Below are 65,181 nucleotides of genomic sequence, written 5' to 3' on the forward strand. Positions count from 1 at the left end.
ATTCCCTTGTAATGGACACCTTAGTGCACTTCAGCATTGGCTCCTAGGGGATGTCGACTCCACCGATGATCATGTTGTTGACGTGCTAAGGTTCCTCTTGCTCAGTCTGCTTATTGGAGTCCCTATTCTTGAAGTGATTTTTGGCTAGATCACTCAGAAATTCCCGGAGGTGTCTGTTATTAAATAACCGGGCCACTTCTTCCCTTAGTTGTCGGCACTTTTTGGTCCTGTGGCCGTGAGTGCCATGGTATTTACACATTAGGATGGGGTCTCTTTGGGCAGGATCAGACTGTAATAGTATTTACACATTAGGCTGAGGCCACTTGGTATCTTTGATGTGTCAGATGGCTAATACGATGCCGGCATCATCAAAGTTGAAGTTGTATTCCGATAACTTTGGTGCCTCCCTAGCCCTGATTGGCCGGTCGAAACCATTTTTGCTCATGAGTCCCCAACTATTATGACTTCGATCACTTCTTTTTTCATTCCTCACAGGGTTACGTCCGGATCCCCTGCCCCATCGATCTCCGCTATACGGTTGATAACGATATCTGCTTGGTCTTGGTTCATGATCGATGACTCTCTTAGACCTGTCATTAGTTCTGATGGGATACACTGACCTAGAGGGGGCCTCGATCTGATCATCCTCGACTCTGATTTTTGATTGGTACCTGTTATGGACATCAGCCCAAGTTACCGCCGGTACTCTATCAAAATGTTTTTCAGCTATTGTGAAGCCAAAGAACTTTGGGGGTTGAGTCCTTGAGTGAATGCTTGAATGGCCCAATCGTCAGCAACTGGGGGCAGGTCCATCCTTTCCATTTGAAACCTCAATATTAATTCCCTGAGCATTTCGTTATCTCTTTGTTACACTTTAAAGAGGTCCGATTTTTTGGTCTCAAATTTGATGGCCCCGACATGAGCTTTTACGAAGGCATCTATAAGCATAGCAAACGAATCAATGGAATTAGGGGGCAGGTTATGATACCATATCATTGCTCCTTTAGACAGGGTCTCTCCAAACATTTTCAGCAGAACCGACTCGATTTCGTCATCTTCTAAGTCATTCCCCTTGATGGCACACGTGTAGGAGGTCACGTGTTCATTTGGATCTGTGGTCTCATTATACTTTGGAATCTCAGGCATACGGAACTTCTTTGGGATCGGTTTCGGATCTGCGCTCGGAGGGAAAGGTTTTTGAACAAATTTCTTGAAATCCAGGCCTTTCAATATCGGGGGCGCTCCTGGGATTTGATCAACCCTGGAGTTATAGGTCTCCACTTTTTTATCGTTGGCTTCGATTTTCTTTTCTCCTGATTCTACCAGCTTTGTCAGTTCCTCAAGCATCTTTATTATCTCGGGGTTGGTCCCGGGTTAAACTTCACCTGGCCTTTCGGTGGCTGGTTTATTTCTGCGGGTGTTTTCCCGGGATGGTTCGGGCTCAACTCTGCTGGGGGCGCGACTTTGGTTCTGCAACTGGGCTATCGCTCGCAAATTGATCTCATCACCTTCACCGTCATACGTACTCCGGGCTATCGATCGGGCTCCCCCGCGAATGTTGTTTTCAGGGTCAGTAGGCAAGTTTGCGTCGATAGCCATATGTGATATAGCATTGACCGGGTCCGCCACTGGAACTCCGTTGGGGTCAACATGAGGCACTTCGTTGCTGGGCATTGCATTGTTGTTCTCGCCATGGTGGCCAGACTCAACATCAACTTTCAAGTGAGCAGATTGAGAGTTCGACATTTTTAATTTGTCGTGAAATTAAAATCTCAAAGAACAAGTGTAAAATAGAGTGCGTTATGGAAATTTGTAATAAATTACCACTATTATCCCTAGCCCCATGGTGGACGCCAAACCATTTACCCTAAAAAAATGGATAACAATTGAATTTATATGTGGTTTTAAGGATATGTGAATTAATTCAATACAAATAATTAATGACGTTAGATTAAGCAAATGAAAGACGTAATATACCAATGACAAGGGTGATTTCGAGCTCGGTTGATAGCTCGATGAGGAACCTACCCTCGATTTCGAGCTTGTACTTATGAAGAACTTAAGAACAAAAATAAGAACTTTGAACAACAAAGAGAATTGAAATAAATTACCTTGATATGCGTGTTGCAATGTGTCCCATGAGTAATAAGCTTCCCCCTTTATATAATAGGAGAGTTTTACCCTAAGTATAATTCTAAGAAAGGTAAAAATCTTCTGTTTCGCTAATTACTGATTTTCTGCCGATACGGGTCGAGATTCACGTCGTGATATCCTGTTGGGTACGGACATAACGGCCCTTTGTTAGTCCTGTGCAGCTGTTTGGTAATGCTCTCCGAAGTCTTGATCCTCGAACCGGACCCGGAGGACATGGCCCCGATACCCCCAAGGGTAGGTATTTTGCCCGAGCCCCGATACGAGGGGCTCTTTGCTTTGACTTCGATTCATTACAGTCACGTTCCTACTCCGTTTTACTTACCGGGAAATCGAGGTGTTCAGTTGGCCCGGTTTTACCCTCATACAGGTTTGACTTATTCTCTCGACCTACCGAGAGGCAGACTCAAGAATTAAAGTATATGAGTTCAACTTTTAAAGTTTTAACATCTATTATTATTTTTTAAAATAATAAGTTTAGATCTACTTATTTTGTTCAAAATATATAAAGTTTAATACGTAAATTTATATCGCATATCAAAAAAGTAAATTTATATGAACTCAATATCGCAAATGCTAAATCCGCCTGTGATACCATCCCAACCCTGCGAGATGCCGTGCCTCGACATCAAACGCATCCGAAACATTAGGCGTAGCTTCTGCGACTCCACGATAAGCGCTGAGTTTTCTTTCTTCTTGGCGTAGTTTATTTTGGTGTATTAAATACAACTATGAGTTGTCAAATATCCATTGGCTTTCACTCTATGTTTGTCTTTTAAAGAATTGATAAGATCGGCCAACTCTGATCGTAATTTCTTGATATCCTTAATTTGAGAGGAATTATTAGGGAAAATAAAAAGAATCAATATTGTACATCATTGTTTTATATGCACGGTCACGTACAAACTTTTAGTTAGGTGCATACTTTGTAGTACAAATATTACCTAGAGTATATTCCATCTTTCTTAATATATTCTTTTATATCAATTTCACAGCATCTTTTAACAAAAAGGAAAAGAAAGAAAGAAAAAAGAGGGAATATGAAAATGGCCTAAACACAGTAGAAGTAGCACCCATGTTTATACAAATCCAATGAATACATGATACATGTTTTTATCTACCACTCTTATTATTCAACGATAGTTAATTAATACATATTTTTACTTTGATCGATGCAAACAACAAGTACGACTAAATATTTGTTGATAGTAAGAGAAAAAAAGAAGTACAATCATAAGGGGTGAGGACCATGATTTGATATCATGGTCAAAAGTTCAGTTTTCTTAGAGGAAGATATGGAAGGGACATAAATGATCAAAGAATGATTGGCTTGAAGAAGAAATATTGGACCATTTGTGGGAAGCACCTTTATCTTCCAACCTTGAGGTTGCGGGTTTTAAAACAAAAGTCCACTTAAAATAAACCTCATTAGTATGACACGTCAGTTCTTTCTGTAATTTTTGTTACTTAAATGTGATTTAGAGAATGGTTAATCAAGTAGCAAACACCTTTCACTTTCAACCTTGAGGTCGCAGGTTAAAATAAAAACTTCACCCAAAAAACCTCGCTCATTAGTATGATATGTGTTAGTTCTTTTATGTAACTTTTGTTACTTAACTATGATAAAATGATTTAATCAGTAAAGTATATGTATCTTGTAAATGATATTATTAAACAAACTAAGAGAGAAAAATATAGAAAGCAAATACCAGATATATCGTCCATTGAATGATAGGATTATGTTAAACAAAGATTTGTAATTTATTTCAATTGGCTATATAAATAACAAATGAAAGTTTGAAGAAAGATGAGTTTGTGACATAATGGAAAACAAACGAGTAAAACGTAATAAAGCGAATGATCTTTCCTAATTAGAGCGATCAGAAGTGGTAGTAGGGGTGTCAAGTGGGCCGGGCCCGGTCCTAAGTGGGCTTCGCGGGCCCGGTCCTAAGTGGGCCGGTCCTATGCGGTCCGGTTTTAAACGGTCCTGGGCTTCGCGGGCTTATTTTTGGAACCGGCTCGGGACCGGGACCACGAACTAACGGGGCCGGTCCCGGGCCTAAACGGGCCCAACAGAAATTTTCTATTTTTTTTTTTTTATAGAAGTTAGAGAAAAAAAAAGTAATAAAGATATATAAGCTATATTCGATTTATATACTATATATACATCTTAAAATATATATATACTATATTATATATACATAGTATACATCTTAAAATATACTATATATACATCTTAAGATATACTATATATATATAGTATAGTATAGTAGATCTTAAGATATATAAGCTAGTAGATTTTAAGATATATAAGCTATATATATATATATATATAGTAAGATGTATATATAGTATATCTTAAGATGTATACTATCGAATATGACTTATAAACTATGTATATATATTATAGTATATATATAGTATATTATAGTGTATATATATATTTTAAGATATATATATATATATATATATATATATATATATATATATATATAGTTATATACACACTATACTATATATACATAGTGTATTCGATATACTATACTATATATACATCTTATATATACACACACTATACTATATATACATAGTATATAAGTCATATTCGATAGTATACATCTTAAGATATATATAATATACATCTTATATATAGTATATATTAAGATGTATATATAGTATATACTATACTATACTATAATATATATACATCTTACTATATATATTATATATATCTTAAGATGTATACTATCGAATATGACTTATATACTATGTATATATAGTATAGTGTGTGTATATATATATATATATCTTAAGTATATACTATATATACATCTTAAGATATATATATATATATATATACACACACTATACTATATATACATCTTATATATACACACACTATACTATATATACATAGTATATAAGTCATATTCGATAGTATACATCTTAAGATATATATAATATATATAGTAAGATGTATATATATTATAGTATAGTATAGTATATACTATATATACAACTTAAGATATATAAGCTATATTCGATATATTCGATATACATATATATATATATAAGCTTATATATATATATATATATACTATACTATACTATACTATATACACATCTTAAGATATATAAGCTATATTCGATTTATATACTATATATACATCTTAAGATATATATATATATATATATATATATATATATATATATACACACACACACACACACACTATACTATATATATTGTATATAAATCATATTCGATAGTATACATCTTAAGATATATATAATATATATAGTAAGATGTATATATATTATAGTATAGTATAGTATATACTATATATACAGCTTAAGATATATAAGCTATATTCGATATATTCGATATACATATATATATATAAGCTTATATATATATATACTATACTATACTATATATACATCTTAAGATATATAAGCTATATTCGATTTATATACTATATATACATCTTAAGATATATATATATATATATATATATATATATATATATATATATATATATATATATATATATATATATATATATATATAGTATATAAATCATATTCGATAGTATACATCTTAAGATATATATAATATATATAGTAAGATGTATATATATTATAGTATACTATAGTATATACTATATATACAGCTTAAGATATATAAGCTATATTCGATATATTCGATATATATATATATATATATATATATATATATATATATATGTATAGCTTAAGATATACTATATATACATGTATATCTACTATATATATCTAGTATATCTTGTATACTATGTATATATAGTATATCTTAAGATGTATATATATCTTAAGATGTATATATAGTATATCGAATATAGTTTATATATCTTATGAGATGTATATATAGTATAGACTATAGTATAGTATAAATATAAGCTTTTATATATATATATATATATATATATATATATATATATATATATATATATATGTGTGTATACTATACTATATGTATAGCTTAAGATATAAAAGAACAAAAATATTGTAAAGAGATATTCAAATCAATGCGTTATATTTTTATTATAGCATTAAAAATCATGGCAATATCTTTCTTAGTCTTCCTCCCCCCTATGGAATGATCACAATAAGGTACTAATACCACCATTGAGAAGAAAAAGAAACTAATCAAGATGTGCCAAAATACAAGTTACATATTAATTTACATGATATCTCTTACAAATTTCATAAACCCTTCAAGGTCCGGAGGAATTTCTGTTGGTGGTGGCGGAAATGAAGCTTGCTCATCACCGCTTCCAGCGAAGCATCATCCTCCGCAAGTTCAGCTAGCATTTCTTCATAAGCTTCGCCTACCTCTGGTTGTGATTCAGCAAGTCCAAAATTTTTTCTTTCCGAACGGATCCAATCTCTAAAAAGTACTGATTTTTCCAAGCTCTCCCTCATAGACGCTCTATAATCACCAAGTTGAAGTCTTGCTTGACTGAAAGCGCTCTCTGATGCCACTGTTGAAGCTTGAATAGTTAAGATATCTAGGGCCATCCTTGAAAGAATCGGAAAGTATTTTTCTTTGTCCTTCCACCATTCCAAAATATTAAAGGAGCCGTCGGGATTCACTTCCTCAATTTTCTGTGACAAATAAACTTCAAGCTCATTTAGTTGTGAAAAATCACTAGTACTAGAACCTTGAGAACCCCTGAACCCTGCCCAAGCACTAAGTGCTCTTACTCCCGCAGTTCTTTTAGATGATTGAGAACTAGAAGAAGAAGGAGTTGGAACATTTGGTCTAGCATGATCTAATGCAACTTGATAAGCATTATAAATAGTTTGAACATTTATTTTAATTGAGGCTATTGCGTTCGGAAGTTTAGACAACTCCTCATCTTCAAGTGCTAAACCATTATAAACAGTTTCATACCAAAATTGAGGACCTCCTAATTTCATAGTAGGATTTAACAATGCAGCAATGCCATAAAAAGGGGGAATAGGGAAAAAATATTTTTTAAACTTTTTTCTCATGGAATCAATAGCAAGTTGATAAATTTCCCCACCATCTGAAAAATGATCAAACAAATTTGCAAGTTCTGCAATATAAACTAAACAGTTAAATTGCCCAGAAAATTCATTTGTAGCAATATGAAATTTTTCTAAAAAATCTACAAGCATTTTAACATTAGCCCAATCCGCATTTGTAAGGTGCTCATCATCATCACTTACATGAGCATTAAACGTTGAGTTTATGGGGTTTCTATATTCATATGCAATAACTAAACTTTTATACATGTAATTCCATCGAGTTGGACAAGGTTTAGGAACCTTTCTTTCTCTTAGGCCAAATTCATCGCATCTTTTAAAATATTCTCTAAGTCTACTTCTACGATTTGAATAAAAAAGCCAATTAAGAGCCATTTTAACCTTTTCAATTTCAACATTTAAAATTCGCATGCCATCACCCACAATTAAATGGTAAATATGACAAATACATCTAACATGAAAAATATTACTAAATACAGGACTTAGTATCGTAGTAAGCAAGGCTACATCATTTGTGTTACTAGTAGCATTATCCATTGAAACTGATATTATTTTATCACTAATGCAAAAATATCTACAAATATCCGTAATCGTGCTAGAAATAAACTGCCCTGTGTGACGTGAATTAATTATTCTATAAGCAATAATGCGCTTTTGCATTATCCAATGCTCATCAATCCAATGACTGGTAATAGTAAGGTAATCACAGTCATTACCACTTCTACCAATATCAGTTGTAATAGCAAGACGATAATTTATATGAGTAAATAAATAGCGCAAATATTGTTCATATTCATGTTTATATTTATAAATATCACTCTTTACGGTTGTACGAGGAAAACCTTTATAAGTAGGATTATAAATTTTTCTAATATAATACACAAAGTGGGGGTTAGAAGGAAAACTATAGGGTAAGCGCATAACAGTGACCATTTTTGCCAATTCTTCCCGATCTTTTTTTGGATCATAATATAAAATACCACCGGTAACAGTGTTAATTTCCGGTTAAAATTGATTTGACCCGGTACTAAGGTCAGTCTGACTAGGTGCACTTGTCCCCTCAGCCAAAGCTTTCATACGAAAATATCGAGCTTTATCTTGAGGGTGTAGCAATATGTGTCTAGTCAAACTTTCCGTCCCCCCCGACTTCCAACATATTGAAAAACTAACTCTTTGCCACAAGTTTTACACTTAGCCCTATTTTTTTCTCTTAGTTGAGTAAAAAATTGCCAAACAAGAGATGTTTCTGCCCGTTTAGGAGGTTGTCTAGAAAAAGTAGGGGCACTAATAGGAGGGTCAGATGGGGGATCATCTAGATTATTATTAGTTGGGTTAACTTCAGGAGCAGGACTAGTAGGTGTATCATCATCCGATTGCGTTTCATCAAAATCTATTTCTTCATCATCATTTTCATCAATAGTTGGATTACCATAAAGAGCATTCATATATTCATGGTTTAATTGTTCACCGGGTGCAATATTATGGAAAAATTGACTCTCGATAAATTGTAATAAACTATTATCGCTATCAAGAATAGGAGGTGTAGGACGGGTAACATGTTTGGGTCGGGGAGCCGGGGAAGTGGAGGAGGAACATATTGGCCACTAGATTCACCACTCTTCGATTTTTTCTTATTTTTACTAAATATATTTTTTAAGGAATAAGCCATCTTAATTAATCAAGCAAAGTAAATAAAACAAATAAAATTATAATATTAAAACTTAAGAGTTGGAACGAGTTTACCGAATTGACGAACAACTTGTTGGAAATTGATTATCGTTGAAGACTTCAATTCACCAACTTCACAATTGTAACAATAAAGTAAGCAATAGTAGAAGTAAATTAGAGAGAGATTGTTATAGTTGAAAATAGGAAAAAAGTGTAATTATAAAAAGTTTGGGATTAAAACAAAGTTGAGGGGTTAAATGGCTATTTCATAAATAGCCAACGGCTATTTTTGACAGTCCAATGGCTATTTTTGACAGTCCAACGGTTTGTTTTTTTAATAAAAAAAATAGCCGTTGGGCCCGCTAAGGGACCGGGCCGGTCCCGGGCCCTGACGGGCTAAACGGTCCCGGGCCTGACGGGCCCAATCATAGGACCGGCCCACGAGACCGGACCAGGCCCGCTAAAATCGAACCAAACGGTCCTGGCCCGTTTAGCCATTTGGCCCGTCTGGCCCGTCTGGCCCGCGGTCCTGGGCCGGTCTCGGGCCTGGACCGGCCCACTAGCTAGCCTTAGGCGGTAGTCAGACTTGAACCAAGACATATGCATAATCTAATGGGGAATTTTCAAAAATCATATGGCTATTAACTTCCTATAGCTATCATATACATAGCTACTTCCTATAGCTATTATTTAGTTATTATGCAACTGTATTTGTTGTATTCACACTACTGTATTCATGAATACAATAGCAAAATTCGCCTAATAAATTGGGGAGTCTGGCTGTTTAATAACAGAAAGAGAATCAATTAGCTTGTATCACTCTTAATTTAACTCAACAAAATTAATTCTACATAAATTTCGCTGCTACTGTGATGTATTTCATGTATTCGCGCGACTGTATTTATAAATACAGTACGATAATCAAGAAATATGGTGTATACCGTTCTATTCAATTCGACTGTATGCATTATATTCAATTCACATATATTCATTATTCACTATTATACATTGTATTCAATTCACCGTATTCAAACAACAAAAACCACAAAACATAGTAATATTCGATTGTATTCAAAAAATACAGACCTTCGAGATACATAAATACATGCGAAAATAATGTATTTATACAAAAGTACAATGTATTTGAGTGTATTTGTATAGAATACAATGTATTTGTATCATTGTATGTGACTAAATAGCAAAGAAGAGAAGAAAGTTTGCCGGAGATGGCGTTTTCCGGCCAAGCAAAATACTGTTACATTGTATTAAAACTAAAAATGGAGACGAACAATAACCCGACCCTCAAATCTTCTCCGGCGTAGCCATGGCCCTCAAATATCTGTTGACTAGAGTAATGCTCCTTCTGCTAAAATTATTAATAACATACATAGCTTATAACATTTTAGTTTGAATATTCCCAAGACGAAGCCAAAACACAGGGGCGGATGTAGAGGGTTAACAGCGGGTTCAATTAAACCCATAACTTTTGACGCGTAGTAAAATTTTATGTGTAAAAATTCCTTAAAATTGTAAAAATAATAAATATGAACCCATACCTTTAAAAAATTTAATGGTTTCAATGCTAAAAACTTTATAATTCAACCCATAGAGTTTAAATCCTGGATCCGCCTCTGCCAAAATATATTGCAGCAACATGTGCTCCTTACTACCCAAATATCTCCGATCCAAAATTACCACTCTTCCACCGCAACTCCGCCACCAGCTACTTCTCCGAGTCACCGGAGACATCGAATCTCCGGATGATATATGCCGACGATTGTGTTGATTTGAGGGAGAAGAGAGAGGATTGAGAATCTTGCTGATAGAAAGAAAAAGAAGAGAGAGAGAACGGACATAATTGACATATTTCATGCCTCAATGGTAGAGTATAAAATAAATACCTATTTTGCTATAAAATAAAAAAGGTAGCTATAAGTAATAATATTTTGAAATTATTTTTGTTTATAATAAATATGGTGTAATAGTTTACTATAGGAGGTAAAATTTCCTACTCTCTAATAGTATATTGACTTAAGTAATTATCTCAATCTTAAAGTTTAACCTATTACCTGTTAAAGAAAGCACAATTTTATTTACTTAAATTATATATTCAACATTTCTTTTTAGTGTTTTTCGACTAAAACTTCTATCTTTGAACCTTATAGTGAGCACCTAATTAATCATTAAGCCCAGTCATTGTATTGTGCACTGGAACTAATCTTTTCAGCCCAGTCGTTGTGCACTGGACATAATTCATTAAGCCCAACCATTGTGCACTTGAAAGTTCATTTTGATCCGGATCTTTACACAATTAGCCGATCAGATTTACTATTTACTTTTCCTATCCAGTCATACATATATATATATATATTAATTGTATATTGATTATACATATATAATATATTATACATGAATTATATAAATATATTATATATCTACCGGCTATTTTTAGTTTAAGCAATTTGGTGAGCGGCTATTTAAGTTAATTCTTCTTTTATTCTTTTAAAGAAACGGTTGCCGATAGCTTCTATCCATTGTCTATATCGCTCCATTTAAATCCGTTTCAGTCCAATATTATTAAGAAAAAAAAAAAAAAAGTAAGTTTGATATGCAGCAGCTATGCAAGAACTTAGGGAGTGGCACTAATTGACTGCTGTCCTTTGTCGCACTTAACTGCTGTTATGAAGCAATTGATATCAGGAAAATATAGTAACAATATTAACAATTTCAAATACAGGATATCGCTCAATTTATTTAGTAATAAAAGGGTCAGGTAAGTGCACTTATATATATTGAGGGTGATGTCGTCCGAGACACTTTTGACCACAATGCATAGCAAGATATACTGAAATAAATGTGTAGATTACAAGAGTGGAAGGTTACTATTAGTTCAGTTTCTTGGAATGTATGCGAAATATATACCGTGAAAAAAATGGCTAGTTTCATCTTTCTACACTTTTACAGGAAGCAAATATACAATTTAAATAAATAATAAAATTGGAATTGTAGGCATCTGCAGTCGTTTTGTGACTTGGGATGCCACCCGTTATATATGTTCAATATTTGAGGAAATACTAGTACATATATAATATTTTACTCAAGTGATCGGGTGCATATCACCCCCAATCCCCTATATAGATCCGCCCCTAGATCGAATTACGTAGCATCTTTTTCTTTCTACTGGGGTTTGAACTCTCTCATATCTTTTATCTCACTTTACTTACTAATTAAGTCACAACCTTGGACGTTGTCCTCGGTCATCAAAATTAGTGAGGGTTAGCCAGAGACGGATTTAGGATTTGGAGATTTTGGATACCGCATAGCTTTGAAAGTTCATGTGTCGCTATTTATATATTGAGATAACGAATATTTTGTCGATTTGAATAACTTTGAATTTGGATTTGTGTTATTGTCTTTTTGGTATATAATATAAATCTATTGAATGGAAAAATATAGTACTATAGCTATGACAGAGCAAAGATTTGCTATAGAAAATGTTACTGTAACTTTGTATGGAAAAAGCAAATACTTAACTAATAAGAGACACAAAACTCAAGTAAAAAATTAACAAATAAAGTAAGATAGTTAACAATAATTACAGGAAAAAAAAAAAAAGGGGAATATATAGAATGACTTAAAGTTTAACGTGATGTAGCAAGCCAAAAGATTCAAAAACTGTCGCCAAAGGGGTTCGACCCTTCTTAACCAAGGTGGAATCTCCTACTCTTTGCCACTAACATTGTATCATTTGTTACTATGATTGACGCTTTAAATATATATACGATTTCTTACATATATATATATATATATAGTTTCAACCAAAACTTGCGGGTAGCGTACCACCCCTTCGGACCTTACTAGATCCGTCCCTGGGGTTAGCTGCTTCCTTAATCTCTCTTTGTTCTTAATCTGTCTAAGTAGCTTTTAAGCTAACCCAAACATCCTCCAAGAAAAGTTAAACTGTACTTTTGGTGCGACAATAATAAAATCCATGTACAAAGGGACATGAATTCGATTTCCTTTTAAAAGTTATAGATTCGTACTTTTTTTTCAAATTAAAATATTTTGATTAACTTAATTAGTCATGGATCTATTGTCGCCTTGAGAAATGAACTATAGATACTTTTGGTGATGGTAGTTGCAATTAAAATTTTACTAAATTAGCTGGTAACTGTCTTAGTTAAATTTTTTTAAATCGTTTTAATTTGTTTTCTTTAGTGAGAACAGGCAAGATCACCATTAAGATAATTTTCTCCTTATGATGTGTTTGGCAGGTAGGAAAATATTTAAAAATTTATAAAATAAGTGGTTTTCGTACTTATTTTTTGATGTTTGATTAGGTAACAGAAAATAAGTTTTAAAATATATTAAATTTAGGCAGACACAATGGGAGACGAAATGGGTAATGGCGGGGGACAGTGGTAGGTTAGGGTCTAGGGGTGGGGATGGCCATGGGGGGAAGGGGAGGGAGGGGAGCAAGGGGTGGCAGGGGGTAGGGGTGGGTGTGAGGGGTGGGATGGGGGTGGGGAGTGGAGGATGGAGGTAAGGAATAAGGAAAAAAGTTTTGAAAAATATTTTCCCTCCTTTTGGTAGGAAAGTCGTTTCCTCCGATTGAAAGAAAATGAGTTTAACTTATTAAACGTTAATTAATATACAATTCAACACGTTATTCTCCTTCATACCAAACACACTCTTAGTCACCACCTTTTGACTTTGTTTACCCTTAAAATAGATAGTAATTAAATTTGTACGAGGTTTTAAGGATATGCAGATTGATTCAACACAAGTAATCAAGAATGTTAGATAAACGAATGAAATACAAAAAGAATAAGCAAACCAGTTATAATGCTATGGCCCAGTTTGAACTTGGGTTGCATAATGGTTTTATCCTCGATCGGACCCTCGTTTTAGAGCCAATAGAGAATGAATAACAAACAGTAAAGTAATAGTTTTGCTATAGCTAGAGAGTAGAAAAATGAAATTATATTGCTTTGGTATGTATGTTTGTTGCTCCCAAATGCACACACAAGTATACGTGGTCATACAAGTAATAAAATGATAAGTCGGGTGTCGAACCCACAAAGACTTGTGTTAACTACCTACTAGTTTCACCAAGATTATTATTTAGTCAAGTCAATCAAAGTTCAAAAGGATGATTATACTAAGCAATAATTCTAACAAGTAACTAATTTATCAAGCAGCAAAATGGTTGTTGTGTATTCAGTAGAGACAAATATTCCAGGATTGTAATCGACTCACCAATCCTATTGTGTTCTAATTAACTCTCCCTATCATACAATTCACTCATGGTTGCTAATTAATCGAATAATTGCTCTCGTAGTATTCTTCCGAATTCCTACTCGCCTATTCAAAATAGATTAATGCATATATTCCTATGGAATCAATCTATTAAGAACGCATTAAGATTACGATATTTAATTAAGCACGGTAACTAGGCATATTCCTATCCTAACTACAAATCCGCCCCCCTCAGAGTTAAGATCATGCTCTCTTCAATTCTTCTCTAATCTAAACATGACTTTCCCAAGCATAACATAGATAGTAAATAGAACTTAACTGTTAGCCAGACAATTAAGCAATTAGTCACAGAATTGAAGAAGCAACCATATATTGGTGAATTGTAATCAAGGTTAAGTCAACTTTAAACAACAATATTCATGGATAAATCAAAACCCCAAAACTATGAGTTTTAGCCACTCATGATAATATCAAAACAAATTCACAAGTGTTGATTAATTGAAAATACTAAGAAAAGATGAAAAAAACTGAGATATCCTCGCTCCCGGATGTTCCTTGTGTGTATATTTCCTTCAAAGTGGCGTCTCCCCTCTCAAAATAGGCTTAGTCTTGCTTTTATACGCGTTAGGTAGGTCTTGGGTTGAAATAACCTTGTCCCGGACAAAGTTAGAGATATTTTCCGTCACCAGCGCCAGGGTAGCATCGGGCGCTAGCCCTGGCGCTCTTGAAAGATAAAGCTTCTGGAAATTGCGCCACAGGTAGCGCCCCACGCTGCTTGTGGTGCTACAATGGCCATTTTTAATGTTTTGCTCCTTTTTGGATCTAATCTCGCACCTTTCGCCCCCTATTGCCTCTGGATGATTCCTACATATAAAAATACCATGAATTAGCTTAAATCAATACATTTCATATCTGAAATCCACGAAATATGAGTAAAATATGAGGCTATATATATATATATATATATATATATATATATATATATATATATATATATATATATATATATATACATATATATATACTTTAAGCTAAATATCAACACCCCACACTTAGACTCTTGCTCGTCCTCGATCAATGGGACTATCAACTACACCCGAACAACGTACACATCTCAACTAGAGAGGAGCACTTTAATTTTTAACCATACACGCTACCATTGACTATGATCGATACCGGCAATCAAGCATGAATATACAAGTTTCACATTCTTCCTATTCCAAACACGCCCAAGTATAACCATTCCAATTCAATCAATTTAAACAACCTATCCGTAATTACCCTACTTTAAGAGCCGAATCGTTACCACTAAGTACCCTCAACTCGCGCACTCACCCAACAAGAGAAGTTTACAATATTATCAATCCTTCATAAGATCATGTGCCCTCACTAACAAACAAAAGAGTGAATATAGAATAGTCCATATATTCAAGTATGCATTTGAACATAATTTAAGGACATCACACAATTGAACAAAATTCTCACTCTCACAAAGTATTCATGTGCATCACGTGGTCGTACCATAAGCTTGTCATAGTGTACATCTCTACTAATCTAAGCTAGCCAAATCTAGGATCAATTAGAACTTTAAGGTTGTACTGTAGGCTAAAGGACGTGTAGGATATATTTAGGAATAGTGTCTAACCCTCCTAAGCACTTTAATACACTACACTAAAAAATTGAGCACTTATTCTTCTCAACCAATTCACTCGCCACAAACCATATACAACATAACCTTTTTTCAATTAAGCACTTCTATATTTCCACTAGCACGTATTAGTAAGATTAGGAGGTGTGTGTTTTTTACATTATTTGAACTATTCTCTTTTTTTCTTTCTTGCAGTTTTTTCTTTTTCTCTTTACTATTTTTTTACACAGACCCCATACATTATGGTTCATCGGCTAGTGGCCTTTTTTTTACAACTTTAGTGCACCTTAAGGGCCCTTCCACGGTTCCACTCGAAAGCTACTCCCCAATCTATCACTTTACTTTTTTTAGCGACTAAGTGATTTAGGAGATGAAGGTTCAATAATCTCAAATTAAGAACAAAATAGGGGTACGACTTGTAATGTGGGTGCCAAAGAAAAGGTCTATAGGCTCAAAGGGGCTAGCAATGAAAAATTTTATTTTTAAGTGACAAGCACATCTATGATCAAGCAAGAAACTCCTATGTCATCTCTTAAACAAGCACAACTTAATGATTTCGCTTCGATTAACACACGGGGCAAGTTCTAGACTACACAGGATAGCACATAAGATCACAAATCCTCACACACACATTGCACATGACTCAATCGAGACGGTTCTGTTCAACTCTCAAGTCAAGTAAGTACATATAATGGAGAAATATTTAGCAATATTGCACTATGTGGACTACAAGTCAAACAACTAAAAAAAGGTGTCACATAGTAGGCTATTTATTTTACTCAGGCATCACAATTCAAATCAAATGCACGGGAAGACAGAGCACATGTCATATCCTAATGTGCCAGCACCAATCACGTCAATAGGTACCTCAGAGCGACTCAGTTTCTTTCTAACCTACTCCTAAAAAGAAAAATAAAGTATACGGTTCGAGCTATACCCTTAAAAAAGAACTGGTGCCCAAATAAAAACCAAGGGATACTACCTAACTATCCTAAAAAAATCTTTTTCGTATTTTTAATCGGACTTTAATCCCTCAAAAAAATTATCCAAAATATCCATCATCGAAAAAAGTCCGAGCTTTTTTTGATTTTTTTTTTCTTTTTTTCTATTTTTGTATTTGTTTTCTTTTTCTTACTAAAATTAGACTAAGTCTATTATGGGTTCCTAAAACAAAACTAATAAAAAGAAACAAATTTATACAATTTACATCACAAGAAGTAGTTCCCCCACCCCACACTTAGCATATGCATAGTCCCCGATGCATGTAAAAATGTAAAGCAAAGTAGGGTGAAAAGAAAAACTCTCTGCTAGTCGGATTCCTCCTCCTGAGAATGCCCGCCAGCCGCAACTCCGGGATCATCATCATCATAATCTCCCAGGGGTACCAAATCCATGGGCCCAGTGACTTCATTACCAATTTCATCCTTAGTGTCGGAGCCTTTGTAAGTGTTCTCATCCTCTGACGTGTGAACGAGACTGCCAGGTGTAATCCCCAACATCTCTTTGGAAGAACTAGACAAATTATTGTGTAGATGCATACGCTCCTTGTCCGATACACCCATCCTGTTCATGATCACATTTAAGGAGTTATAGAGATACCAGTTGAAGTTCTCATCTCTCTCATTCTGTGATGCCTGGGTAAGCTTAGACGTAGTCTCCAACAAAGATGTGATGTCCATCAGCCCCTTAGGATCCTCTAGAACCTCGTCATACCCGGGGTATTCAGGCACCCCCCCGGGATAGCATGTACTGCACGAGCAAATTGCCAAAGAAGAATCTCTTGATCTGCCGCCCAAATCATATGCGGGCCATCTCCCCTAAAATGATCTCACCCACATTGATGGGCCGCCCAGTCATAAAAAAGATATCACACACACTCGAGTTCGAGTGCATTCACTGTTGTGTTCAACTGGCATGAGTCCTTTATCACCCTCGTTTACTGCTTTGCATTGGGGACAATGCTATATCTTAAGTGTGGGTGGGGTCTCCCTATTTGCTTGTATTTATTTTGTTTCTTGCTTATTAGACTATGTGGCCTGTAATCGTAACTCTGAATTTTATTTGGCCTGTAATAGCTTATTAGACGATCGCAAAACATAATACAAAATTATTACTCGCTAGTCAAAGATAGTATAGATTTATTATCGTCTCCACATGGATTGGATTTAAATAGCGTTCGAATAATCTCCAGTTGATTACTATCCAGGAAAATTAACACTTGATTTGATAACTGTTACTTCGGTGAACTACTAACAATTTAGCAAATAACAATTGATCACAAAAGACATTAGATGAGCAACAAAGAAATATCAATGAGAGGGATAAGGGTATTTGATTAGATAGGTGAAAGATAACCGACTCGGGATCCAACTCTTGAGTTAATTCACTCTATAATATGGTTGATTCTCACGAATTCAACCGATAATCAGATTGCACTTGAAGTTAGTGTTCCTTTTTCGATTAAAGGTTAATTCCGTAATTAATCCAATTGGAGCACAGTAAATAATTGCAACAATCAAATGATGGTTATCATCTAAAGGGTAACTTCTCACAAATATTTTCCTATTTTCTATTTCGATTAATAATTCAAGAGGATCTTTCGATTACTTATTTGAATCACAAATTTAAACTAGAACATAAGATGTGAAGAAATTCAGTATAAAACTCCTCTTTTGATTAAGCAAAACAGCAAATAACTCACAATACAAATTAAATCTCCATCAATTAATTCTAACAATTTTCAAGAATCGAATCCCTAATCACGTTATCGAAACACAGTTTCTGTCAATACCCTAATGGAAACTACTCTATAACAATGGAGTAATACATCTCAAATAAGTTTAAGAACAAAGAAAACATCAAATCTAATGATTTCGATACAAACTCCCGTATTGCACTGATTACAGGTTGTAATATTGATGAATTCTTGAGTCTTCTTGCCTTGGTTGGTTCTCCAATCTTTTGTAGGTCAAACGTCCCTAAAACAACGTGTTTCAGTGTATTTATACCATGTAGGAATGAACCCGGATGAAACTACACTCTTTGAGCTGAAGTGGAAAAACCTGCAAACTTATTACTCTTCATGCGTCGCACACTGCATCGCATCAGTTCTCTTTGCACTCAGTTGCAAACTCTCTGAACTCCGCATGTCTGACAGAATTTTCCCTTAGTGCGCCGCACCATGCATCGCAGCGGTGCCTTCTCTTTGTAAAGCTTAGCATTTTCATGAGAGTGTAGCCTGAACTCATCTAACTCATTCAATTGCAAGAGTATCTTCTCGCCCGCGGCTTCAAAGTCCATATTCAACTTTTTAATGGCCTAGTACGCCTTGTGTTCAAGTTCAACAGGCAAGTGACATGCCTTCCCATAAATAACCTTATACAACGACGCCACAATTGGTGTTTTATATGCAGTTCTATATGCCCACAAGGCATCATCTAACTTTACGGCCCAATCCTTCCTATTCACACTCACTGTCTTCTCTAATATTTGATTTATTTCTCTGTTGGACACCTCAGCTTGTCCACTTATTTACGGATGATATGTCGTGGCAACTCTATGGCAAACCCCATATTTAGTTAGAAGGTTATTCAACAACCGATTGCAAAAATGTGTCCCTCCATCACTAATCAAAGCGTGTGGAGTCCCAAACCTCAAGAATATGTTCTTCTTCACAAAAGCAGCTACCACCTTGACATCATTAGTTGGCAATGCGATCGCCTCTACCTATTTCAACACGTAGTCGCTAGCAAGATATATTTGTTTTCCTCTAGACAATAGGAACAGTCCCATAAAATCTATACCTCACACATAAAAAATTTCGACCTCCATGATGTTATTCAAAGGCATTCCATGCCTCTTTGTGATTGTCTCTGTTCTTTGACACTGGTCACACTTATTAACAAATGCACGGGCATCCTTGAACAATATTGGCCAAAAGAATCCAGATTGTAGCACCTTTGCAGTTGTCCTATCGGCTCCATGATGACCCCCATAAGGCGAGGCATGGCAATCATACAATACTAATTCCACCTCCTTTTCTAGAATGCACCTCCTCATCAACTGATTAGCGCACTGTTTGTACAAGAATGGCTCATCCCAGTAGTAGAAGTTTACATTATGTAAAAACCTCTTTCTAGCTTCAGATTCAATTTTAGGAATAAGTACCCCACTCACAAGATAGTTCACATAGTCTGCGTATCATGGGAGAAGGTCTTGGGTGATAGCAAAATGTTACTCATCAGGGAATGCCTCATTTATTTGTCCACCTTCCTCCACATGCTCATGATTTTTCAGCCTTGATAGATGGTCTGCTACTTGGTTTTTTGTACCCTTCCGATCTCGTATTTCTACATCAAAGTCCTGCAACAACAAAACCCAGCGCATCAATCTAGCCTAGGATTCTTTTTGTGTAAATAGATACATGATTGCTGCATGATCGGTATGAACTATGACTTTTGTTCCCACCGAGTATGCCAGAAATTTCTCAAAGGCCCACACAACGGCCAGCAACTCCATTTCAGTGGTGGTGTAATTCAGTTGTGCATCATCAAGAGTTTTACTCGCATAGTAGATGGAGTAGAACATCTTGTCCTTTCTCTAGCCTAACACTGCCCCAATAGCATGGTCACTTGCATTTCACATAAGTTCAAATGGTAAGGACCAATCCGGTGCTGCAATAATGGGGGAAGCCACCAACTTCTTCTTGAGCTCCTCGAATGCCTTTAGGCAGGCTTCATCAAAATTGAAGGTCACATCCTTTTCAAGCAACATGCACAATGGACTAGCAATTTTTCAAAAATCTTAAATAAAGCGTCTATAAAACCCCACATGTCCCAAGAATCTCCGTACACCCTTCACAGAAATGGGTGGATGTAATTTTTCAACCGCCTCCACCTTCGCCTTATCAATTTCAATGCCGTTCCTTGATACACTATGGCCCAACACGATGCCTTCTTGCACCATAAAATGGTATTTTTCCCAATTTAACACTAAATTTGTTTCTTCACAATGGGACAACACCTTGCTCAGATTCTTCAAACAGTCATCATAAGAAGAACCAAAGACTGAAAAATTATCCATGAAGACTTCCACAAATATTTCCACCATATCGGTGAAAATAGCCATCATGCACATCTGGAAAGTGGTCGGTGCATTACAAAGACCAAATGGTATTCGCTTGAAAGCAATAGTACCATAAGGACATGTAAAAGTGGTCTTCTCCTAATCCTCTCGGCATATGACAATATGGTTGTACCCCGAATAACCATCAAGGAAAACATTAATATTCATGCCCCGCCAATCTGTCCAACATTTGGTCAATGAATGGAAGTGGGAAGTGTCCTTGTTGTTTGCCTTGTTGAGCTTTCTGTAATCAATGTAAACTCTCCACCTCGTCACGGTGCGAGTAGGAATTAGCTTATTCTTCTTATTCTCTACAACAGTCATCCCCCCTTTAGCCACTTAATTACTTCCTTCTTTACGACGTCTTTCATAATGGGATTTAATCTCCTTTGTTGATCAACACTGGAGTGGTGTCCATCTTCAAGAAAGATTTTATGCATGCAAAATGATGGACCGATTCCTTTGATGTCAGCAATTGTCTACCCAATAGCCTTTTTATGCTCACGAAGAACTCTGAGCAATTTTTCTTCTTGCACATCGGTCAAGTTGGATGAGATAATCACTGGAAATGTCTCAGAGTTTCCCAAATAATCATAGATGCACTAGAAGGGGTTTAACCTCTAGCTTTGGAGCTTCTTCAATAGATGGCTTAGGAGGGGTCAGAATAACATGCATGTCTAACTCCTCAAATCTCCCAACCCCATGGACATAACTGGAAGATATGTTAAGTACTTGATCAATATCTTCCATCATCTCATCTTCGATGTCTTCTTCATTCCCAATCAAGGCTCGTTCAAGAGGATCTATGGGGCTCATATAAGACACAAATGACGTCACGACACTTTCCACCACAGAAATCATGGATAGCTCTTCATAGTGGGCTAGCAATCTGAGTGCTTTATACATATTAAATACTTCAACCCACTTGGTCACCCACTCTTATCGTCATCTTTCCTTCGCATACATTAATAATAGCTCGGCCCGTGGCTAGGAATGGACACTCCAAAATAAATGAGACTTCTTGATCAGGCTCATATTCAAAGATAATAAATTCCATAGGGAATATGAAAGAACACACTTGAACTAACCATCTCCAATCACTCTTTCAGGATGAGCAAGGGAACAATCAACCAACTGTAAAATTACCGTGGTTGGGCGTAGATCACCCAACCCTAACTGTCTAAACACCGATAGCGACATCAAATTAATGCTCGCCCCAAGATCACACGAAGCTCGCCCGACTACGTGCTTACCAATCAAGATTTGGATAGTGAAGCTACCTGGATCCTTCAATATCTGAGGTAGCTTGCTTTGAATTTTTGAGCTACATTCTTCAGTGCATGCCACTGTCTCGAACTCTGTCAACCTATTCTTATTTGCCACTATGTCCTTGATGTATTTAGCATATTTGGGCACTTCTTGCAGGATATCTACTAGTAGAATATTGATTTGCACTTGCTTCAAAATATCAAGAAACTTTTTATAAGCTGCATTATCCTTCACTTTCTGCAATCTCAGAGGGAACGGAGGTGGTGGCCTCGCAACTAATGGTGGGGGTTTCTTAGCCACCGCCTCTTCAGCTGACTTCTCTGACTCCTTTGCTTTTTTGATTCTGCTTCTATGGTGGCCGGTTTCTCATGAATGGTCACTTTCTTCCTCTTTTTCGACGGGACTTCTTCTAACTGTCTCCCATTCCTCTATGACACAACATTAATAGATGCCTTAGGATTAGCCTCAGTGTCTCTTGGAAGAGCTCCAACTAGTCGAGTATTTTGGGCACTGGCAAGTTGCCCCATTTGTCGCTCCAAATTTCTCATCGCTGATGCTTGGGCATGTTGGTCAGCCATCAATTTCTTTAGCATATCCTCAATGTGACTCGTCGAGTTTGTAGGTTGCTCAGTCTGTGGTGGTCTACATTGCTGTTGAGGAGCTTGTGGCCTGTACTGATTCTGAGCCCCTTGGTTTCCACCCCAAGAGAAGTTTGGGTGGTTCCTCCCTTTAGGATTGTAAGTCTTCCCATACTGGTTTGTCTGGCCCCTATTTGCATTACCCACAAGATAGACAGACTCTGAATTAACTGGACAAAAGTCGCTCGTGTGACCCTCTTCATATACTTCATAAAATATTTGAACATGTTGCACTGGCTGGGCTTATTGCTTGTTAATAACCAAGGTCATATGATTGACTTGGTTGGCCAGTATGGCAATTAGCGCTGATAATGCAGAGACGACATCTAGCTCGAGAACCCCTACCGATTTTTTCACTGTGTATCTACCCATCTCCCATTGCCAATCAGGATTGCTTTTGGAAAATTTGTTCAATAATGCATATATCTCATCAAAGCTTTTCTCTAACACTTGACCTCCCGCTGCAGCATCTACCATAATCTTTGTTTCAGTATGTATACCCTCTATGAGCTAATACTTTATTTGTCTGATTGTGATAAGGACAGTCTATGAGTAGCCCCTTGAACCTTTCCTAGGCTGAGTATAAAAACTCCCCCGATTTCTGTTTGAAGTCGACTATCTCACTTCTGATCTTTGCAGTCTTGCCTGAAGGAAAGAACTTTGCCAAACATTTCCTCACCAGATCATTCTATGATGTAATAGAATTAGTTGGTTCCGCCTTCAACCATCGCTTTGCTTCGCCCAAAAGAGAGAATGGGAACAGTGTGAGCCTCACATAGTCTGGAGTGACTCCTTTAGTGATGTAAGTATCACTAATCTCCAAGAAGTCCAGGATGTGTTGTTGTGGATCCTCGTGTAGAAGACTCATAAACTGCCCATTCATATGTAGTAACTAGATCGTGCTATGTTTCATCTCAAAGTGCCCAATGATTCTAGGCTTCACGATGTTGTAGGTGACATTAGCAATGCTGGGCATTGCCACCTCCTGAATAGTCATATGTTGCTCCTCTTCCATGTCCACGGGATATTGAACTAGTGCCTGAAGATTATATGTGTCCCATGTTTCCCTCAACCTCCTGTGAAATATTCTCTCAGGTTCGGGTCAAAGCCTTGAAGTTTATCCTGGCTTATGACCCTTCGCATTCAATCAAAGTTCCTGAGAGTAGAGCGACCAATAAGAACGTTAGACTTGACGAAATAAATAACTAAAGTAAAAACTAGAAAGTAGTCAATATTCAAGTCCCCGGCAACGGCGCCAAAAGCTTGTTGCTCCCAAACGCACACGCAAGTATACATGGTCGTATAAGTAATAAAATGATAAGTCGAGTGTCGAACCCACAGAGACTTGTGTTAACTACCCACTAGTTTCACCAAGATTATGATTCAGTCAAGTCAATCAGAGTTTAAAAGAGTGATTAAACTAAGCAATAATTCTAACAAGTAACTAATTTAGCATGCAGTAAAATGGTTGTTGTTTATTCAGTAGAGACAAATATTCCAGGATTATGATCGACTCACCAATCCTATTGTGTTCTAATTAATTCTCCCTATCATATAATTCACCTATGGTTGCTAATTAATCAAATAATTGCTCTCGTAATATTCTCCCGAATTCCTGCTCTCCTATTCAAAAGCGATTATGCTTATATTCGTATGGAATCAATCTATTAAGAACGCATTAAGATTATGATATGTAATTAAGCACGGTGACTAGGTATATTCCTATCCTAACCACAAATTCGCCCCCCTCAGAGTTAAGATCATGCTCTCTTCAATTTTTCTCTAATCTAAACATGGCTTTCCCAAGCATAGCATAGATAATAAATAGAACCTATCTGTTGGCGAGACAATTAAGTAATTAGTCACATAATTGAAGAAGCAACCATATATTGGTGAATTATAATCAAAGTTAAGTCAACTTTAAACAACAATATTCATAGCTAAATCACAACCCCAGAACTATGGATTTTAACCACTCTTAATAATATCAAAACAAATTCACACGTGTTGAATAATTGAAAATACTAAGAAAAGATGAAGATAATTGAGATATCCTTGCTCCCGGATATTCCTTTTGTGTATTTTTCCTTCTATGTGGTGTCTCCCCTCTCAAAATAGGCTTAGTCTTGCTTTTATACGCGTTGGATAGGTCTTGGACCGAAATAACCTTGTCTCAGGCAAAGTTGGAGATATTTTCCGTCACCAGCGCCCAGGGTAGCGTGGGGCGCTAGCCCTAGCGCTGGAAAGATGAAACTTCTGGAAATTGTGCCACAGGTATCGCCCCACGCTGCCTGTGGCGCTACAATGGCCATTTTCAACCTTTTGCTCCTTTTTGGCTCTAATCTCGCACATTTCACCCCCTATTGCCTCTGGATGATTCCTACATATAAAAATATCACGAATTAGTATAAATCAATACATTTCACATCCGAAATCCACGAAACACGAGTAAAATATGAGACGATAATCATATAAATATATATACTTTAAGCTAAATATCAGTATTACAGTATGTCCATTAAATAATAACTACCCCCTTTTATATAGTAGGAGAGTTTCATCACTAGTACAATTCTAAAGGTAAAAAATCCTCTTTTTCGTTAATCATTGATTTTGTGACAATACGCGCCGAGATCTGCGTTGTGATATCTGATGGAGTGCAGATATAGCGGCCCTCTAATGGTCGTGTGTGACCATTACCGTATTGTTTGAGGTCTCGGAGCTCGTTCCGGGATCGGAGAAGTAATGTCTTATCGAGCCCGGTGGCGACCTCTCCGTTCGGACTTTAGTACGAGGCGTCCCGGCTTCGATTCGGACCCCATATAATCATGTCCCTGCTTCGTTCGATCCGCCAAAAAGTCGAGGGGCCGGTTACCCCAGTTTTACCCGTATACAGACTTAGGCATAATATTATAGTGCTCAACTCATTACACGTTAATTAATTTGCAATTCAACACGTTATTTTGTATCCTCCGTGTATCTTTAGATATTAATTAAAATCATTTTCGCAAATCTTTTCTACTTTGTCATATAAAAATATAAAGTCGTGTAAGTCAGGTCACAAATTGTTAGTGGCAAACAAAGGTGCCCGATTAATATACATGGGATCATGATTCATGACATACAATTTTGTGCGAAAAACATGTACGATTCTTTTGTTCTTTATTGGTTACAACGAATATAAAGCTTTCTTCAACACATTGTTTTATGGAATGGAAAAGGAAGGGGATAAAGGGTGTGTTTGGTACGAAGGGAAAAAAAAATTCGAAAAATATTTTTTAATTTTTTCATGTTTAGTTGGCTTAAATATTTTGGAAAACATTTTTCTCATCAACTTTTTTTTCTCCAATTGGAGAAAAATATTTTTCATATCAAGAGAAGAGAAGATTCTTCAAAACTCTTTTCCAACCTTCCTCTCATTCTCCATCCCCACCAATTTTCACTAACCCACTCCCACACACCCACCCCACTCCCACACCCACCCCACTCCACCCCTACCCCAAATAGAAATATTATTAATAGTACCTTTTTTTATGTTATAGCTAAAGTATCTTTTTTTTTTTTATTTCAACAAATGAGTATTTTCTTTTCACGATATAAAAAAAGTTTATTTTTTATTTTAACAAAAAAGTACTTTTTTCATGATGTAGAGAAAATATTTTCTTTCATTTAAACAAAATGATGTAGTAAATAGTATTTTCTTTCATTTCAACAAAATAAGTACTTTATTTTCATATTTTAGAAATAGTACTTTTTTTTCAACCAAAAAAGAGAATTTTTTTAAGTTATGGAGCACAAATTTCAACGTTATTTTTGCATAAAAAGTAAAATAACACATTAGTTCCTTTGAGTTTGTGTGAATTTTTAGAAGAATAATTAAATTCTTGAATAAAATAGAGTAATGAAAATATTGGGTATTTGGGGGGAGAGCACAGAAAACCTAGGGACTTGAGGGAAGGGGTTGAGGAGAGTGGCATAAAAAAAAAATTTCTAAAAAAATAATTCTACTCTCTAACCAAATACTAGAAAATATTTTTCGGAAAAAGCTTTTTACTCACCAATCAAACAAGAAAACATAAGTGATAAAATCACCCATTTTCCATGAAAATATTTTCTAAAATATTTTCATTCGTACCAAACACAGCCAAAACCTTCTTGAAATTCTCTAAAAGCAGAATTTATGCATGTAGTCTGACTAAACCAAAAATTTTACAAAAAGTGTTCAAGGTATCTATAAAAAGTAATATTTGACCTAGCTATATACATAATATAATTTTTTATATACGTATTACAATTTTCCGACGAAGGGTGTTCATGTAAGTTTTCCTACGTGTGTGATCCAATAGGTTTAAGACCCATAATTAATATTTAATTAATGAGCAAATCTCATCCGTCCGATCGATTACTTGATGGACGTACCATTAGGGTTACCACTTATTCTATTCTTCCTTTCCATCACTAAAGGCGGCGGTAACGAAAGCTAGGGCAAGGGGTGAGAAACCAATTTCAATTAACGCTTCCGCTTCGTGATAATGGCTTACGATTTAGGTATGTTTTTTGTAATAATTTTCTGTAAGATTATCATGTTCAAGATTGTGGAATGAATTAAAGTTTATGTTTATATGTGGTATCCGAGCCTGGATTTCTTGAACTTATAATCTTCACTAATGAAAACGAATGAAATATTCTTTAGCCGTTTACTCTAAGAAGAAGGAATAGTAATGTTGGTATGAAAATTGTCTGTCGCCATGGCTTAACGATATGATCAGTTAATATTAATTATTCACTGTGTTTTTTTTATTTAATGTGTGTTCAATTTTAAAGTTTATATTTCAACTTTAAAATCTGAAAGTTTTCTTAAGTTCTGGGTAATTACGGTTTTAGCATGACAAATTGGGTGTGGGTTTCTAGTGCTTGCAAAACTGTTTTAATCTTTTTGAGTTAAACTGTAATTATCGTTTCTTTCTTGGGCCCTAAGTATGTATTAGTTTGGCATTAAACACTGAAAGTTAATTATGTTGTCTCTTCCATTATTATGTTTTGGAACCATTCTGGACCATTAAAGCAATGAAATTACTCCTGATACATATAAATTCCCATAGTTGCACGTAAATCACACATAATACATTGATTGTGATATGATTCTTATATTATATTGTGCAACGAGTAATGTATATGCTTAAAGTTACATATAGTTTGTTAGTCACCAAAGTGATCAAACTATAGTATTTAAAGTATTCACATGCATATAATCTTTCCACTTCCAACCAAGAGATTGTGAGTTCGAGTCATCCCAAGAGCAAGGTGGGGAGTTCTTGGAGGGAGGGAGCTGAGGGTCTACCAGAAACAGCCTCTATACCCCAGGGTAAGGGTAAGGTCTGCGTACACACTACCCTCCCCAGACCCCACTAGTGGGATTATACTAAATTGTTGTTGTTGTTGTATAATCTTTTGATAATTATTTTATGTGTGCACTTATGTTTATATAGTTTGTTAGTCACTAAAGTGGCCAAGCTAGTATGTTTATGAAAAACATGCATACATAAAAGTATAATTTATCCATAAAATTAATAAAATATCTATAATTAAAAATTAGTGGATAAATTAATTTTTACTATTGATAGAACTTAAGGATTTACCCAAAAGTGGATCAATTATTCTATGAATAGTGAATATGATGAGGTAAATTAATATTCTTTAGTCAAATATATATTGTCTGTCCAAAGATGGCATATATGTTTGGTTAAAAATATTTAATTACCTATTAAAGACTAAATGGCATTTAAATTATGATAGTGTGTCGTAGTATTTACCCAAAGGAGAATTACGATATGCTTTAATTATTTGTTGAATCTATATTGATTTGTGAGCATGTATTATCTATTTTGCAACTATTCCTCTTCATTCGCATGCTTCGTCTGTTACTGTGTTCAATGGATTGAACTTCTCTGAATGGCATGAACAAGTCCAGTTCTACTTAAGTGTGATGGATCTTGATTTGGCTCTGCTGAGTGATAAGCCTATTGCCATTACTGATTCGAGTAGTGCGGATGAGAAGTCTTTCCATAAAGCATGAGAACGCTCTAACAGGCTGAGCTTTATGTTTATACGAATGAGTATTGCCAACAACATTAAGAGTATTATTCCACAAACAAAAAGTGTTAGGGAATACCCGAAGTTTGTGGAGGAATATTTTTGTTCTGCAGATAAGTCTCTCGCTGGTACACTAATGGATGAACTCATGACCATGAAGTTTGATGGGTCGCGTAGTATGCAAAATCATATCATCGAGATAACTAACATTGCAGCAAGACTTCAGACCTTGGGGATGAAAGTTGATGACTCCTTCTTGGTTCAGTTTATTCTGAATTCGTTGCCTCCTGAGTATGGACCTTTTCAAATTAACTATAACACTATTAGGGATAAGTGAAATCTTAGTGAATTGTCCAGTATGCTTACTCAGGAGGAGTCAAGACTTAAGAAACAAGGGAGTCATTCACTTAACCTCGTGGGTCAAGGAGCTGGTAAAGGACTTAAAGTAAAGGCCAACAAGTTCAAGAAGAAGAAAGCACATGCTAAAGCTCCACAGGATGCTAACAAGGAACATAAGGCAGATACATGTCATTTCTGTAACAAGAAAGGACACTATCAGAAAGATTGCCTGAAATGTAAAGCTTGGTTCGAAAAGAAAGGGATTCCTTATGATCCAAACTACAAATCCAAATAAGGATTTCTTGTTCATGGAAAATCATATGAATACTCCAATTGAAGGCATAGGGACTTATCGTTTGATCATGGAAACTGGACGTCACCTTGATATATTACAGACTCTTTATGTACCTTCAATTTCTAGGAATTTAATTTCTCTTTCAAGTCTTGATGTTTCTAGATTTGATTTAAAGTTTGAAAATGGATGTTTTAATTTATATAAGAATGTTGTTTTTATGGTTATGGTATTCTTAGTGATGGTTTATATAAATTGAAACTCGATATTAGTTTTTCTGAATCCCTTCTTACTGTTCAACATAATGTTGGAATTAAACGTAGTTCACTAGATGAAAGTTCTACTTACTTGTGGCATAGACGTTTGGGTCATATATCCAAAGAAATATTAGAAAGATTAGTAAAGAATGAGATTTTTCCGAATCTAAATTTTACTGATCTTAATATATGTTTGGATTGCATTAAGGGAAAGCAAACCAAGCATAGTAAGAAAGATGCCACAAGAAGCACCCAGCTTCTTGAAATTATACACACCGATATTTGTGGACCCTTTGATATTCCATCTTTTGGTGGAGAAAAATATTTTATTACTTTTATCGATGACTTTTCACGTTATGGATACATCAATTTGTTGAATGAAAAATCTCAAGCAACAGATGCTCTCAAAGTGTTTGTTAATGAGGTAGAAAGGCAATTAGACAAAAAAATAAAAATTATTAGGTCAGATAGAGGTGGTGAATATTATGGAAAATATAATTAATCAGGACAATGTCCAGGTCCATTTGTAAAATTCCTCGAGGAACATGGCATATGTGCACATTATACTATGTCAGGAATACCTCAACAAAATGGTGTTGCAGAAAGGCGTAACCGAACACTTATGGATATGGTTAGGAGCATGATAAATAATTCCCCATAACCGAAATCATTGTGGATGTATGCTCTTAAAAGAGTTGTATATTTATTAAACAGGGTTCCTAGTAAGGCAGTTCCAAAGATTCCTTTTGAACTGTGGACAGGAAGGAAACCTAGTTTAAGGCACATGCATATTTGGGATTGCCATCGGAAGCTAGAGTTTATAATCCACAAGAAAAGAAATTAGATTCTCGAACAGTAAGTGATTACTTTATTGGTTACCCAGAGAAATCTAAAGGGTATGTGTTTTACTGTCCAAATCATAGTTCGAGAATTGTTGAAACCGGTAATGCAAGATTCATTGAGAATGGTGAAGTTAGTGGGAGTATTGAAAAATAAAGTTTGGAAATAAAAGAGGTGACGGTCAATGTTCCATTACCCAGAGAATGCGCCTACTTCCACACAAATACCAAATATTATTTTAGTTGTTAAAGAATACTTTAACAACACCGAGCAATATTTGGATGAAACACTTTATGAAGAAACTAACTCACAAATATCTGACACAAGTGAACCACAAGAAATGCCATTAAGAAAATCTCAAATAGTTAGAAAATCGGCTATTTCGGATGATTACGTGGTTTATTTGCAAGAGTCAAATTTTGACATTGGTCTTAATAAAGATCCAGTTTCATTTTCAAAAGCCATAAAAAGTAATGAGTCTGACAAATGGATTGATGCCATGAAAGAAGAGTTAAAATCCATGGAATACAATAAAGTCTGGGATCTCATTGAATTGCTAGAAAGTTCTAAAAGAATTGGATGTAGATGGGTTTCAAAGACCAAACGTGATTCAAATATCAATATTGAATGATACAAAGCCAGACTTGTTGCCAAGAGTTATACTTAGAAAGGAGGCATTGATTATAAAGAGACCTTTTCACCGGGCTCAAAGAAAGACTCGTTAAGAATTATTATGGCTTTAGTGGCTCATTATGATTTATAGTTACACCAAATGGATGTGAAAACTGCCTTTCTTAATGGAGACCTCGAGGAAGAAGTTTATATGGACCAACCAGAAGGTTTTGAAACTAAAGGAAAAGGTCAAATGGTGTGTAAACTGAAGAAGTCAATATATGGACTTAAACAAGCCTCATAACAATGGTATATAAAGTTTAAAGATACCATAACATCTTTTGAATTTGTGAAAAATACCATTGATCAGTATATATACCAAAAAATTAGTGGGAGCAAGTTTATATTTTTAGTCCTATATGTTGACGATATTCTACTTGCTGCTAATGATTTAAGCATATTGCCTGATACTAAAGATTTTCTCTCTAAGAATTTTAAAATGAAAGATATGGGTGAGGCATCCTATGTGATAGGAATAGAAATATCAAGGATTATTGGGATTGTCTCAGAAAGGCTATATCGAAAGAATTCTAGAGAGATTTAACATGAACAATTGTTCAGCATGAATTGTTCCAAATCAAAAAGGGGACAAATTTAGTCTCATGTAATGCCCTAAGAACGATGTAGAATGAAAAGAAATAGAATCAATTCCTTACTCTTCTATTGTTGGTAGTCTGATATATGCTCAGACTTGCACAAGACTGGATATTAGTTTTGCGGTCGGAATGCTAGGAAGATATCACAGTAACCCAAGAATTATTCACTGGAAAGCTGCAACGAAAGTCTTGAGGTACCTGAAAGGAACGAAGGATTACATGCTCATGTATAGGAGATCCAAGAATTTGGAAGTTGTTGAATACTCGGATTCAGATTTCGCTGGATGTATTGACACTAGGAAGTCTACGTTTGGTTATATGTTCCAATTAGCTGAAGGAGCAATATCATGGAAGAGTGCTAAACAGTCTGTCATTGTTGTCATACCTCCTTTTTTCTGAGAGGATAGGGGATAGGGGAGTTTTTCCAATTTAAGTGACATTATTCAAAATGAGATTATTTATTTATTCAGAGTCGCCACTTGGAATAATTTATGGTGTCCCAAGTCACCGATTTATTTTAGAATCCCAAATCGAGGAAAATTGACTCTTATTTATGGTCTGCGAACACAGAAGACCGGGTAAGAAATTCTGTTAACCCGAGAGAAGGTGTGAGGCAATCCCGAGTTCCGTGGTTTTAGCACGGTCACTCAACTATTAATAATTGGCCTAGTTATCTGATTTAATACATATTTTAAACATATATGTATATTTTTATTCCTTTTACCGCTTTTATTACATTACTGCATTTTAAACTTTTATGGAATTAATATGAGACGAGTTACGTTGTCGTACACTCGTTGTTTATACACATCGCAAATTGCGTCACGTGAAACGCACCCGCAATCTACAACGTGTTTAATTTTATTTATTATTTTTTAAAGTTGCCTAGTTCCTAGTTCATCAAACAACTCCACTATCCATTAGTCATTTTCAGTAGTACATGTTTCATTAAGCAAAGCCCAATCACCGGGCACAATCATCTTTTTTTTTTAAAAGTCCAAACCTTATTTTTCAATTTCAACTAGCATACATGGATTTTATCCCCAAAGTTCAAACATTCACTACGTACCCAAAAATCATGTTTTCATCAATCTTCATGTTAATCAAACAAGAAAGTAACAAAATTTAACAAAGCTAATGAGATCTAACAATTAATACAGAAAAAAATAATTTCAATCTTCATGAAGCTAAATAAGATCAAATTATATACTCAATCATAATATCTTAACAAAAAATGATGGGAGAAATGGATCTTTACAAGACTGTTTTGAAGCTCCGATAATGGACAAGGATGCAAATGGAGCCTCGACCAAAACCGACAAACGGAGCTCGAACTCGACGACTCAACTTTGGAGTTGTTGTTTACTATACAAAAGGGGACTATTTCGCTGGATTTTTGGCTCGTTTTTGTCGTGCTTTTTAGCTTGGTTACCAGTTGGTTTTGGTTTAGTGTTTGGTGATGGATTGCTGGATTTTTCGAAAGAAAACCGAAGAAAGAATGACATGAATAGAAATTTCCTTAGCGTAGAATAAGCAAAAACATTCCTCTCAATTCCCTCCTCCCTATTTTATTTCTCTTTCTCTCCCCCCTTTTTTCCCCTCACATTTCTCTTCTATTTATACAAAAAAAAATTGGAATTTTCAGATTTTTTATTTTTTTATTTTTAATTAAAAAGAATTTTCACTTCCCATTTTTCTTATTTTTTTAAAAAATAAATAATTCCCCAATATTCTTTACTTTTATTTTTTAATTTCTTACTTTTTTTACTTTTATTATAATTAAATTCCCACTTTTATACTTTTCTTTTTTTATTTCCCACTTATTTTACTTTTCTTTTTTTTTATTTCCCACTTATTTTACTTTTTTTTTTTAAAACAAATTCAGCTACCCTTACTTTTATTTTTTAATTCTAACTGTCTTTTACTTTTCATTTTTTTAAGTTTCCACATTCTTTTACTTTTATTGTTTTAATTTTTCACTTTCTTTTATTTTTTTTATTAAACAATTTCCACCTACTTTTACTTTTACTTTTTAATTTTATATTTCTACTTTTCCTATTTTTTAGTTCCCATCCGAAATTTGTTTTAAAAAATAATAATAATAATAATAATAAATTAATATTTATTTATTATTATTATTATTATTTCATTTTATTTATAAATAAAGATAAAAATAAAAATAAAAATAATACTAATAGTAATAATTGACCTTTTAAATTATTATTAATGTTTACCCTAAATAAATGTAACAAAGCTAAAAAATATATATATTAAATTTCTGAAAATATTTACATAGTAGAAGGTGATAAAAATTCAAATATATAAATTTTCTAAAAATATTTACATAGTAGAAGGTGATAAAAATTCAAATATAGTAAAAACATTAGGTGCTCACAGCTGCCCCTCTTTGCTTGGAAAAATGCAGAGTTTTCAGGCAAAGACTAGGTGAGCCATGTGACTAATTTGTGATCAAACCATTATTCAAAAGGAAAAGAAATAAAAGATAGGGTGCAACCGAGTCTTGGATTTGGACCGCCTACATATCCCGGGTTATAGGGGAATCAGGTCGCGTGTAGTTCAAGGAGAATGGTGGAATGATGAGTTGAGTAGTCAAGTGAGGTTCCGTCGAGGCTCCGGTCCGCGGTCCTGCCATTATAGTAAAATTAAAAAAAAAAAAGAAACTAAACAAGCCTATCAGTTATGAGCTACAAGATTCCTATCTATGAGTCTTCAGAAACTTGATCTTGAGTTTTGACTGGTTCTTCATGCAGACTCTGATCTAAACCTTGATGCTCGCTAGCTGTAGGTTCTAGTTCATTGTTCTATAGCTTCTTCTAATCAAAATGAGACTCCAATGCTCGTGGCTTCAGCCATGTCTTGAGCATTCCACATATTTTCAATTGCTTTTGCATTTTGGATTCACTTATTTTTTTTTCTTTTCTTTTATTCTGAATTGAGACTTCTTCTTTTGGTCATCTCGAACCCTGTGCCTCGAGGTAAAACATACTCAGACAACAAAACAAACAAACGAACGAAATTGTTCTTCCCCAGTTTGCACTAGGAAAATTCATGAATTATTGTAACAAAATTCTAAATTACTTCTTTATTGAAAGCAATAAAAGGTCGGGAGTGGTGTACCCTAAAAAAGTCATGTTTTTATTTTTGGATGGTGTTCTTTTATTGTCAAAGGATGTCCCAACTAAGGATTGGTGTACCTTATGTTGGAAAAATATGGCTAGGAAATGGGATACCCTATATTGGCAAAGATATCGGGGAGTGATGTACCCTGCATTTAAGATCAACTAGGGAGTGGAGACCCTATGTTGGAAAATCAGACTAGGGAGTGGAGACCCTATGTCTAAAAATATCAACTAGGAGTGGAGACCCTATGTTGGAAAAGCGACTATGGAGTGGAGACCCTATGTCTAAAATAATCATCAACTAGGGAGTGGAGACCCTATGTTGGAAAAGCAGACTAGGGAATGGAGACCCTATGTCTAAAAACATCAACTAGGAAGTAGAGACCCTATATTGGAAAAGAGACTAGGGAGTGGAGACCCTATGTCTAAAATAAAATCAACTAGGGAGTGGAGACCCTATGTTGGAAACATCAACTAGGGAGTGGAGGCCCTATGTTGGGAAAGAAACTAGGGAGTAGAGACCCTATGTCTGAAATAAAATCAACTAGGGAGTGGAGACCCTATGTTGGAAAAGATACTAGGGAGTGGAAACCCTATGTCTAAAATAAAATCAACTAGGGAGTAGAGACCCTATGTTGGAAAAGGCGACTAGGGAGTGGAGACCATATGTCTAAAATAATATAAACTATGGAGTGGAGACCCAATGTTGGAAAAGTGACTAGGGAGTGGATACCCTATGTCTAAAAAAAATAAAAATCAACTAGGGAGTGAAAACCCTATGTTGGAAAATTCTCAACTAGGGAGTGGATACCCTATGATGGAAAAGAGACTAGGGAGTGGAGACCCTATGTCTAAAATATCATTAACTAGGGAGTGAAGACCCTATGTTGGAAAATCATCAACTAGGGAGTGGAGACCCTATGTTGGAACTAGGGAGTGGAGACCCTATGTTGGAAAATCATCAACTAGGGAGTAGAGACCCTATGTCTAAAAACATCAACTAGGGAGTGGAGATCCTATGTTGGAAAAGCGACTAGGGAGTGGAGACCCTATGTTGGAAAAACGACTAGGGAGTGGAGACCCTATGTCTAAAACATCAACTAGGGAGTGGAGACCTTATGTTGGAAAAGCAACTAGGGAGTGGAGACCCTATGTCTAAAAATCATCAACTTGGGAGTGGAGACCCTATGTTGGAAAAGCGATTAGGGAGTGGAGACCCTATATCTAAAAACATCAACTGGGGAGTAGAAATCCTATGTTGGAAAAACGACTAGGGAGTGGAAACCTTATGTTGGAAACACGACTAGGGAGTGGAGACCCTATGTCTAAAATTTAGCAACTAGTAAGTGGAGACCCTATGTTTGAAAGACGACTAGGGAGTGGAGACCCTATGTCTAAAAACATCAACTAGGGAGTGGAGACCCTATGTTGGAAAAGATGACTAGGGAGTGGAGACCCTATGTCTAAAATAACATCAACTAGAGAGTGGAGACCCTATCTTGGAATGGAGACTAGGGAGTGGATACACTATATCTAAAATAACATCAACTAGGGAGTGGAGACCCTATGTTGGAAAATAAACTAGGGAGTGGAGACCCTATATCTAAAATAACATCAACTAGGGAGTGGAAACCCTATGTTGGAAAAGTGACTATGGAGTGGAGACCCTATGTCTAAAAATTATCAACTAGGGAGTGGAGACCCTTTATTGGAAAAGCGACTAGGGAGTGGAGACCCTATGTCTAAAAATCATCAACTAGGGAGTGGAGACCCTATGATGGAAAAGTGTCTAGGGAGTGGAGACCATATGTCTAAAAACATCAACTAGGGAGTTGAAACTCTATGTTGGAAAAGCGTAGCTAGGGATTGGAGACCCTATACTACCGTGATTTTGAACCCTTTTTTTTCTTTTTTTTCTTTTTTCTTTCTTTTTTTTCTTCTCATCATCATTTTTTTTATTTCAGAGAATGAGTAAATGCGGGAAAGAGGTTTTGGAGGAGACTTCCCTTTTGGAGTGGTTGCTGCAAAACTATTTCTAGCCTTTGTGCAATTTCTAGTAGGTTGTACGTGCTTCTTGCAAAGTTGCTTTTGGATTGCACCTGTTTCCCTATTTTTTTTTCAAACAAAGAACAATTTGTCAGTTTGAAATAGTGGTTGGTTTTGTAGCCTTGATTGTTTCAGTCACTTGGTCTCGGCCCTTTCAGCTGCAGCTGATTGTTTCTAGAATATCGATTGCACTTCTGAACCTGGAGTAACTTTGGCTTTTCCAGACTTTGCCATGACGGCTAGTCACGTGGGACTTAACCTTTCAACTTTGTTTTGCCTTTGTGGGCATTCGACTTTGATTTTCCTTTCTTTTCAGGAGTTTTGATTTTGAAACATCGGCCATCATGACCAGTCGGAGTCGACTCGATGCACCTGCCGAGGCTGGGTGCCTTCTTGAATATTGGCTCATATCAGACAAAAACCCTGTAAATCAATCTTGCCATCCTTTCTTTGTCTTAGTTTCGGAACAGAGTTAGACCGAAAGGGATTCAAAGAAAAACAAGCAATGGAATGGACAAATGAATTTAAACAAGAGGTATCCCTTTCGGGGAAAGAGAAAAAAACGGACTTATCTGGAGTGCATGCAAACTTAAATGAACATGACATGCCTCTTGGACTGGATGTCTGATCTGCGTAAACCGTCCAACTCTTAGAAATTCATCATAACTTATACCTCAAAATTGAGAAACCTTGCCAGGACTCTGTCGAGGCCGATGGCTATGAGGATCCCCTTTTCGATCAGTGGCGCCCTTTGCAGGTTTTCACCAGCTGTCCTCTCTCATTTCTCTTCTTACCACCGCCTTATAGTGCTCTTTGCGATTCACTAACAAGACTCTCTCAATTTAATTTCTCTATTTACCATCGCCTTACGGTGCCCGTGAAGGTTTTTACCATTAAGACTCTCTCATTTTATTTCTCTCATTTGGTTGTATCAAATCCAATTGGTTGCATCCTTCAATTCTTGAATATTCTCGTTGCTTGATAGGAAGGACTTTGAAAAGGACTTGGGTGAAAAAAGATTTGGATTAAATTATAACTTTGAAACCTTTTAGACAAAACCATCACCAACCCATTATAACATTTGCCCCAGATTCACTTTTGGGGAATTGTGGATTTTTATTTTGATATGACTGAACCCCAAAGAGAGGTTGCCTACGTATCCTATAGGAATCAAGTCGAACGTAGTTCAAAAAATTTTGTCTCTGATTTTCTTTTCTGTTTTGGTTTCTTCTCTTTCTTTTTCCTTTCCTTTTTTTCTCTTTTGTTTTCATTTTTCATTTCATTTTCTTTGTCTTTTCTTCCTTTTTTTTGTATATATCTTTTTCTTCTCTTTTTATTTTTTTTTATTTTTCATTCAATAATGACTTCCGGGTTCCAATGAGGGTAAACAAAGAATGGGAGCCGGCTCAAAAGGGTTTGCAAAGGGTTAAATATTTAAATAGTGAGAAAGAAAGCCTTCTTCATCCCAACCGGAGAACATTAATTCTATATAGAGGATCCAACATAGTACCTTTTGACTGACACCTGCGTTGATAGTTGTTTCAAGGACATTTTCTTCAATGTGTCCCAAGTACAATGCTCTTTTTTGGGCAGTACTCTTATTCAATGTATGTACCTTTCCAACTTGAAGCCAATTTTCCTTTAGCTGTTCCGATTCTTTATTTTATTTCCTTAAACCTATCTTCATTGCATTCTGATTCTTGATTCATTATTTTGAAGTCTGACAGCATTTTAGGATCGGGGCATGAAGTCCGCAAGCATGCCATGTAATTGAAATCTGCATTTAACAGAACTGAAAAAGAATAAGAGAAGTGACAAAATTAAGAAAAGAGACATTCCTTGACAATGAAATATTAATTTCATTTGATTTTGTTCTCTTTTTTTCGATTGATTTTTTTTTTTGAATTTTAAAGATAGAAAGGTTTACACTGGAAAGTAAGATAATAAAGTAAAACATCCGGATCACACCTTGAGATAATCCAGATGCAAAAAAGATAGCAAGACTGGCTACTGAGACTCCCATCTGATAGGAAACTTTCAGGCTTGGCGGCCATTTTTGGCTTTTCCTCTGTCTCGGCAAGGGCTGTAAGGGTCTTCAGTGCCGTATTAAATTTCTCATCTCTCCAATTTCTATTCACCAAACCCTCCGAACCACTCTGAACGGCCTGTGATATGGCCTTAAAGGCAGCATGACTCAAGATTTGGCCCATTTTAAAACCATTTTCGACCATCTCCCCAATTTTGATTGCTTTGGCGAACAGATTACCCATAACATACATCATATTCTGGAAGTAGTTCACCTTTTGGGCATGTAGGAAGACCGTAACCATTTTTGTTTCGTCCATTGGAGGCTTTCCCCTAGCGGCTTGCTCGCGCCATATGACAGTATATTCACAAAAATATTCCGCAATTTTCTTTGTCAATCTGGACACAGAGTTCTCTTTTTGGATTTTTCACTCTTGCTTTTTCTTTTTCTTTTTTCTTAGTTTTTTTTTCACTCTTTTTTTTGGTTATTTTTGTCACTCTTTTCTTTCTTTTTCTTTCTTCTTTTTTTTTTTTTTTACTCAATTTATTTGATATCAATGATCGAATCCGATGAGGATTGCCAATGTATCATGACGCCGCATGAATCAGATCTTGCGTAGTTCGAGAAGATAAGAAATAAAATATATAAACTAACTCATATACAAATAATCCGACAAAATCTCATAGCAACGAGAATATTTTAAATTTATTTTTTTCGATTTTGATTTTTTTAATTTTATTTTTATTTTTGGGAATTGGTGAAAGAAAGACTTCTAAATAAGAAATAAAATATTTTTTGATTTTGATTTTGATTTTTTTTTGTAAATTTCAAAAGAAAGAAAATATTTTTTTTAGATTTTGATTATTATTTTTTTTGAATTTTGGGAGAAAGACTTATAAAAGAAAAGGTAGAAAATATTTTTTTGGATTTTGATTTGATTTGTTTTCTTTTTTCAAATGAAAAACTTCTACAGAGAAAAATATTTTTGGGTTTAAAGTTTTTTTTTTGTTTTTTTTATTTGTTTGGATTTTTTTAAGAAAAGACTCCTAAAGAATGAATTAAAGGAATATTGTTTTTGGATTTTAAAAATTGGGGCCGGAACCGGTGAGGTTTGCCTGCGTATCTCACATCCGGTGAAAATCAGACCCACATAGTTCGGTTAGTTTTGACAGAACAAGGGAAGAAGCATGACTTTTGAAAATGTTGGCTTATTTTCTCTTCTTTTTTTTTCAAACTTTCGGCTGAGTTTCAAAATTTTTCAAATATCTACCTTTCACTCTTGTTTTTTTTTTTTTTATTTTCTTTCCCTATTCTAGAAACCGGTCAACATGCAAACCGAAACAAACATATGCACAAGTAGCACGTAAAAATGCATCAAGATAGTCTTTTATATTTGGTACACTTGTCCTAGACGGACCCAACCCTTGTGTTGAGTCCTCAAAGTCAAATGCACATGATGCAAACAAACGTTCCTACTAGGGATCCAACATGAGTCTATGTTATTTTAGGTTTAAATCTTGGGTGTGTTGTTCTAGACCTGGCTTACCCGAGCGAAAAACTCGAGCCGAGGGGGGGCAGCGTACCGGGAATATAAAAGCTTCACCGGCTTTGCAAATTATCCGATCCTCGTTCGAAAATTAGGGGTATGACTCTAACAGAAAAGAAGCAACACGAAGTGCACGCTTCCCAAAAGATTTAGAAGACTCAGAGAGAAGAAAGGTGTCGTAACAATTTTATATACAATTCACAACAATATCAAAGCGGTAAAATGCGGTATTTAGCACATTAGGCTCAAACATATAAAAAATCAGATAATAAACAAAAGCCAAGTATAACAGTTATTCTAAGCTCGAATTCTGAACCCTGAACCAGAGATTCTAGGTTCTTTTCCCCAGCAGAGTCGCCAGAACTGTCACACCTCCTTTTTCCCGAGGGGATAGGGGATAGGGGAGTTTTTTCAATTTAAGTGACATTATTCGAAATGGGATTATTTATTTATTCAGAGTCGCCACTTGGAATAATTTATGGTGTCCCAAGTCCACGATTTATTTTAGAATCCCAAATCGAGGAAAATTGACCCTTATTTATGGTCTGCAAACACAAAAGACCGGGTAAGAAATTCTGTTAACCCGAGAGAAGGTGTGAGGCACTCCCGAGTTCCGTAATTTTAGCACGGTCGCTCAACAAATTGGCCTAGTTATCTGATTTAATACATGTTTTAAACCTATATGTGCATTTTTATTCCTTTTACCGCTTTTATTACATTACTGCATTTTAAACTTTTATGGAATTAATATGAGATGAGTTACGTTATCGTACACTCGTTGTTTATACACATCGCAAATCGCGTCACGTGAAACGCACCCGCAATCTACAATGTGTTTAATTTTATTTATTATTGTTTGAAGTTGTGGTCGAGACATGTGAAACTCACACTCGAATTGGGGATTACGTATCGTGACCATGCCACGGGAACCGTACCCACAATCACGATGATTTATTATTAATCACGCCTAAAGTAAGCTACGATGTTCGGATGTTATTTATTCTCCTAAGATTTGAGATTAGTGAGGACATGAATTATGAAATCAATTGTGAAATCAATTGTGAAAAGGATTAGCTTTTGCTATTAATTATTCTGGCCTAGATAACTTAAAATTGATCATAGCACAATTGGCTTTTTAAAGCTAACTAGTGAGTATGCCTAGTTACTAGTTCATCAAGCTATTCTACTATCCATTAGTCATTTGCAGTAGTACATGTTTCATTAAGCAAAGCCCAACCACCGGGCCCAATCATCTTGTTTTTTTTTTAAAGTTCAGACCTTATTTTTTAATTTCAACTAGCAGACATGGATTTTATCCCCAAAGTTTAAACATTCACTACGTACCCAAAAATTATATTTTCATCAATCTTCATGTTAATCAAACAAGAAAGTAACAAAATTTAACAAAGCTAATGAGATCTAACAATTAATACATGAAAACAATAATTTCAATCTTCATGAAGCTAAATAAGATCAAATTATATACTCAAATCATAATATCTTAACAAAACAATGATGGGAGAAATGGATCTTTACAAGACTGTTTTGAAGCTCGGATAATGGACAAGGATGCAAATGGAGCCTCGACCAAAATCGACAAACGGAGCTCGAACTCGACGACTCAACTTTGGAGTTGTTGTTTTCTGTACAAAAGGGGACTATTTCGCTGGATTTTTGGCTCGTTTTTGTCGTGCTTTTTAGCTTGATTTCCAGTTGGTTTCGGTTTAGTGTTTGGTGATGGATTGCTGGATTTTTCAAAAGAACGCCGAAGAAAGAATGACACGAATAAAAATTTTCTTAGCGTAGAATAAGCAAAAACATTTCTCTCAATTCCCTCCTCCCTATTTTTTTTTCCTTGTCCCCCCTCCCTTTTTTCTCCTCACATTTCCCTTCTATATATAGAAAAAATTTCAGAATTTTCAGATTTTTTATTTTTTATTTTTTATTTTGTTTATTTTTAATTAAAAAGAATTTCCACTTAACATTTTTCTTATTATTTTTAAAATAAAATAATTCCCCACTTTCCTTTACTTTTATTTTTTAATTTCTTACTTTTTTACTATTATTATAATTAAATTCCACTTTTATACTTTTCTTTTTTTATTTTCCACTTATTTTACTTTCTTTTTTTTTATTTCCCACTTATTTTACTTTTATTTTTTAACAAAAATTCAGCTACCCTTACTTTTATTTTTTAATTCCAACTTTCTTTTACTTTTTATTTTTTTAAGTTTTCACATTCTTTTACTTTTATTTTTAAAATTTTTCACTTTCTTTATTTTTTTATTAAATAATTTTCACCTACTTTTACTTTTACTTTTTACTTTTATATTTCTAATTTTTCTATTTTTTAATTTTCATCCGAAATTTGTTTTAAAAAAATAATAATAATAAATTAATATTTATTTATTTTCTATTTTTAATTCATTTTATTTTAAAATAATGATAAAAATAATAATAAAAATAATACTAATAGTAATAATTGGCCTTTTAAATTATTATTTATTTTTACCCTATATATATATATATATATATATATATATATATATATATATATATTAAATTTTCGAAAATATTTACATAGTATAAGGTGATAAAAATTCAAATATAATCAAAAATTAGGTGCTCACAATTGCTACATCTACGATGGAATTAGAATTCGTGGCATGTTTTGAAGCCACAATTCATGCATTATGGCTGCGAAATTTTATTTCAGGACTTGGGGTTGTCGACACCATTACCATGCTGCTGAAAATTTACTGTGATAATTTTGTAGCGGTATTCTTCTCGAAACACGATAAGTACTCCAAAGGTGCCAAACATATGGAATTAAATTACTTTACCGTCAAGGAGAAAGTTCAGAAATAAAGAGTGTCACTTGAGCATATTAGAACCGATCTCATAGTTGCAGATCCGTTAACGAAAGGTTTACAGCCAAAAATATTTAAAGAACATGTACATAGAATGGGTCTTGGCTGTATTTATGACTGATGTATTTATGATGTTTTGACACTCTGAGCTCATTTATGTGTTTATGATATACATTAATGATTTTCTATTTCTCATAATGGTGTACACATTATTGTTTTGAGATATTACAGGATAAGTCTCAATGAGACATTATTGTGGACCATAATATTTTATAGCTTATGGACCTTATACGGTGAGTTGTTAATGTTGTAGTATATGGAAAGGAGTATGTAAACAAATTATATATAATCATCATAACTCACGTTTAGTAGTTTATCGTATTATATTATTTATGATGGACATTATAGAAGAGATTTGTTTATGCGCAACTCATGTTTATATTATTAAATATTAATATTATGTGATTATTGGGCCAAGTGGAAGAATGTAAGTTTTCCTACGTGTGTGGCCCAATAGGTTTAAGGCCCATAATTAATATTTAATTAATGAGCAAATCTCATTTGTCCGATCGGTTACCTGATGGACATACCGGATTAAATGAGAACCTCTATAAATTGGTCCTCTCCCCACCCATTAGGGTTACCACCTATTATATTCTTCCTTTCCATCACTAAAGGCGGCGGTAACGAAAGCTAGGGCAAGGGGCGAGAAATCAATTCCAATTAACGCTTCCGCTTCGTGATAATGGCTTACGATTCATTTATGTTTTCTGTAACAATTTTCTGTAAGATTATCATGTTGAAGATTGTGGTATGAATTAAAGTTTATGTTTACAGCTCACTCCCTTAATCCATGCTTATTGCATCAACATATATGGCTACGCCATTGCATGCTATGAAATTACTTTTACATATTTCCTTTAGGGAACTTTGGCCAAAAAACAAATTGCCATGTTTTTTGGTATTATTCAAAGGGGGGGAACAACCTTTAAATTATAAAAAGATAAAGAATTCAGTGGATGTGGTAATTAGTTGCAGTAGAAGCTCCAAAAATTGAAGCATCTTATTAGGACCTGTTTGTCCATTAAAAAAAATTCTTTTTCGAATTTGTTTTTCAAAAATATGTTTGGCCATGAAATTTTGCAAGTTTTTGAAAATTTTTCTAGAATGATTTTTCCAAAACCACTTTTTCAAAATTTTCAGAAAAATATTTTCTTCAATCACAAAACTGCAATATTTTTTCAAGTGAAATGCATGTCCAAACATAATTTCAAATTCCAAATACCATTTTTTAACTTAACTCCAAATACTAATTTTTTTTTTTCTTCAAAAACTACAATTTTTAAGACCAAACGCCTACTAAGTATGTATAAAGATGCATGTTGTTCAAGAATTCATCATACAATTTCTAAGGATTTGGAACAATGTTCTAGCAAATATCTATCAAAATTAGCTACGAACCAGATAACCTAATAACAAATGCAATGCATGACGAAGAAACATCGTAACAAACAAGGACTTAGTCAACAATTCAGTAACAATAATTCAATTGAGTAACAATAATTCCCTTTAGGGACCCTCAAAAACCCTACTCTCAATTATTCAATTCAATAAAAATAATAGAAGATTAGACATTCATACACTTTTAATTTCATTTTGAGACGTGATCGTTCTATATTAATTCATTAGTTCGTGTCGGTCAGATATTTGATAATGGTACTGTTAGTGTCCTTTCTTGCATATTTATTTTTCTGTTTTTTGCTGAAATGGTTCAAGGATATATATTTATTTTATGTATTACTTGGTCACATAAAAAGAATTACATAGGGAATTATATACAATATATAATACTTGCTTGCGTGTCTTTAATTAATTGAAACATGAAACTTACCTATATCATTAACACCATGTGCGAAACACGTGGAAAAAATTGAGAGATTGCTTTTGCGTAATGAAATACTTTACATAAGAAAATCATTTGCAAACATATCTTTCTATTAATAAATTTTTATCACAAAACTTTTTCATAACTGTGAATTTACACCAGCCTTCGTGCTTGCTTACCCCAATTATGGATGTGCTAATTAACACGATATATAAAATGAAGTCTCATATTATATGCTATTTGGGGAAAATATTATATTATGCTAATTGATGAAATCAGTGAAGGTGTCCGCCAAAAGCTTAAACTATATGAAGCAATATAGAGAGTAAGGATTTTAGGATATATATAAGTAGAAGTAAAAATTGACTACGCTACAAGTTTAGTTAGCATAGAAAGAGTGAAGTTGAGGTGAGATTAGACAGTACTAATTGTGGTGCCTAAATACAAACAATTTAGATATTTAGACACATTGTTTAGAATAATGAAATGATATGTGAAGATGTTACACATTAAAATCAAAGTCCTCTGGTTGAAATAAAGTAATGCTACCAGAGTGTCATGTATAAATAGAATGATATCTACCAAAATGAAATATGAGTTCTGTATAATAGTTATAAGAGCAACAATATAGTGAATGTTGGGCCACTAAAATCCGTCTGCAAGATGAATGTGGCAGGGATGCATATGCTAAAATGAATATGCAGTTACTAGATTAGACAAGATATTAAATATGACAACATTCCCCATAAGGTACGAGTAACACATGATAAACTAAGAGAACGTAGTTTGAGATGAATTGATCATCTCATTCGTCGACCTCTAAATATACTGATTTATAGGCGTGAAACCACGTGAGTGATGTTGCTAAAAGAAATTGAGGTAGACTTCACATACAAAGAAATTGACTCGCGCAAGACAATCCAAAATTCTGATTTGCTTGCACAAGATATTGCAGAATTTTGGCAAAGAGATTTCCGTAGCTTGACAAAGTCAATTATTCGATACCCTTTTCTTCTTTAAAATTCAAAACAAAAAGTTGTTGCCTTAACTTTTCCTTTAAAAGAAACTTGCAATTTTCGGTTAATATTTCTCATACTTCTATAGCGTGAATCCTGTATATTTACACTGCTTTCTAGCTCAAAAGACATACACTTTAATAAAATTCGCATGATTGCAATATTGTATTTACTAACTTAAAATCTTATTTTAATCACAATAGTGCAATTGAATTCAAATTGTGCACCTTCTCTTCTTTTTAACGCAAGAACAACACAAGATTAGAAAATTCAACAATTGCTTCAACTTTAATCAGCAATTCTTGTACCAAACGGAACGTCATTTTATCTTGAAGTAGCATAATAATATAATACTAACAAGTGAGAACACAACATCTGGGATTGTGCTACCTCATTCCAAATCTTAATTACCTCTTTTTAATTAAACATCAACTAAATCAAAATTCTTCGTCATCATCAATTAATTAAAAGTCCTTAAGCAATTTCCTGACCTGTTCCAGTGTAACAAAGAGCACAATAGTGAATGGCCCTTGCCTTGAAATTGTTGGGATAAATCCCTTGTAGAGGGCCATTGGTCCCTCGGCTTTTATAGTTTTCATGGCGCAATCGATTGCGCCATTATACGGTGGAGCAGTACCTGGCTCCACCTTCATGTTCATCACCCGAGTCTTGATTACATCCACCGGATTCGTCACCACTGCCGCCACGAAACCAGCGGCAAAACTCGCCGTCACGTGGGTCCCGAGTCCGTCCTTCATCAAACCCTTCTCTAAAATCATTTCCTTGAACTGATCATATGATGCCAGCTGTGATGCTGTCACAAGCATGGCGCGGTTCACCGTAAGAGATGAACCGCGCCACAGGCTAGTAATACCCTCGTTCTTGCTCATTTGCGTGATAGCATCTACCACGCTCTTGTAATTCCGCCTCTGGGCCGCCGGCAGCCGACCGTCAGCTTGCATGCGGACCATCGCCACGTCAGCAGGGTTTCCGACCGCCGCCCCAATACCGCCGGCGATGAGTCCGGCGATAATCTTTCTACCCAAAGGCATGTTGTTGGTCTTAGGGTCCGTCCATTTTTGCTTCAACATGTCGTACAACCCCATCCGTGTAGTCGAATAAAGGGTTTGCCGGAGAACGGTAGCGGAGATACCGGAGAAGAGGGCGGCGACGCCTTCTTGTGTGACGATACGAACACCGACGGTAACGGGTCCCACACGAGGAACGGCGCGTGGTGTTATTGGCACGTGGGCTTGAGTTGCGTGGTTGGCGGGATGAAAAGCAAGAGCAGGACGAAGAGGAGATGAACTGGGAGTTGAAGAAATAGGCGTTTCGCCTTGAAGTTGCATACGCACCTTGATAAGATCAAGAGGATGAGTACTACAACCAGCAATAATAGAAGCAATGCCTCCTTCAACAAAACCTTTCACCCCCATAATTAATCAAGATCTGTTGTTTCAATTCAAACAAAGAAAAAATGGGAAGGATAATCTTGATTAATTATCTGTTTTGAATAAAGACCAGTTGGAATTAGAGGACATCTCACTGGAAACCAGGAGATGAGAATGAAGGGCAAAGGCTGTAGATGCAAAGTGTGGAATGTTGGGTCTCTGAGACATAAGCTGAGAGAGAAGGAAAGAGATGAATTGGTTGGTTGAGAGAAAGAAGGGGGAAAGGAATTTATAGGAAAAAGTAATAAAGAACTACGTGTAGAAAATATCTTTTTCAACTAGCATGTGATATTGTGATTTTACAGCTAAGTTAATTTTATTTCCTCCAATATTTACGCGGATGTGGTCACAACTCAACAACTGCTGGGGATGCTTTGAAATTTTGTTTAAGTTTCTTAATTAGCCACAAGTCCAAATTAGTTAAACTAAAGTTATAACGTTTTAAATTTAGTTCTCTTTGTTTGTCTTCATTTTGTTCTTTAATACACCCTCAGTTTCAATTTACAATATACTCCATTCGTTCATTATTACTTGTCACTTTAGACTTTTCACACGTACATTAAAAAATGATAATTGCAGTATATATTTTACCATATAACTCCTAATAATTGTAGCATTTCAAAAAGTCTTGAGAAATAATTTTAAAAATGAGTAATTACTGATAAGGGTAAAACAGAAAAATAATTGTCTTTCTTTTGATTTAGTGTAGTGGATAAGTAAAAATAAAAATATATTTTTAGTATAGTGGACAAGTAAAAGTGAACGGATGAAGTATATATTTTACTTTCCTTTTTAATCCGTTTCAAAAATAATATATCTTTCTATATTTAAGTAGCTTTTTAACTCTAACTTTCCGTATGATATATTTAAGATCACAAAATTTAAGGGCATTTTGGTATATTACCCACATCTTTAGCTTAAGACTTTAAGATTTAAAAGACTTTCTTACTTCTTAAACTCAGTATCCAGTCAAATTAATGTTATAATTCTATACTGCTGTAATAAACAATTAAACTTTCTGAAAAAACAAAAACAGAAAGTTAGTAATACTTGTTTAACGAAATAAATTCTGGAAAAAATAGTGTAGGAATAAATCGAGTCCACTGAATACACAGTGTGTCCTTAAGGAAATTATTCCCCTCAAGTACCCGAGGTGCTGGAATATATCCTCCCAGGATAGAACGATTTAACTCACCAGAGTGTTGGTACCAAAATGCCGGTGAACAGCGAGCCACTCGAAGGCTGTAAAACATACTGGAATTTTTGTGCAGAAGAAGAAGAAGAAGAAGCTCAGAAAATTTCGTAAGGAAAGATTCTGGGATTCAAACTCTATTTATAGAGTTGCTGGCATTGTTTCTGAAAAGGTTTGCAACCTTTCAAAAACAGCCATGGCTGTTGAAAAAGGGTTGTTTGAAATATTGCGGGAAAAATGTATTTAAAATAATCCGGAAAAGAAAACGGGCCTGACCAAACCGGGTCGCGGGTCATGGGTTATTCCGGATTGAATTTTTTGTTAATTATTTATTTAATTAATTAAATAATTGAAAAGAATTTTGTCCAAAAAGATTAATCAATCAATCTTTGACCAAATCCAAATCCAAATCCAAATCCGAAGCCGAAGCCGAATCCAAAGCCGAGCCGAGCCGAGCGACGACGACGACGGCGCGAGGCTTGCCTTTTTCTTAACTCTTTAAGAGCTAGAAGAAGAGCAATTATATATATACCCATCAAAAGCCTTTTCTTCATCCGATATGGGACAATGTTCCTTTGCCAAGGAAAACTCAAATATTTCATTTTTCCTCCATTTTTCATTCACCCTCTTTAAGCTACACAAGCTTAAAATTCCAACAATCCCCCACATGAATGGGGAATAGCTATAAAATAAAGGAATGCACGGACGCGTGTGTGTTTTACATGCAAGAATTAATTGCATCTGGATAAGTAGGTTTTCCTTTGAACTTTCCGTAGTGAACTTATATTGGATATACTCGGTCAATCGGTAGATTTGATATCTTTGAACCGTCAAGCTTTGTTGTATACCTAGACAACATAAGTCACACAATCAATCCTTAATCATATATGGTTCTCACGATTTTGTTCGTTTCAGCCATGAACACCGCCTGGTTTCATGAGTGCTTAGAGAATGGGCCTTTACTTTCATTCCCCTTTAAGCGGCTTACACTTCACACTCACATAGGTAATTTCTAAACGTGTAATCCTATAGACACACTATCTGGTCATATCCTGCCAGACTTAGCAAATCATTAAAAAAACCTTTAAGCTTTGTTGACTCATTAAAAAGCCTTAATGCTTTACCTCGATTTCTGAACATTGTCTTCATCACGAGAATGGGTTGAGTTATTTGACAATATTGAACCGTCATTCATAACTTTGTTTGATCTCTTTGAACCTAGCTCATGGGGTCTCCAGTCTGCTAGGTAGAGTTACCGTTATGATGACTTGTCCTAGACCTTAACCTCATTCTCTTTGATGATCTTTCAACTGCCTCTCTAGATAGGCCTTTTGTAAGTGGATCCGACACGTTATCTCTTGACTTTATGTAGTCAATTGTGATAACACCACTAGAGAGTAGTTATCTAACGGTATTGTGTCTCCATCGTATATGACGAGATTTTCCGTTATACATAACGCTCCCTGCCCTGCCTATTTCCGCTTGACTATCACAATGTATACAAATAGGTGCCAAAGGTTTGGGCCAAAATGGAATATCTTCCAAGAAATTCTGGAGCCATTCAGCTTCTTCACCGGCCTTATCTAAAGCTATGAATTCAGATTCCATTGTAGAACGGGCGATGCACGTTTGTTTGGATGATTTTCAAGACACTTCTCCACCCCCAATTGTGAAAACATATCCACTCGTAGATTTAACTTCAGATGATCCAGTGATCCAATTTGCATCACTATATCCCTCGATCACGGAGGGGTATTTGTTATAATGCAAAGCGTAATTTTGGGTATATTTGAGATACCTCAAAACTTGTTTCATTGCCATCCAATGTATGTGATTGGGATTAATTGTAAACCGACTCAGTTTACTAATAGCACATGCTATATCTGGTCGTGTAAAATTCATGATATACATCAAACTTCCCAATACTCTTGTATAATCCAGTTGTGAGTCACTTTCACCTTCATTCTTTTGAAGTACATAAATCACGTCAATTGGAGTCTTGGCAATTTTGAAATCCAAATACTTGAACTTGTCAAGTACCTTTTCAATGTAGTGAGACTGTGATAATGCTAGACCTTGTGGAGTCTTGTGAATTCTGATTCCTAAGATCACATCAGCAACTCCTAAGTCTTTCATATCGAATTTGCTAGCCAACATGCGCTTAGTAGCATTTATATCTGCCATGTTTTTGCTCATTATCAACATGTCATCAACATATAAACAAACAATGACTTTATGACCTGGAGTGTTTTTAATGTAAACACATTTGTCGCACTCGTTGATTTTAAACCCACTTGCCAATATTGTTTGGTCAAATTTGGCATGCCATTGTTTGAGTGCTTGTTTAAGTCCATAAAGTGACTTAACAAGTTTGCACACTTTCTTTTCTTTATCAGTTACCACAAAACCCTCAGGTTGTTCCATGTAAATCTCTTCCTCTAATTCTCCATTTAAGAAAGTTGTTTTAATACCCATTTGATGGATTTCAAGATCATACACGGCCGTTAGTGCCACTAACACCCTAATAGATGTTATCCTCGTTACTGGCGAGTAAGTGTCAAAGTAATCAAGGCCTTCCTTTTGTCTATAACCTTTGACAACAAGTCTTGCCTTATATTTTTCAATAGTGTCATCAGCTTTCACTTTTCGTTTAAAGATCCATTTCGAACCTAAAGGCTTATTTTCCAGAGAAAGATCTACCAATTCCCATGTATGGTTATCCAAAATTGATTGAATCTCACTATTGACTGCCTCTTTCCAAAATGCTGAATCAGAAGATGACATAGCTGCTTTAAAAGTTTGAGGCTCATTTTCAAGCAAGAATGTCACAAAATCTTGTCCAAAGGAAGTAGATGTTCTTTGACATTTGCTACGCCTTGGATCTTCTATACTTGGAGTATTTTCCTTTGGTTTTTCCCGAGGTCGTTTAGGTCTTTCACTTAACGACTCACATTCAGTTTTATACGGATAGATTCTTTCAAAAAATTCAGCATTATCTGATTCCATTACCGTATTAACGTGAATTTTGGGATTATCGGATTTATGAACCCAAAACCGACATGCTTTACTATTTGTAGCATATCCAATGAAAACGCAATCAACAGTTTTTGGTCCTATTTTAACCCTTTTAGGTAAAGGAACTTGTGCCTTTGCTAGACGCCCCCACACTTTGAAATATTTCAAGTTGGGTTTTCTTCCTTTCTATTTTTCATATGGAATAGATTGCGTTTTGCTGTGGGGTACTCTGTTGAGTATTCGGTTAGCTGTAAGGATAGTTTCGCCCCACAAACTCTGCGATAATTCGGAACTTATTAATAAAGAATTCATCATTTCCTTTAATGTCCGATTTTTCCTTTCCGCAATTTCATTGGATTGAGGTGTGTAAGGTGCAGTAGTTTGATGGATAATTCTATATTCCGAACACATTTCTGCAAATGGAAATTTATATTCTCCACCCCTATCACTTCTAATCATTTTGATCTTTTTATTTAATTGATTCTCCACTTCATTCTTGTATTGCTTAAATGCTTCAATTGCTTCATCCTTACTATTAAGCAAATAAACATAACAATATCGAGTGCAGTCGTCAATAAAAGTAATAAAATACTTTTTTTCGCCTCGAGATGGTGTCGATTTCATATCACAAATGTCAGTATGAATTAAGTCTAAAGGATTTGAATTCCTTTCAATAGACTTATAAAGATGTTTTACAAACTTAGACTCAACACATATTTGACATTTTGATTTATTACACTCGAATTTAAGCAACATTTCTAAATTAATTAACTTTCGCAAGGTTTTGTAATTGACATGTCCTAAACGAATATGCCATAAATCATTTGACTCCAATAAATAAGAAGAAGCAGCAATTTTATTCATACTGTCAACAACAATTACATTTAGTTTGAAGAGGTCCTTTGTGAGGTAGCCCTTTCCAACATACATTTCATTCTTGCTTACAACAACTTTATCAGAAACAAATACACATTTGAATCCATTCTTAACAAGCAAAGAAGTAGAAACTAAATTCTTCCTAATAGTAGGAACATGAAGAACGTTGTTGAGCGTTAACACCTTGCCGGAAGTCATCTTCAGGAATATCTTCCCATAACCTTCAATCTTGGCTGTTGCAGTATTTACCATGGAAAGCTCTTCTTCGGGACCAGCAGTAGAGTAAGTCGCAAATGCTTCCTTGACAACACAAACATGTCGAGTGGCTCCAGAGTCAATCCACCACTTCTTCGGATTTTCAACTAGGTTGCATTCCGAAAGCATTGCACACAGATCATCAATGTCATCATTCTTCTCCACTATGTTGGCCTGTCCCTTCTTCTTATACTTTTTCAGGAGACGACAATCAGGGGCTTTGTGATCGATTTTTCCACAATTGTAGCAGCTGCCCTTGAATTTCTTTTTGTTCTGCTCCTTGGTCTGTCCAGAAGACCTCTTTCTCTTCTTACTTTTTGGAGCAATCTCCTCAACGATATTAGCTCCCATGATCGTTGAATTTCCACGAGATTTCTTCTCGGCTGTTTTGTTGTCTTCCTCAATCTTGAGACGAATCACAAGATCTTCCAACTTCATTTCTTTGCACTTGTGCTTAAGATCGTTCTTGAAATCTCTCCACGAAGGAGGAAATTTTTCAATCATTGCAGCCACTTGAAATGTTTCATTCACGACTATACCTTCAGTAATAAGGTGATGAAAAATAAGTTGAAGCTCCTGAACTTGGGTTCTAACAATTTTACTGTCTAGAAACTTGGCAACCACGAACTTCTTCAAGCATGCATCTTCAGTCTTGTACTTCTTCTCAAGTGTGTCCCATAATTCTTTCGAAGTATTCATCGCATTGTACACATTGTACAAGTCATCATCTAAAGCGCTTAAGATATAGCCTTTACAAAGAAAATCTGCCTGCTTCCACGCCTCAACAATCATGAATTTTTCGTTGTCCGGCATGTCCGCAGCAGGCACTGGAGGTCCTTCACTAGTGAATTTCTGCATACCAAGTGTGGTAATCCAGAAGAATACCCTTTACTGCCATTCTTTGAAGTTGGCTCCGAAAAGTTTTTCCGATTTCTCTGCCGGTGGAACAACAGTCCGGCTTGACGAGGCTATCGTCGTTGCCGCAATAGTCGCAGAAGAATTTTCATTATCAATTGCCATTTCTCACTGTAAACAACAGAAGAGTTCAATTAATGGCAAAATCAGAACAGTAAATAATACTGTTATTAACAAAAACAGTATCTATTATAAATAAAATCGAAGTTTTTATATACTGTTTCACAGAAAAACGATGAAGTTTTTATGTTCTTCAAATCGTTTTACGAATTTCAATATTCTGATGAAGTTTTTATATCTTCAAATCAGAATAGTAAAATTTAGAAGGAGTAGAAAACCACATAGGTTTTAATCTCCACAAATAAAATACAGAATATAAATAAAATAATTTCCTTAAGAATGTTATAATTCTGTACTGCTGTAATAAACAATTAAACTTTCTGAAAAAATAAAAACAGAAAGTTAGTAATACTTGTTTAACAAAATAAATTCTGAAAAAAATAGTATAGGAATAAATCGAGCCCTCTGAATACACAGTATGTCCTTAAGAAAATTATTCCCCTCAAGTACCCGAGGTGTTGGAATATATCCTCCCAGGATAGAACGATTTAACTCACCGGAGTGTTGGTACCAAAACGCCGGTGAACAGCGAGCCACTCGAAGGCTGTAAAACACACTGGAATTTTTGTGCAGAAGAAGAAGAAGAAGAAGCTCAGAAAATTTCGTAAGGAAAGATTCCGGGATTCAAACTCTATTTATAGAGTTGCTGGCATTGTTTCTGAAAAGGTTTGCAACCTTTCAGAAACAGCCATGGCTGTTGGAAAAGGGTTGTTTGAAATATTGCGGAAAAAATATATTTAAAATAATCCGGAAAAGAAAACGGGTCTGACCGAACCGGGTCGCGAGATTGAATTTTTCGTTAATTATTTAATTGAATAATTGAAAGGAATTTAATCAATCAATCTTTGACCGAAGCCGAAGCCGAAGCCGAGCGAGCGACGACGACGGCGGCGCGAGGCTTGCCTTTTTCTTAACTCTTTAAGAGCTAGAAGAAGAGCAATTATATATATACCCATCAAAAGCCTTTTCTTCCTCCGATATGGGACAATGTCCCTTTGCCAAGGGAAACTCAAATATTTTATTTTTTCTCCATTTTTCATTCACCCTTTTTAAGCTACACAAGCTTAAAATCCCAACAATTAAAACACATAAATTGAAACGTAGAGAATACAAAAATACAAGTTTTAATTAGAATAAAATGACTCATGACATATAGGAGTCTAGAGAAGCGGAGCTAGGAGAAGAATAAAGAAAATCCTTGAAATAAGTTGAACCTTAATCCACTTAGATATAAAGTGAAAGTGCTATTTTTTAAAACAAAAATTACAGAATTAAGAATCTTACACTAGAGAGAATACTATAAATTGCTATTTTTATTTAAAACTATTTAAAATTGTGAAGAAAGAACATACTCTCATTCAATTTATTACTTGCCTTTATTATTTTCTTAAACTTCATGTTTAATCAAATTATACAAACAAATGGATGGATGAAGCAGTAAAATAGTTGACTTCTCCAAACAGCAATAGTGTTATATAAATGTACTAGATTTTATTTATATATATATATATATATATATATATATATATATATATATATATATATATATATATATATATATTAACTTGCTTATTTATATCTTTATTTTTTTTCTTTTTTAGTTCAAATTATTATTTTAAAATTAAGTGAGAAGGAAAGGAGAAATATGAGGAGAATTATAAAATAGGAAATCGAACTCTTACTAATAAAAAAAATTCAAATAGCCAACCAATTGAAATATTAAAATTCCTTCTTTAGTTCAAGAGGGGTCAAAAGCAATTTAATACCTTATCTTGTTACTTGAGGCATCTGACTTTTATGGTAAGTTGACTGCATTATCAGTTTTTAATATTACCTCTTACTTCGTTCGAAAAAAGAAAGAAAACAAGAAAAGAAAAGAGAGAGCCACTATGTTCAACCCAGTCTCTAAGCGAATTAGAGCGGCCGGTCTATATATAGTGGAAAATTGCCTCAACTTGCATTATGTGAGTTAGAGCGGCAGGAAAAAAGTGACTTTTAAGCATAACTATTTTTTTTTTAGTTTTTGAGCTTATTTTACAAACAAACAGTAATGTGTTTGAATAGAAGTGTTTAAATTTAAAAAAAAAAACTATTAAAATATTTGGTAAACAAGTGCTGATAAGTATTTTTTTTCTATTAAAATGATCGAGATGCCCTTAAAGTTGTCAACACTAAAAATAAGTTTATTGATGCATTTTTAATTTTAAATTAACTCAAATGCAGATTAATTTGTGTATCAATTCGGTTTAATTTATAATACTTATTAGATAAGATTATTTTAATTAATATAAAGTACTTATTAGGTAAAACATCAATTAATATACTTAAATTATATAAACAATTCATATAATATTACCACTAAGTAAATAAATTAACGTAAAGTACTTTTCAAAATCGAAGAACCGTGTAAAAGTTACTTTCTTGCCTTCTGCTTTCATTTTTGATTAGGCAAATAAATCAAAAATGGAATCTGAAGGAGTTAGAAAGCTTTTGAAGTTGAGAAACAAGTATTGCTAATCAATTTAAAATGTTCCTGAGGTTATGATACCAGTTAGGAAGAAATGGGAAGAAAAATAAACAGGTTAGAGGTTTTATTAAGAGAGTGTACTTTGGTAATTGTAGAAGTATGTAAGGGATAATAGGGTAAATTATGTGGTCAAACTCAGGTAGCTTTTAAGCCCAAAAAAAAAATAAGTTGAGATAGACCAACTTATTACTTTTGGCTTGTTTTTAATTTTTTTTGGCTTAAAAGTACTTGACTTTTTGTATTTGCCAAACACCAAGATAAGCTAAAAAGTATTTTAAGCTAGTTTGACGAAATTTTAAGCCAATCCAAACATCCTCTTGATGAAACACTTATTGCAGCTTGATTCGGAATTAAGAAACAAAGACGCAATAAAAAAATTAATTAACACGACTTGGTGGCACAAGATCTAGATCATTATATCCAAAACTATTCGATTTTTAAATATGAACCATCAGGACATCTCATACAAGACAAGTAATTCGCACATTTTTAATTACCCAAATTTTAAAGTCAAAATTTTTATAATTTTAATTAGTATAAGATAAGATGATCTCATTAAAGTTATAATAATAGGTTTGAACTTGATGAAAATGCCAATTATCGATTTAAAAATGTATCATTCTACAATATTTTGGCAATTTGAAAACAAAGGAAAATCATGAAGTCAAAAAATGCCACTTGAAAAAGTTAAAAGGGCAAGGTTGAAAAATGAGGAAACCTAAAGAGTTTTCTGTTAAACGTCACATTAAATTAATTAATTAGGGGCCAAATGATAACGCTTGACTTGGACTCCACCTTTTGTGACCTTTTCTATGTCACCAAAACATAAATGAAAGACGAGATTGAGAGAAACTATAAAAAAAAAAGCATCAAAGAAAATTCAACTGACACGTGTCATTATCTAAAGAATCGCCAAGAAGCTGGAAAGACCCGACCGAGTCACCGCGTCTTGAAATATCCTCGGGAGTTTTTCAGGGAAGGGCTACTTGGGGAAGGTGTTGATTGACTTTTCTAATTGTCAATTTCTGCAACAATAACAATAAAGGAGAAAGGTAATTTATACGCAAATCTTACTCTTAATTTTTATCTCATTAAGATAAAAATATTATTTTTGATAGAACATCAACTAAAGAAAAAATATTTTAAAAGAAAACTGGTAGTGAAGAAGCCATTGGAAAGCATTAAAGAAAGCGTTAAAGAAAGCGTTACAAAATAATTGAAGATACGAGAATAACAACAGCAAAGGAGAAGTATCAACAAGACAAGACGAGACTATTATCTTAAAGTAATAAGATAATCGAAGTACTGAAAAAATAAGACAAGACGAGAATAGTATTAATAATACTAATATGAAAAGAAAAGAAGATAATGAGCTCCTAACTACCCCCAAGCCTCTCTTACAGTAAAGTGAGACAGTGCTCGATTACCTACTAATCTTCTTTCCTAATTCGATTAATATAAATTTTTCATGGAAAAGTGCTAATTTGCATCATGAAAAAAATTTCCATTTTATGATAAATTATTCACTAGGCTCAATTTTTCATTATTTTTCGTTTTACTTTATGTTATTGTTTTTCTAGTAGTTTGTTTTAGAGCAATGATATTTTTTATGTTTTAAATAATCTAATTTTAAATTTCTCATTTTGCGGTAAATGGTATGTCTAATAGCTAAAAAATATTATATTACTAAATTTAAACTTATAAATTTTAGAAGAAAAAAATACTTTTCATGAGTTTTTTGTCTGAGTTAAACTCCAAAAGATAAATGAAAATGGAATGGACCTTTTCTTGTGTTGATTTCTGACCAAATAATAAAAATAGGTTATATAAAAGGTCACCAAGGATTACAAGAAGGAACAGCTTGGCATTTTCTTACGTGGCAGATTGTTACTCCAAATTTGTTGATTATTAAAAGTTGACAACAGAAAAAGGAAATCGTCGCCTGAGAGATTCGAACTCTCGCGGGGAAACCCCATGTACTTAGCAGGCACACGCCTTAACCACTCGGCCAAAGCGACTTGTTGAATGGAAACGTAGTTTATTACTTTTATAACTTTCTTTACTCCTTTAAAATAACTTATCTATTTATTTATTTTGCTGCTATAATAATAAACTAGGATGAGACATAGGTGTTATTGTTGTATTCTTCAATAATAATGTACTGTAACACGCTAAATTTTGGTCTAGAAAGTAGGCAATATACTCCCAACTTTCAATATGTAGAAAATGGGGATCATAAACGGAGAAGCAAAAAGAATTAGAAATAGCTTGATTTACAACTGGTAATTGAAAAATAGCAACAATTTTAAAAGTAATCGAAATTTAGTCACCCTTTCATGTAAAGATAAAATATGAATAAAAATACCCTTAAAAATCTAGAAAAATCCCAGCATAATAGAGTTCGATTTTTTTACATATGAGATTCCAGCATAATGTGCTGAAATTTCATAATGTGCTGGAGTTACAACATAATATGTTGGAAGTTTATACACATGAGCTCCATAATCCATCATATTATGTTGGTACTTTCCGTATTTTAACTAAAACAATGACTATTTTTTAATGACTTTGCAACCGAAAACTGGCTAGCTCATACTATTTTCACAAGGAAAGGAGGGTTACCTTACCTGTTTGGACTAAATTCAAACTGTAATATAGTCAAACCTCTTTATAACAGTCACTCTCTACAATAATACTTCACTATAACGGTCAAGTTTTTTTTTTGAACTAATTTTTCATGTTAATTTTATAATATATATTCTCTATAATATCACTTCACAATAGCAGTCAAAAAATATCGAAATATACATGACTATTATAGAGAAGTTTGACCGTAAATAAAAGTCATAAAACAGATTCAACACCATAAAAAAGGATTCCCCTGCACAAATTCTCCACCGGCTAGTGTGATGAACACCTCGTCTTTTTCTTGCTTTATTGGCAAAATTGTTCTCAGAATATTATCATGTTATAGCATCAAGTAAAGTTGAGTTCTTAATTATTGTAACCAAAAATTCCTCGCCCCAACTTGACAATACCAAATTTGTTTATGCTAGGCAATATACCATTTACTTCTTGGATTGTTCTTCCTCTTTTGGAAGTATATATAAATATGTGGAATCAAAAGGGTATCTAAGTATTTAAAAATGAGATATGCAATAAGTACTAAGTCAGTCAAATTACACTATGCATGTAACTAAATCATTTTACATCATGAGTGGATATGACAAACACAAACATGATCAAAAAATGATTTGTTAAGGGAAGAAAATTAGTGCAATTATATATTCTTCCTTTTCAGTCAGAAGTTAAAGCAAATTAATGGAAAACCTTTAAACTTATAATCCTCAACCTTATCCATATTAAACCACTTCTATATTAGCAAATGACAGAAAAGAAAAGAAGTCTATTCTTCCTCTTTAGGTTATATATTGCCATTTTCACTATTCAAAAGACGAGTATATATACAAATCAAAGACTCAGTATTATTCTCATTGAAACACACTTTAGTTGTATATGAATATGAATTTCATCCAACACAAAACCCTCTTCTTTTTCCTCTTCTTGGCATTAAACTTTACACAAAAAATAAATGGAGCTGCAGTTCACATTCATATAGTCAATGGTTTACCTGCAAATTCTCCTACATTAACAATTCATTGTGCATCAGGAGATGATGATTTAGGGTACCATGACCTTCCTATATATGGGGATTTTAATTTCTCATTTCGTGAGAATATTTGGGGAAGAACTCTTTACTTTTGTCATTTTTGGTGTGGCTCAAAAGATAAAAGGTTTAATGTGTTTTTTGATTCTGATGGGAGTACACCTTCTGGTCCATTTTATTATTTGGTTAAGGATGATGGATTTTATTTAGCTAGAAGGGATAATCCTGCTCCTGAAGACTACTCTATGTTTGAGACTTGGTAAATGTAGGAGCAATAATGAATTTCCAATTCTCTTATTTATGGAATTGTAGGCTTTATTTTATAAAAACATTCATAGTTATGCATTGATGTAAATTAGTATCACCATTTTATCATCATCATAAGATTAGTGTTTAAAAGAATAGTAAGTATGGTGCATTTTTACGCTTTGAAATAATCGAATCTCAAGGTGAGTAAAAGTCTGTTTGGTCAAGCTATCAAAAATTATCTATTTTGAAAAGTACTTTTGTTTAAAAGTATTTTTTTTGTTCAAAAGTATTTTTTGCTTTTTGTAAATAAATTGTGTTTGGCCAATCTTTCCAAAAAGTACTTTTGACTATCAAATTACTAAAAGGGACAGTAAAAATTCAGTTTGTAATTACTATTATTTAAAAAAAGATATGAATTTAAATATTTATTATAAAGGAATTCAACTAAAATATAAAACATAAAGTAACAATATAAATTAAAGATTTTAATTAATATAAAATATAGTTATTCCAAAATAATAATATTGTGTATCTCGTATTACTTATTATCTACAAGATGATTTAAATATATCAAAACACATCAACAACAACAACAACAATAACATACCCAGTGTAGTCCCACAAGTGGGGTGTGGTGAGGGTAGAGTGTACGCATGCAGACCTTATCCCTGCCTTTAAAAAGGCAGAGAGGCTATTTTCGGAAGACCCTCAGCTCAGGAAGGAAGAGGGGAGGGGCAATAACAAGCAAAACAACCAAAACAAAATACAAAACTAGCAAAGGTAATGCATTCAGAAAATAGAAACACAAGACAACAACAAGTAGTAACAGAAAACTAGCAAAAAAAATAAAAGTTGCTACAGAAGGCACCAAGTGGTGTGTCAAAGCTACTGCTACAAACAAGGATAATACTCGACCATCTAACTATCTACCTTTATTCTCAACCTCCACACATTCCTATCCATGGTCATGTCCTCAGTAAGCTGAAGCAACGCCATATCTTGTCTAATCATCTCCCCCCAATACTTCTTCGGTCTGCCTCTACCTCTCCGTTTGCCCTCACATGCCAGCCTCTCACACCTCCTAACCGAAGCATTAGCACCTCTCCTCTTCACATGCCCGAACCATCTAAGTATCGCCTTCCGTATTTTGTCCTCCACAGGTGCCACACCCACCTTGTCCCGAATAACATCATTTCTAATTTTATCTAACTTGGTATGCCCACACATCCACCTCAACATCCTTATCTACGCCAACTTCATCTTCTGGACATGGGATGTCTTAACCGGCCAACACTCTGCCCCATACAACATAGTCAGCCTGACCACCGCTCTATATAACTTACCTTTAAGTTTTGGTGACACATTCTTATCACACAGAACACCAAAAATGAGCCTCCATTTCATCCATTCCGCCTCAATATGGTGTGTGACATCCTTGTCAATCTCCCCATTCCCTTGTATAATAGACCCAAGGTATTTGAAACTTTCTCTCTTAGGGATGACTTGTGACTCAAGTCTTATGTCTCCGTCCTCTTCCTGAGTCGCACCACTGAACTTGCACTCCAAGTACTCTGTTTTGGTCCTGCTCAACTTGAAACCTTTAGACTCCAAAGTCTGTCTCTAAACCTCTAACCTCTTGTTAACACCATAACACATCTCGTCAATCAGTATAATGTTATCTACAAACAACATGCACCAAGGCACCTCCCCTTGAATGTGACGCGTCAACGCATCGACCGCCAAGGCAAATAGAAATGGGATGAGTGCTGACCCCTGGTGCAGCCCCATCATAACCGGGAAGTGTTCCGAGTCCCCCCTCCCCCTCCCCCCCACTGTTCTCATCCGAGTCTTAGCACCCTCGTACATGTCCTGAATAGCTCTAATGTATGCAACAGGAACGCCTCTAGCCTCCAAACATCTCCATAGAATCTCCCTCGGCACTTTATCGAAAGCCTTCTTTAAGTCGATGAACACTATATGTAAATCCCTCTTCCTCCCCCTATATTGCTCCATCAACCTCCTAACAAGGTGAATAATTTTTATAGTCGAACGTCCCGACATAATCCGAATTGGTTTTCTGAGATAGGCACAATCCTTCTCACCCTCAACTCCACCACCCTCTCCCATACTTTCATAGTATGGTTCAGTATCTTGTTACCCCGATAATTGTTACAATTTTGGATATCTCCCTTGTTCTTATACAACGGTACTATCGTACTCCATCTCCATTCCTCGGGAATCTTCTTCGTCCTAAAAATGACACTAAATAGCCAAGTTAGGCATTCCAAGCCCGCCCTACCCACGCTCTTCCAGAATTCTACTGGAATTTCGTCAGGCCCGGTCGCTCTTCTCCTGGTCATCTTACGCATCGCCCCCTCTACCTCCGCAAGTTTAATATGCCTGCAATACCCAAAATCCTGACACTCTTGGAGTTTTCTAAGTCCCACAACACAATGTTCATATCCCCTTTATTATTCAGGAATTTATGGAAGTACGTATGCCATCTCTGTCGAATCAGAGCCTCGTCCAACAACACCCTACCTTCCTCATCATTGATGCATTTGACTTGGTCCAGGTCACGGGCCTTCCTTTCTCGCACCTTGGCTAACCTGCACAACTTCTTGTCCCCTTCCTTGCCTCCAATTTCTTTATACAAGCGCTCAAATGAGGCAGTCTTGGCCGCAATAACTACTAACTTTGCTTTCTTCTTAGCCACCTTATACCACTCCCTGTTCGTCCTCTTCTCCTCATTGTCCCTGTTTTCCACAATCTTTAAATAAGCCACTTTCTTGGATTCCACCTTACTTTGGACCTCAATGCTCCACCACCAATCCCCCTTTTGGCCACCAGAAGGGCCCTTCGAGACCTCCAATATCTCCCTAGCAGCCTCCCTAATGTAATTCGTAGTCGCGGTTCACATACCACTCGTGTCCCCACTGCTCTTCCATGCCCCATAGCTTGCAGCTTATCCCCCAACTCCTATGCACTGACCTTAATCCCAAAGCTCCCCACTTGATCCTAGGAAGACCATACACAACCCTCTTTCTTCACTTCCTCTTAATCTCCAAATCCATGACTATGAGCCTATGCTGGGTCGTGAGGTTCTCACCGGGGATGACCTTGCAATCCACGTACAGACCTCTATCTAACTTTCTGAGTAGTAGATAATCAATCTGGGTCCTGGCTGCCGAACTCTGAAAAGTAACCAAGTGCGCCTCCTTCTTCGGAAAACTCGAGTTAGCAATTACCAAATCAAACGTCTTAGCAAAATCCAGCAGTGAAGTTCCTCCCTCCGTTCCTACCTCTAAAACCGAAGCCTCTGTGCATATCAAAACACATCATTCAATATATACTAAAAATTTACTTTTATAAATCACTATATAAAAGAAGAGATATATTTATAATAGAGAGAATATTCCAAAGAGGAATAAGAGAAAGAGAATAAAAAAGAGAAGAAATGTATGGTAAAAAAATCTTCTATTAATAAGGGATAATTTAAAATATATAAATTTATTGTAAGGATATTTTTGTTTTAAACAAATTTAGTTTTTGCTTAAAGAGAATAAAAAGCTTCTTGAAAAGTACTTTTCAGAAGTGTTTTTTTCAAAAGTACTTTTGAAAAAAAATAGTTTGTGTTTGGCCAATTCATTTAAGAAATACTTTTTGCAATATTTGATAAACAAATTGTGCTTGGCCAATCTTTCTAAAAAGTACTTTTAAGTGTCACATTACCAAAAAGTATAGTACCAAGGTCTTATAGTTATTTAAAAGAGAAAAATAAACTTAAATATTTATCGTAAGAGACTTTTATTATTTATTAAAATATAAAACATAAAGTAAACATACATATTAAAGATTTAAATCAATATAACATATATAATTATACCAAAGCATATAATATTATCTAGTATAATTGCTTATTTTCATCATTCAGTATGAATTTGAAGTCTATTCCATAAATTACTATATATTGATAATCCACCATGAAATAATAAGCAAAGTCACTCACACATGATAATATTTTTCAACAACTTCATCTCTAATTCTACAATACAACGTCTCCATATTAGTAGAAGACTTGCCTAGCATTTCTAAAAGAATACCAGAACCCATCTCCTTCCTCAATCTCTGCAGTAATGTCTTTCATTAGCATAATAGTTGAATTCTTTATCGGTAGAAGAATGTCGTCGGAGAAAATTATGTATAGCCATGTTAGTTGTAGCAAGATGATTCTGAGTATCAAACTTGAAAGATGGCATTGAGCGTAAAATAGAAATAATTTTACATATACAAAAATTATTTAATTCAAATTTATTAAGTATGTTTAGATTCAAATTTAAAAAGAGTAACTAATTATTAACAACACATAATGCATATTTTTTAAAAAAAATTTAAACTAAAAAAGAAACTAATTATTACCTAACCTAACAAACTTTGTCCTAAATTGCCAAGTGACCTATTGTGAGACTGTCACTTGGCTTAATGTG

The 65,181-nt window shown here is 34.8% G+C and overlaps 2 protein-coding genes and 1 non-coding gene across 3 annotated transcripts; all 3 read right to left on the minus strand.

The window, feature by feature from the left end:
- Positions 1-21,985: 21,985 nt before the first annotated feature.
- On the minus strand, positions 21,986-23,286 carry LOC138891969 (uncharacterized). The gene is made up of 3 exons (XM_070175659.1): positions 23,060-23,286; positions 22,607-22,939; positions 21,986-22,520 (listed from the first exon to the last, which is right to left on the minus strand). Exons 1-3 carry the CDS (start codon positions 23,284-23,286, stop codon positions 21,986-21,988), a joined length of 1,095 nt encoding a protein of 364 aa, XP_070031760.1.
- A 23,402-nt stretch (positions 23,287-46,688) lies between these two features.
- On the minus strand, positions 46,689-48,080 carry LOC104120148 (mitochondrial uncoupling protein 5-like). The gene has a single exon (XM_009631868.4). The coding sequence runs from the start codon at positions 47,861-47,863 to the stop codon at positions 46,892-46,894; it is 972 nt and encodes a 323-aa protein (XP_009630163.1). The 5' UTR covers positions 47,864-48,080; the 3' UTR covers positions 46,689-46,891.
- Positions 48,081-58,714: 10,634 nt separating this feature from the next.
- On the minus strand, positions 58,715-58,796 carry TRNAS-GCU (transfer RNA serine (anticodon GCU)). Its single transcript has one exon. It is a non-coding gene; the product is annotated as a tRNA-Ser (tRNA).
- Positions 58,797-65,181: the final 6,385 nt, after the last annotated feature.

This window comes from Nicotiana tomentosiformis, chromosome 5, assembly GCF_000390325.3.
Source record: "Nicotiana tomentosiformis chromosome 5, ASM39032v3, whole genome shotgun sequence".
Classification (NCBI taxonomy): Eukaryota; Viridiplantae; Streptophyta; class Magnoliopsida; order Solanales; family Solanaceae; genus Nicotiana; species Nicotiana tomentosiformis.

What these genes read in the sequence shown, in the direction of transcription:
- LOC138891969 (XM_070175659.1), bottom strand. Translation starts at nt 23,286, where the DNA reads ATGGTAGATGCTGCAGCGGGAGGTCAAGTGTTAGAGAAAAGCTTTGAT. An exon ending in ATGACCTTGGTTATTAACAA is followed by an intron (nt 22,940 to 23,059) that starts GCAATAAGCCCA and finishes TAATGCAAATAG; the next exon opens with GGGCCAGACAAACCAGTATG. An exon ending in AAGGCATCTATTAATGTTGT is followed by an intron (nt 22,521 to 22,606) that starts GTCATAGAGGAA and finishes CGGCCACCATAG; the next exon opens with AAGCAGAATCAAAAAAGCAA.
- LOC104120148 (XM_009631868.4), bottom strand. Translation starts at nt 47,863, where the DNA reads ATGGGGGTGAAAGGTTTTGTTGAAGGAGGCATTGCTTCTATTATTGCT.